This window comes from Platalea leucorodia, assembly GCF_965183815.1.
Source record: "Platalea leucorodia genome assembly, chromosome: 12".
Lineage (NCBI taxonomy): Eukaryota > Metazoa > Chordata > Aves > Pelecaniformes > Threskiornithidae > Platalea > Platalea leucorodia.
The window spans coordinates 15,500,120-15,557,928 of record NC_138834.1 but is presented as its reverse complement, the minus strand read 5'-3'; the positions used below and the strand labels follow the sequence as shown (position 1 = coordinate 15,557,928).

General features: G+C 49.0%; 1 protein-coding gene across 1 annotated transcript; it reads right to left on the bottom strand.

Annotated features, from left to right (window-relative positions):
- Positions 1-2,534: 2,534 nt before the first annotated feature.
- BICDL1 (BICD family like cargo adaptor 1) lies at positions 2,535-51,670 on the bottom strand (the record flags this gene model as incomplete). The annotated part of the gene is made up of 10 exons (XM_082324906.1): positions 2,535-3,436; positions 8,167-8,287; positions 10,966-11,096; positions 14,094-14,237; positions 15,412-15,630; positions 15,941-16,120; positions 17,132-17,278; positions 19,344-19,460; positions 46,427-46,642; positions 51,329-51,670. 10 exons carry the CDS (start codon positions 51,668-51,670, stop codon positions 3,236-3,238), a joined length of 1,818 nt encoding a protein of 605 aa, XP_082181032.1. The 3' UTR covers positions 2,535-3,235.
- Between the last annotated feature and the right edge of the window lie 6,139 nt (positions 51,671-57,809).

The window sequence follows — 57,809 nt, the reverse complement described above, 5'->3', positions numbered from 1 at the left end:
TGGGATCCTGAGTACCTGCCGGATTCCCGTGCTCCCTCCATCTCATTCTCCGGAGCCGACGTCTCCTTTACGCCACGCGTGCCCTAGAAGTATCCAAGACAAGTGGAGTGTCTTCTCACCCGGCACTGCGAGGACGATTGCGGCTCCTGGCTGCGACAGGATGGAGATGGGCGTTTTAATGACGGCTCAAGGTGAGATAGTCAGGACCTTGTTAAAACACAACGTGACAAATGAGGATGGGAAGGACTGCGTTGATGAGGTTTTTGAAAACAAAACAACAAAACCTAGCTGCTATGTTAAGGCAGTTTCTGTTCCTGTTGAGTAGCAGCTCAGCACAAGGAGGTCTCCTTTGGTGTGTTCTCCAGTTCATTAAACCCAATTCTCTTGTATTTCTGGGTTTAGTAGTGCAACTAAGTCTTTAGGGTTAAGGGGCTAGTTTTAAGAAACCATACCCAACGGGCACCTTACAACATGCTGACTTTCCTCTTGCAATCTCTTCCATCATTGTTATTAAATAAATAAAATTGCAATGGGATTCAGGTAGGTTCCTCCTTAAATGAAGAGATGCGCCGCGCGTTTCAATGGCCTGCCCCTGCAACTGAATGAGTCACTTTCCTCTCGGCAACCGTGGAGCAGAAGGCACCTTTCTTCATCTCCTTACTGCGTCTTCCTTGGATAACTGAAGGCTCTTGCCTTAGGGTTGCATCCATCCGTCCGTCCGTCTGTCCTCACGGGGGGAGAGGCCCCCACAGCTGCTGGGCGTGTGGCTTGAAGGGAGCTGTTGGGGCCTGGGAAGTAACAACTGACGGCAGAAAAAAGGTCCGTGAGGACCAAGGTGTTCACGTGGCTCTGCCACAATAAGCAGAGCATCATTTTCAAACAGCGCGTAAGACAGCTGTTCACAGGCATCGCTGCCATCCGTGAACCCACGCCGAATTTTGCAGGTATCGAGGTTTCTGTTAATACATAGGGGCATAACTGAGGCCTGACAGCAGGAGGTGCGGAGCGTGCGCCTCACGTCTCTGCCCTAGGTGAGACGGGAGGACGAGGACTTGGCATGGCACCAAGTCCCTTTCCCTCACTCGCACGAGTGGGTACAAGCAGATACTCAACAGCTGAGCGTTGCCGAGAGAGGAGAGGCCGAGGTTCAGTTTCCTTCCCCGCCCGTGAGACGCCAGGCTCCTTTCCCTGTAAGCAGCAAGCTGTATTGGCGCTTTACCTAAGCGTTTCCCGGAGCAGGCTCTGCAACCCAGGTTTCATTGCTTTCAAGTAAATGGGTTTTACCACTCAGCTTTTTACCATCGTTTTCAACCCCAAAGAGTGCTCTGCTCCTTGCAACGTGGAGCTACCTCAGCGCACGAGGATTTCATACCACCAGTGCGGTAGTTTCACGCTAACAAGGAGATATGGGAATGCTCAAATCTTTGTAGGCAGAGAGGATATCTGTACTGAGGTACTACGGGTGTCCTATCCCATAGAGAAGTTGAAGAATAATTAAAAAAACCCAAGCCACCAACCTCTTACCTGCTTCTTAAAAGAAGGTGTTCAATACCTAACTCTAGCAGAAAGCTCGTTACTGTAAATAGCGAGAGCGATGGCAGCTCCCTGTGGGATGGTGGTTTAGCACCTAAGTGGCCGAGCCGGGCAGAGCGGAGCGCGCCCCCGGCTCCGTCTCCTGTGGGGCAGCGCAGGTGGCAGGCTCGCTAAAGCAACGGGGAAACAAATCGGGGCCTGTGGGTATCGTGAGCTGGGAGAATGCGTGAAAATTGCATGACGGCAGCAGGACATCACTGAGCTTCAGCTGGCGTTCCTCGCTGGTTTATGACGGTAGACCGTGGTAAAGAGAAGAGCTGTAAGGTGCCCATCCAGTGCGTAGGGAAGGTCCCTACTTAAGTATTGCAGGATTTCCAGCACCGCTGTGTGCATACAGCAAATAAGCTACGTTCCTTCTCGTTGATCAAGTCATGCTTACAGCAAAGCAGGCTCTGATCATCTTCGGCCAAAAGGCAATTTGGCTACCTGCCTGCCGAAGGGCTGAGTAGTAAATGACCCACAGGCAGGGACAAATACTCAGCATTTTCATCAGGCCGTAGCTAAGGTTACTGCGTGGGGCACACTAAGCTGCAGAATTTCCAGCGCTTTGTAGACGCACTAATTGCCTTTGGCTGTAGCGAAGGTAGATGCCTGCGTGCTTTCTGAAGATCACGTCTGCCAACCCAGCCTCAAAGACCTACGGACATCGTTATGGGTAGGCTGTCAGTGAATTATTGGTTCGGCTCTTTGGGGGCCTATCCGGGTAAAATGACAGGTTTCGTACTCTGTTTGGGAGGGGTACATGGCTTTGGGGAAAGGTGTGTGACTTGCTGAAGCTCCACAACTACCTTTGGCCCTTGGAGGGACAGTAGGTGCCCCAGGACTGAACATCCACAACTCTCATCCAGTTTGTAATCTGTTGTAGATGGTCGGTCTCTTGGGGAGAAATCCTTAACATTCTGTGTCACTACAGACTGCAACTCTTATCTCTGCAACAGGAGGGAGCGAGAGAAGACACTAACAACGTCAGCAGTCTTTCAACCGCCCCGAGCTGCGAGGAGCCTGGGCTCCCAGCGAGGGGTGAAGAGCTACGCAGAGCCGCAGGGGAGACGGCGCCCCGGCGGGATCCGCACTGAGCGCTCGGCTTCCACCACGGAGAAAGCGACGCTTGTCAAACCAGGGCAATGCTGGGGCCAGAGCGACTCCAGGCCCCGTGAGACGGATGAAGGATATCGGTAGGGCGGTATCGGTGACTCCCCTCTCTTCTCTTGCGTTCAGCCCTCTTCTTCCCCCTGTGCTCGCTGTGCCGGCAGTTCTCAATCCCCTGGGCTGCTTTCTCTTGGGGCTGCTTATTTCCTTCTCCAGCACGAGAATGCTTTTAAGACAATCAGCTTATTCTTCACAGCAGAAACTGGACTGTGTCAAAGCGCCTACAATATACCCTGAAGTTTATCACTTCACTTAAAGAATAAGAAAAGTTTCTTTCTATTAGTATCACATTGTCAATTTGCAAATCTCCAGTTCATGTAAACATTTGGTTCAGACCAGGTGCGGTGTAAATAGTGCAGAGTCTCAAGGGTTAACTCCTTTGCCCCCTTCTTTTTTTCTTAGTGGATCAGAGCTGGGTCCATCAGCAAGCTGGGCAGCTGCCCCGCTCCCCATCTTGAAGCAGGAATCGGTGGGGAGGTTTCTCTTTTTCAAATTAATTTTTCTTGAAAAAGGAAAAGAGACGGTTCCCTTCTGCCCCAACGGGCTCGTTCCCCTGCTGCTCCGGCCTGAACACGGGGCAGGGTCTGGCACTCCGCTTTGCGCCGTAGCCACTGGAGAAGGAATAAGCAAGCTGGCTCCATTCCTTCGGGTGTTTGTCCATCAGCTGCTGGTCAATGACCCTGTGCATGTCATCCTGCAGCAGAGGGAGAGGAGAGGGTTGTCAGCGGCAGCTGGTGCTCGAAGGGAGCTCGCGCGGGGACGCGGCTGAAATGGGTGTGAAACGTGCTGGGATGAGATGGAGGAGCGATGACAAGAGTGGGGACAGGTCTAGCTCCCCGCCTGGCAGCAGGCTCAGCCTTGTGTGATGCCGTGAGGCTTTTTAGTGAGCGAGGAAGGTAAATCGCCCAATTCTGAGGGATAAATTGCTCAGGTGGTCTCGCAGAGGAGCATCACGCCGGCTTGGGACTCTGTGACACCCCTAAACTATGTTTCTGTGCTGCCTGCAGCTTGCAGGTGTCCCCTTTGGGGGGAGAAATAAATAAAAAAGAACAAATGCAGCTGAAAGCAATTGGCATAAAAAGTAAGGATGTCTGTCCTGAGCAGGTCTCTGCTTGCCACGTGGAGCAGGCAGGCAGGCAGCCATGCCGGAGCTGCCTGCACCGCCACTGCTGGGGCTTCTTCGGGGAAGGTGTCGCCGGGAGCCGAGGGGCTGGGGCCAGGCGTGGGCCCGCCAGACCCCACGTGGGGTTTGCGCCAGGCTTACCAACGGGAACGGCGCGCGTCCCTTAGACCTGCTCCTTCCCCTGGGCCAGCAGAGCGCAGGGAGCTCTCTGCCTGACAGCTTGGCATGAACAACTGCTCTGGGCTTTTTTAGATGTACCAGAAATGCTCTGGTTTAATCCATGTTTGCAGCACAGTGAAATTGCTCTACGCAAAATAATTAGTCAGTTCTGTTGCCGCTAATGACATGCTAATGTGTTCCTTGAAAACCTGGCTATCAATTCTACAAATTTTAAACCTTCAGATCCATTATTTCTGCTATAATTGCATATTTAAACTGTAGCTTAGTGTAAACGTGTGTATACAAACTAGCCCTACAGGAGAAATCCGCAGTTCTCCAGCGGTTTGGTCCCTGATGAGGACGGAGGGCAGTATTTGGTGAGAACAAGGATACTCTGGACGGGCCGCAGCGGTGGAAGCGCTGTTCGCTCGGCACCTCGTGCAGGGCAGCCCCCCAGGGCCGCGCTCAGACGGAAGGGAAGGTGCTGCCGTCGCCCAGCGGGTGCCCCAGCTGCTCTGTAGCTCCATGTGGAATAAAACCAGCCAGCTTGGACTGGAACCTCGAATGATGGCTAATCTCTTGTTGCAGCATTTTCTGCAGGGAAAAGGATTGATAGCCACGGCCTGGACCTGAATTTAGCATGGGGACTTTCCCTGGGGGAGCAGGAGGGTGCAGAGCTACGTGGACCGGGAAAGCTTTGGATCTTTTTAGAGCAGGGCTGGAAAGGGGAAAGACAGAGGGAGAGTTGAAGAGGTTAAGGTAGACATCAGCATTAAGGTGAAACAGGTTTCCAGAGGTGAAGCTGCCATGTGAAAGTGTATAGCACTTGGATTTTGAAGGCACCTCTTCTAGCAAATGAGGTAGGCACCCAGGCTCCAGCATGGCAGATCTGTGTCCTTGGTTAACCACATCACAAGGGATGAGTATGACTTTTATATCTATTTTTATATATATATATATATATACACACACACAAAATATTATATATATATAAAAATACACTATTGAGAGTGCGCTGTGTTTGGGTCCCTGCCTGTCCGACGCGTGCATCAGAGGGCACAGCACTCGGCTGTGGAGGTTCGGGGTAGGTAGGCGCAGCGAGGCTGGGGCAGAGCTGCGGTCCCTGCCTTGGCACTGGGCAGGGGCACAGCGGGAGGACAAACACCAGCGGTACGAGACCCGCCTGCTAAAGAGGTCCCATAAAGCTGGATAACATGGTACCGGTGTGCTCTGGGCATTCCAGGCAGGAGTTTCTGCTCTTTGCAGAAGGAGTGAGGCTGAAGGAGGTGCAAATAGCACTTACCCTCTTTGTGAGCTGGAGCTGGGCTCCCTTGCATGAGATAAGGGTTGGAGCTGCCCAAGGCGGCCTCAGAGGCTGGTGGCCGTGGCCGTGCAGGCTGCAGCTCTCTGCTGGCACTGCAGCGTTTGCTAACCCGACGGTGCCGCTGTCGCTATCGCACCGAGCTCTCATTTCAGAGAAGCAGCCCTCTCCACTTCCACATCTGCTCCCTATTCCTTCCCTGCTCCCAGTAACGCCCCTCCTGCCCCCAGCCAGGGAATGAGGAATACCAGCGGGGGTCAGGTTAGGCACGGGGGCGAGGCACACATCCACTCCTCTGCTACTCCTGTGCTAGGCTCAGGTGTGCGGGATTTTGCTTGTGGCATATTTTATAGCCTGCATGATTATGTGCTTACAGAAAAGTTTAATCTTGTTGATAGTCCTTGGGAAAGCGCACACTAGCACTGGGCAAGAGCAAAATTTTATCAGGTTAAAGCCGCACTTTATGCCCAGCTAAAGCAGAGAATCTCATCCCATTTTATCAGAAACAGTCACCTTTGCAAAATAGTCCCCAAAATACGTAAATCACCTGACTTGCTTTGTGCCTCTGTGGTTGAGCTTCTGTTCTGGGGACGTTCGGTGCTTGGAAACTATTTTGCTACTGCGTACTAACACCTTAGGTCAGCCTGCTGGAGACAACTTTCTGCAGTGGTAGTGGGCCTGAGCCTCAGCTCAGTGAGCCGAGGGGAGCAGGACTGGGGTTGCTGTACTGCTGCAATCAGACGACATCGCGTGAAGTGAGAAAGCAAATGCCTGTTGTTAAAACCCTAAGCTGGGGATATTCCAGCACTAAATACTGAGCGTACCAGTAAGTAGGTCTCAGTTTATAGCACCCATCCAAACTGAAGCAGAACTTGGATACAGACAGCTCCTATGTAGAGCACTGAATGTCACTCACTAGATAACGAGGCTGAGAAGTAAAATCCCTGTCTGTATTTCAAGAAGTTTTCCAGATACTAGATACGCTGAATGCAGAGGACGAATGGTACGTGCGCCTCAGCCTGGCTCTCCCTGGGGTGGCCTGGGGGGCCTGGGATAGAGTTGAGTTTTCCTCCTGGTAGCTGGCATAGTGCTGTGTTTTGGATTTAGCGTGAGAATACTGTGATAACACGCTGATGGTTTAGCTGTTGCTAAGCGGTGCTTGTACTAAGTCAAGGTCTTTTCAGCGTCCCATGCTCAGCCAGCGAGGAGGTCCGCAAGAAGCTGGGTGGGAGCACAGCCAGGACAGCTGACCCAGACTGGCCAAAGGGCTATTCCATGCCATAGGACGTCCTGCCCAGTATAGAAACTGGGAGAGTTGGCTGGGGAACAGCGATCGCCGTGTGGGGACGGGTTTGGGCATCGGTCGGTGGGTGGTGAGTGGCTGCATCATTTGTTTTTCCTGGGTTTTGCTCCTCTCTCTCTTTTTTGTTGTTTTACTTTTCATTACAATTTATTATTATTATTTTATTTTAATTATTAAACTGTTCTTATCTCAACCCATGAGTTTTCTGACTTTTGCCCTTCCAATTCTCTCCCCCAGCCCACTCGCGGGGCGGAGGGTGAGCGAGTGGCTGGGTGGTGCTTGGTTGCCGACTGGGGTTAAACCACGATGGGGTAAAGCCTCACCACGGGGTGCAGGATGCTGCCCCTCGTGCCCTGGCCTGGTGCTGGGGTGGGGGGTGCGTGTGCAGAATATCGGTGGGTGATGGAGACCCCCCCTCTGGCCAGATGACGGTGAGGACAGAGACGGACGCGAGTGATGGTGGCAGCGAATGGAGCAGGCGAGGGGATGGCGGCGCTTGGCGAGGGTGCGGGGAGCTCACCTCAAAGGCAGGAGGGGTGTACGACTAAAGCTGTTGGTACAGGAACTGAGAAAGGCCACTAGATCAGAAACCAAAGGAGCCAGATAGTAAAAAGCCCTGAGGAAGCAAACTGTAAGCAGGAGAAAGAAAAGAAAAAAAAAAAAAGAGAAACGAAAACACAGTGGAGTTGAAACAGGAGCGAGGTTGTACGGGAGAGGTTTCTACTGGTCAGGCTGGTTGTTAGTAGAGTCGGGGTCTCGCATGGTCTGCAACAAATTACTATAACTGGCCCGGACCTTTTCTCTTGTATCTGCTTGTTTTCCATTAAAGTAGCCCTCCCTCGGTGCTAGTTGTCGGGAGGAGACAGCTTTGTCTGCGCCCAAGGGCTCTCTGCCTTTGCATGGTTTTCCCCGCGGACCCCAAGTAGAGCATCTCCAGGGCAGCCACCGAACGGCCCTGGGGTTGGTTTTTTTTACCTTAGCAGAGAGCTGGGATTTTAGCTTCTCCATCTTGCCGGATCTTCAGAGTTGATGAAAACAGTGCATCTACACCGCAAAAAAATCGCCACAACCCCTCTGCCTCCCGCCTTTCTGCTCCGTTATGGAAATACAAGGACGTGCTGTGCCCACACGTCCCCAGGGCTGTGCCTGGCCAGGGACATCTCCTGCATGGACACTTTCCCTCCCTGGGCCACGGCAGGTTATTCTGCAAAGTGTATGTTACCCACGCCGCACGCAGCCATGAGATACAGCTTGTTTCTCCATTTTAAATGGGTATTCCTGTTTAATTAATTAACAGCTCACAGCTGAAAGGCTTTGAGCAGGGGAGGGCCGTGTTTCACTCCCCTGAGCACCCTGCATCACTGGCTCCTGCAGAGCCAAAAGCAAACGCTGCTATCTATGGATGCTTGGGCTGAGAATGCAGCAATCCCACAGGGAGGGGGGGAAAAGTCACCCCAAGGGGCCTCCTGGGCCGCGTGCCACCCAGACCCTGCCCTGGGGCGACCGGGGGCTGCTCACCTGCCAGGCCTCCAGCTGCTGCGAGAGGTTCACCTTCTGCTGGATGGCGTCCAGCAGCTGGCTGTTGAGGGACATCATGTCGATCTTGCACTTGGCCAGCTCCACCTCCACTGCGTTCTTCCTGCAGGGAAAGCGAGAAATTGGGGCATGTGACTTTTCCTTTTTGGTTTTAAAGGAAGTGTTAAACATATCCTTGAGGAGAAGTCAACAATTTCTTTCATTTGCAAGTCCCCAAATCCTAAGCTGTTCATCTCCATTGTATTCTGGACCATCTAGTCATCTGAAGAGTGGGACAGAACCGTAGACAACGTTACCATAAAAACAGCAGATTTCTGGCAAGCATGCTATGAAGAATACAAAAAGATACTCTGATACACTGCCGTGGAAATAATGTGGTATGCCTGGATAATGTGCAGGATCTGCCATTAAAAATGGAGATCTAAAATGAGGCAGAATCTACATATAAATATTTTTTTTCTTCTGTTTACTAAGGCATAGGAAAGGAAATGGTATGGGCTAAAACCCAAACGATCTGTGTCCCATCACTTGATCGGTAAGTTGCAATATAAAACAAACCAACCAACCCCCTCAAAGAGCACAGCCCTGCTTTCAGGTGGGACGTGGGCTGAAGGAAGGACGGAAGGAAGGACGGAAGGACAGAAAAAAGTTTATCACAGCGTATGCTTTTTAAGAATGACAAATTGTTAAAGCCGTTCGAATTAAATGATATGCTTCAAGGAAAGCTCCCAGTTTCAATGGGTTGTGCTGGCCATTGTAAGCACTGCTGCTGTGTTTCTTTCCAGGCATTTGGTGGCCACCGGGCATGTGATGCCATGGCCAAGGTTGCCCAAAGGGCTTCAGTGCTCAGTGGCTGAGGTGTTCCAGCTGCTACTGGCTAGCGGAAAGGAATTGTCCTCTAGGAAGGAGCAACTTCCTAAGCTGCCCAAGCTGGGAAACGCTGCTCGCCATGCTGGGAGCACACAGGTGAGCACAAACCTTATGTTTTCAATTAACTGCTGTGTGATGGGAAACTGCGACGGGGCTTGCTGGGAACCATCCTTCCTTGCAAACATTTTCTGGAGAAATAATTGCATCTTATTAACTGTAGCTAATTCATCGCCTCCTAATAGCTCCCTTGTGCTCCCCTGCAGAAGAGCAATTTGGGAATTTGTGTTTATATTCCAGGTTGCTTAACACCTCCTATTATAGGGTCCTATTTTCCTATTGCTTCCTGCGTTGCCAAACTTCAGCTTCCAGCTAAAAATTTTCCATGCCAGATGTCTGCCTCAGGCAGTGATTTTATTTCTTTTCAGAGTTAGGGCTTTTTTTTGGGGAGGGCTTCAACGAAAGCGACTTAACCCTTGAGGTGCGAGGTGGGAAGCAAATCACGAGCCTCCCAGGCGGCTCGCTGCCTGGCAGCAGCCTGCTCAGTCGGCGGAGGGATGCTTGCATTTCTAGCAACAAAATGCTCGTCTGCTTTCACTTGCAGCCGCTTTCTGCTCGTTAATCACCCGCCACTCACCCATGCACACTTGTCACATCTCCCTTTTTCTGGGCTCCTGCTGCTGCAGGACAGTCAGCCGTAAATATTAGTGCTTTGTCCCAGCAGCGTCATTAACCACCGTGGAGAAGCTGTACCCTTCCGCTCCCGGCTGTGGGTTTGAGCACCTTAAATAGCCTTTTGTTGTGAAGCTCCCCATTGCTGCTCGGATATTACCGGGGGATTTATCACAGCGGCAACGCGTTGCCATAGCCACAGCAGAACCAGCAGCCCACACGCACTGGAAATGTCAGAACCACCTCTCTGCACCCGGCGGTGCAGCTGGGATGCTCCTGATTTTTGCCAACAGATGGAGGTGTTACAGAGGACAGCGATGGGAATTTGGTAGCCGGCTACCGGAGTGAGAGCAGCACGGACGACTGGGTCACTTAAAAAAAGATGAAGGGATTGCGCATGATTTAGCTCCCCACATCCTCAGAGGTGCAATGTTCTCGTGCTCCTCCTCTTGCCGAGGGCTTGAGTATTAGGCGTTTCCATAAGGAGATGGACTGGTTGTGTCCTGGCCCATCTGCTTGTTGAAGAGATTATCAAATGTATCCCTTCTGTCTAGAGCAGAGGGGGGTGAATGTTTCTGCCCCTCTCCTCGGAGCAAAGACTGCTCAGGGCGGTGCGGCAAGCCCAAGCACAGAGCCAGGGAAGGGGGGCACGGGGTACAGGGTGGCAAAACTGCACAGGTCTGCAAGGAGGATGGGGAAAACAGAGAGTCAAAACAGTGGGAGAATCCTGAAAGGAGAGATAGAGAATTACAGGACTGGTGATGCAAAAAAGACCCTGGAACAGGAAAGGAGAGTGGGTGACCAGAGAAAGGGTTTAGGGAAGAAGCCCAAGCCGGGCTGTAATGGGGATGGGCAGGAAAGCAGGGTTGTGCGTCTGGAAGAGCAAAAGAAGAAAAATATGACACAGAGGGCAGACCTAGTGTTTCCATTTGGTTCCCTGAAGTCCTCTCCTCCTTGCTGTGACTCAGACCAGCACTAGGGATGGCAAAAACATGGCTCACAGCACCCTCCTAAATGCCCTCAATCCTGCCATGGGGCAGCTCTGGAAATTGGCATCTCCTGCCCTGCTCCCAAGCTCCTGGCAGCATTTCCCAATGCCAGCAAAGCCGAGACTCACTCCATCACTTTGTAACAGCTACTGAAATTCGTGGAGGGTGGGAGAAACCCACCCTGGAGGCATCTTCTGCTAAGGCACTCCATAACTGCTAACTCAGCCTGGCTTTGGCTGTTCATACCACTTACTTGGCAATGGCCTCATCTCGGTCCCTGACGGCCTGCAGGAGCCGTTCACTTGTCTCCTTGTCTTCAGCAGCACCTCGCAGCCGGTCCCGCTCCTCCTTCAGCGTCGTCATTTCCACACTCAGCAGCGTGACCTGTGGGCAGAGGGAGGGCGTGAAACCCGGGGTTGCTCAAATTCAGCACGAGTGGAGGGGGAGACAAAGCCACATGGGCCACCTTGGAGGCTGAGCTCCCCTGCTTGTAGGAGAAGCTGTGTCTGCTGGGAAGGGGCTGTTAGTGCTGGTGCAACCCCCCATGAGATGCGCCAGCTCCCCCGGCATGCCGGCAGTGCCGGTCTGAGCAAGACGGGTCCCCGGGACGGCCTCAGTAACATGCAGCGACAGCACTGAGAGCTGTGCAGCTGCGCGGGGCAGGACTCGCCTGCAACTTTGCTGTCACTATGGCACCAGCGCTGAAATACTGCCCCTCTCCAAGAGGTTTGTCTTGTGGACGCATCCTCTGAGTCTGCCTGTTGTATTCTGCTCTTCCCAGGGTTAAATTATTGCAGACATCATTTAGCAGCAAATAAGATTTTTTTGGAGAGGGCCGTTATGTCTCTTGAAGTAGTATGAAGCTGAAGACAAAGGATGTGAAAATTCCCTTTCACGCCATGGAAGGTGTTACTGGCACATCTTACAATTTTAATTAGACTTTAAAATATGTGCGGAGTCTTAAATAGTCTGAGAAATGATCTGTCATTTTGGTCCTGTGCAGAGTGAGTTAATAGGGTGTGAAATCATGCAAGGATTGCATTAGCACAGCTTTGCAATATTTCATACACGTTTAATTTCTTTGTCTAGGGCACACACATGCTCTGTTATGCTACTCTACCACCTGGAAACCCTTCCAGCATTTGATCCACCTCCTTTCTCTAAACGCAGCTCAGTAGTGCTTGAATCCTCAAAGAAATCTTTAAATAGAGGGCAGACAGTCAAAAAGGGCTCATCGCATCGACGGCGTGGGAGGATCTGCCGTTAGCGCGGCATGGCTGGGTCGGGGGGGAGGAGGGTGCCAACGCGCCCTGTCTGTGTGCAAGGCTCCCCGCTGCGTGCTGGGGCTGCCAGGGAATCGGGGAGCTCTGCCCGAGCTGTGCCCTCCCGCAGCCCACCGTGGGATGCACCTCAGAGCAATGATGGGACGGAGAGCTGCGGTGGGAGCTAGGTGAAAGGTGCTGAGCACTTCTGCTGAAATCCCAGGGACAGTGGATCAAGAGGCCCAAAAAGCTGCGTTTGGGGATAGGGTTGGGGTTTTAACTGGTTTTGTCTGTGTTTCAGGTAAGAACGGGATGCCACAGAGGGAGGAAACGGACCAGGCAGAAGGTGTGAAACCACTTTCCAGTGTAGACAGCGGCAGGGGCCATTCCTGCCTCCACCAGCTCACCTTGCTCTCAGGCAGGAGCAATGAATGTGTGTGCTGCTACAAGGTCCCAAAAGCCGTTTAGGAGGAGTTCCCCCTTTTATTGTACCAATACCAGTGAGAGCACAGAGGGGTGCGGAGGCAGCAAAGCACTGCTGCCCGGGGTGGACCAGATTTCCATGTGCATTGATTTTCTTTAGTACTGAACTGAAGACAATGTTGCCCCTTCTATGGGAGGTGAGAATAATTATCAACCTTGAGCAAGTGCGAGGCTGGGTTATGGGCAAAAGCTGCGGGAGACGTGTACTTGCTGCATGAAGCTGGAGTGCTTCTCCAAGAGCAATGTCTGCTGCATTTGTAGTTATGCCCCATCTTTCTTCATATAACACAGAGGTGTGAGAAGAAAGTAGAACCACAGTCTTCCCTTTGCTCCCTAAATATGCAGACCTTTGGGAGTCAGGGACCCCTAAAAGCAGAGACAGGGGTCCAGATTTGCAATCCAGGGCAGGTCCTCTGGTCCTTCCTGGCTGGGGAGTTCAGGGAGACCAGCCACAGTGAAGAACACCCAAGTGCTGCTCCCTCCTGGTGCCCTGTCAAGGCCGCGCGTGCCCGGGAGCAGTGGTAAGGACGTGGTGTACGGATGGTACACTCAAAATCTGTCAATAAGCCTCTACTGGTGTCTGTCAGCACAGGACTATGGCAGCACGACCAGAGGAGTGTCTGGGCTCATGTCTCACTGGGGGCACAAGTCTGCTCCCTCGCTGCAGCCTGCCTCTGTCAGACCCCAGGTTGTGCTGACTTTCTGAACAGAGATGTGTTTTCTTTTCTCTTTGCCAAACGGGTATGGCGAAAGGGTGATACAGCACCGCTGGCAAGACCAGCCAAGGGCATTAATCCCATTCCCTGCTCCAACGCAGTTGGTGCTGCACAAGCAGCTGCGCTAAAGGCTGCTTCTGCTGCAGCCTCCAGATCCCTTCCAGCATTTGGAGACTTGCCCCACAGAGACAGGGATTGCAATGCATCTCCTTGAGTGCCAGTCTCCATTTGCTGGTTTTGGCATCGGACCTCAGACACAGGCGATGCTACATTCAGTGCGGATGCAGTGTGATTCTGTGCTTCGGGCGTGGTGTTGGTTTCGGGGTTGGATCATTCGTTGCTGTTGAGATTGTCTTAGCCGGTCCCTGTTGGCCCCGGGGAGCTGGATGGTGCCAGGCTGGCCATGATTAAGAGTCTCTAGGTGTGCATTTATGAGGGTTTTGTGACACTGCTGTGGAAGGGGGTGAACCTTGCGCCACGCACAGCAGAGCAGCACTGTTTTGTTCATCCAGTAGTTGGATATACCCTTCACGACGGCTTAGTGCAAGCAGGATGGGTCAGACTGGATGCCCATGGGTTTCCAGTACCCCATATCAAGCAGCCTTGTACTTTGGGGTCTTCTGCTGAGAATTTAAGCGAGACAGGTTGGCTGAAAAGCAGATTGGGGGAAAGGTTTAAAGGAAGTTTGGCTGCTTGAGATGGTGTCTAGGATGGGCCCCAGACAACTTGTCAAAAACTCTGATCCTAAAGCATGAAGCCTCTGCACTGGGTTTAACAGAGTCTCCCTCATCCCACCATAACTGGTTTTGGCCCAAATCCTCCTGGGTTATTTATCATGTTGATCTCTTCTATGGAAGGCATGTCTTGGAGGATGAACACTGGTGTCACAAGACCACAGATAAAGTGTGGGAATTGCTAACCTGGCTGTGCAGTCGCTGCAGCTCCTCCAAACTCTGCCTCAGTTTCCCCCGTTCTCCCTCCATTAATTCCCTCAGGGCTCGCGAATCCTCGCTTGTTCGCCTGATCTGTTCCTCTAAGGTGTCATCGTCGCTTCGTCGAGAGCTCTGAGAGCGGGAGAGAAATCTCTTGCTCAGATTTCACTTTAAAAAAGGCAATTGCATTAATTTGATACTGGTTTGGGATGGGGGGGTACTAAACAAGGAAGAAGAAAGTGTGAGTGTGACTTTGGTAGCGTTTCCGTTTTGTTCCCATACACCTCCACAGCAGAAACATGCTCAGCCAAGGGTAATGCTTCTACACATGATAAAAGGAGCATGCAGACATGTTCTCACCTTAGCATAAACCGCCTTTACAGAGACTTACTGACCACTTGGTAACATATGACTACAGCCGCCATGTTTGTAGACCTTTTGCAGGACTCTCTATTTTTTATTTAACAAATACAACTTAATCTCTATGCTCAGCCTTCTTATCAGCTCCTACAGGTACGAAACGAGGAGGGTGAGTACTCCCATGCAGGTCTGCAGCTGCAGGGTCTGCACCATCTTCCTCACCACGGCATCTCACGTAAGTCATGCTGGCAATGCAACCAGCTTGTGGGTGGCGGAAAAAGGCCTGATTTGAGCCATTGTAAAAAGTGAGGTGTTCTCTTGTAATTCTGCACTCCCGTGGGTGCTGAGTGGTCCTCCATGCCACCCCCCCTCCCCCAGCAGCCCTGGGACCATACCCCACAGACACCATCTTGTGCCAGCAAAACCCTTCACCTGTCAACGGATTTGAGTCTGGCAGCTCTTGCCAAGACATTTGTACCAGTGTCAATTTGCGGGGGCAGAACCCACCCACATTGGGGTTACGATGTTTTTGTGATACTGTTGCTAATAAAGCAAGGTTAGGCAAATCCTAAGAGAAATAACTGAACTGTGATGTCTAAGACAATCTGCAGTATTTCCACACTGAAACTCCAACTTACTGCAAATCTCAAAGAAGCCTACTTTCATTAATTTTCCAGACTGACTCTCAGACCAATGACGGTTGCATGAGCTTGAAACTTAGGGCGGTCTGACCACTGCAGGCTGAAACCCCATGTGCTGGCTTGGCTCTTGGCTGGCCATTTGAGACACATGGAGCAGGCTGTGCACTGTGACAGCCCATCTCTGGGGGCCACAGAGGTTTTCTTGGAGATCAGGGACTTCAGGATCCAGCAGAAACCTGCAGCAAGCTCTGTGACTGGGCAAGGGGACGTGCACAAGCCAAGGTCTCTCTGGGCCACCAACTTACCGTGGAGTCTGCCCCATCCAGCACATTTTGTATCAGTCTTTTCAGCTCGCTGAGAGCTGCCCGTAGGCTGCCGGCTGGGACATCTTTGGCTGATGAGGTTTCTGAAGACTCATCCATGGAGGAGTCTGTAGAGACTGCTGAGTCTGCGCTGTCGTTTCCTCTGAGATGGGAGCAGAGATATCGCACTTGGCAATATGCTTCCCAGAGCTGCAGCCTCAGCTGGAACAAGAGAGCCTGACATTAGCCTGGGACATCAAGGCCATGGAGAGCCTCCTTCCACAGTGAAGTGAGGCATGTGATTGCCAAACCTCACAAATATTTGTCTAGCTTGATATGTTGGTTTTGAAATGGATGCAGAGATTTACTTTCGTACGGTCAAAAGGGTGTTGAGACCAGAGCTGAGACCGCAACCCCAATTTTCCGGCTCTCAGTCCAGCTCCAAATCCAGATCAAATGCATTAAACTCCCTCTCCCTCTGGGGCTGGTCACAGAGGTCCATGGGCTTTCCCAGGGGCTGGAGGGCAAATACCTGTTCTCGTTCTTGTTCCAGCTCCTCTGCCTCCATGCTCTGCTCTATCTCAGATAGCAGGGACGTGCTGGTTGTGTTGAAATTTTGGAGACTTCTCTCCTCACTGAGCTCTTCTACCTTCCCCTGCAGCTGCCGGTAGGACAGCCGCACCTCCTGGAGCTCCAGCTGGCTTTGGTGCAGCTTGCAAAGAAAATCAAGGAATTTGTCAAGGAAGCAGGAAAAAAAATATTAGTGGAGGTGATATGGACTGAATGAATCTCTTGGTTTGTGAAGGAGCTGAGAGGGAGGAATGGGTGTCACGAAAGAGGGTTTCCAGCCAGGAGGTAAGTACTCTTGGCTGGTATTGCTATTTATTGGAGCTTAATAATCTCCAAATGTCATTAGACACTGTTTAGACTCCAGAATATCCTGAAAGATAAAAATAGCAGATTAATCAGCACTAAAATGCGGAACATTGTGAAGAAGTTGCGACTCAGGTAAAAAAATTTGCTGAAAACAACACAGCAGGAAGTGAATCCAAAAAGAAAAGTAATACAGACATGTTTTTAAGAAATCTGTACACATATATAGATACAAATATACATTAAAAAAAGGGAAAAAACGATTCAAGGCTGTTTTGGAGAGCTGGGGATCCAGTGGTTGTCAACCCACAGAACAGAAATGAAAAAATCTTGCTCTCTACTAAGATGCCTGAAGCCACAGAGGTGCCAGCTTGTTCTCCGGGAAGTGACGTTTGGTGACACAGGGCTGCGAACACCATGGGGCTTGTTGGGAAACCATCTGAGCAGTGAGAGCTACGAGGGCAGTTACTGCCCTCTGGGACAGCGGGGTCTAAAGAAGCCCCTTCTGAAGCCAATTCTGTTATTAAAAAATTAAGTAAAACGAACTGCCACCAGAGTTCTCTGGTTCCTTTTACATTTCCCTCATTTCCCCAGCACCCCGTCCCACTCCCTTGCTCAGATCTCCCTCCTAAGCTGCTCTTTGCTGTCAAGATGCCTCATTGCGGCTCCTGTTATCTGTCCCTATGAGGAACACCCAGGACCTTGCTTGCTGCCATCCTTATATGAGCCATTTTATTCTTCCAGTTGTTTTGTCTCCCAGTTCCTGATTATCTTCCTGGTCAATTTTACCCTCAACCATGTCTTTTACTCCATTTCCCCCCTCTTCCCTCTCCCATCGCTGCCTCCTCACCTGCAGGTCCTTGTCATGGCTTTGTCTCTCCAGGATGAGGACTCGGTCCTGCAGCTCCTCCACGGTTCCTTGGAGCAGGTCGTTCTCCTCCATCATGGCACTAAGGCGATGCTCCAGCTCCCGCTTTCTGTCCGTCAGCATTTTGATCTGCGGAGGAAAGAGAGGCGATGTCGGACCCTGCACTTTCCAGGGAGCAGAGAGGAGGGAAATCACATTCCCAAGAGAGAAATGAAACAGCAAAAAGCAAAAGTATGCACGTACGTATTCTGTACCTGTACGAGAGGATCTGTATCTCTGTGTGTGGTTTAAAGCTTAGGAAGGCTCTGAAAGGAAATTCCTCCTTCCCCAGGCTGCAGGGGCAGCTCCAAAGGGGCTGGGTGTGCGTTGGCAGGAGGCCAGGGAGCCGGCAGGAATGTCCCAATGGATTCAGCAGAGACCAGCCCATCCCTTGTACCTTAAAATTTGCAAGACTGGGCAAAACTAGTTACTCCTCCTGGCTGGCCCCGACTGAGTATGGTGACATTTTCTCCTGTATGGGTGCTGGAGACCACAGGGTGAGCCCACGGGACCCTGCTCCCCGCAGGGCTGGGCCACAGCACTGCCCATACGCTTTTCTTAATTGCTGCATGTTCGCCAGGTCCTCACCAGGGATTTTTCTTTCTTTTTACTTGTGAAGACTCCTTTCTGTGCCATGCTTATTTTTAGTCTCCCAGTGATCGGTTGCCTTTAAAATTGGTTCATTTCTTTTAATTGTCAAGGGCAGCGATTTCAGGTGAAGAGGGACAATGTGCCAAGCAAAACCTCTGTGATTCAGTTAGCTGGGAACAGTGCACAGGATGAATCAGCACTAGCCAAGGTCACTTCTTGTTTAACCAAGAAAAAGGAGCCTTTTCCCAGATTAGTACACTCAGGACCTCTGGGGACTGGGTATGCCATTTACCAGTCCAGTATAACCCTAAATATTCCCTATGGCCTCCTTTCAACTCATGGACCATAGACAAATTCAGCAACTTCCCACTGCTTTCTTGGCCTCTTTGGGACCTTGTCTCTTTGCTGCTTTCCAGGTTGCTGGAAAAATTTGGCTGCATGAAGGAATATTAGCAAAGTGTGTGGACTTGTGTTTCTGCAGGGTAAAGGCTGCTGTGGGTATTAGAAAGCTGCTCTTAGGTGACTAATGGTTTCTGAGGTGTCTCTTCCCACCACCATCATGATTTGTGTGGGTTGGAGAAAAGGGGTGCGAGAAAAATAAGAGATATAATACAGAGATTGTAGCAAGAGTTCGTATTTGGTATCCAAACCGAATGAACACCCTGTGAATGACTGTGTAACTGAAAAAACATCGCTCTGCTGTGGGCCGTGGGCCATATGAAGGGCACAGGGGGAAGGGATTTGGAAAGCAAGAGACGGGAAGGAGGCGAGGAGGCAAGGTGAGGCATGCACAGTGACAGGCATGCATGATGACAGCAACGCACGCGCCGGCAAACCCTTTCCGAGCCTCTATACTTACTTCAAGGACCTGCTGCTCCACACCAAGGGGAGGGGAAGAAAAGGCGAGGGACCAGCAGGGAGCAGGTGGGAGGGGGAGAAAAGAAGAAATTGAGAGATTTTAGGAAAAGCTCTTCCAGACAGCTTATAAATAAAAAAAGCGGTAGGGTAGTAGAGTTGGACATCTTCTACCCCTCTGGTTGCCGCCTACATGGTCTTCAGTGACCCTCATCAGGGAAGGGGAGAAGGAGGAAGGTAATATCATTCCTGCTAATGTACCAGAGCTAAAACAGGCAGGGACTGCTTGCTTTCCCATGTGTGTAGCTCAGAGACGGGAAAGGATTGCTGCTTTCTTTGCAAGCGTGAGAAATAGAAAAAAAACCCTTGCAGACCTTCCCACGATGCCTCAGAGCTTAATCTGTACTGGGCAGCAGCCCTGCAAGAGCACAGCCATGGTTTAGCTCCTGGAAGATCCTTCTCATCCGTTCATTTTGCAGGAGTGCTTGTGGCCGAAGCAGCGGTGGAAGCTGGCCCGTGCCACCCCGGCCAGCCCTGAGTTGCAGCAAAAATCCTCACTGGGGGAGTCCCTTGCCCCACAGGTACCATCCTTCTCTTTGTTTGCTCCAAGCAGCAGGTTTTGTTTACCCAGTTCAGAGGGGTTCATTATACCAGTTAAAACAGCCCTGGCCCCCTTTGGAAAGAGTGAGGCCGAGCGTGGGTGACTCACCTCGGCCTGGAGGCTCTCGAGCCGCACGATGTGTTGGCTGCTGGAGGAGTTCTTCTCCCGAAAGTCCTCCCGGAGGGTGTGGACCTGCAGGGAGAGCTGCCGCTCCACCTCCGACGCCTGCAAGGAGACACCAGCTGGCATTATCCCGGGGGTCGTCCCGTAGATGGAAGGCAGTTATCTCCTCCTGCCCATGGGAAGATCTGCCCCAATATGATTTCTGCACAAGCCCTAGTTTTGGCAGAAACTCTGAAGCCTGCAGAGTCTGGAAGAGGGAAAAGCTCATCCTGGACGGACATTGAGGAGAGCAGCCATTTAGGCCATGTTGATTTTCCCCTGGGGCAGCCAAAGGGACACAGCCCATAACTTTCTTCCATTGCAAAATAGCATGATGACTCCCATGCCCTACAGGCAATTTAGTTTTCCTCAAAAACAGTAGCCTGATCGGGGTTGAGGAGGAGACCAGGCCACTCGCCAAGGCAGAGGGGAGGCAATCTCCATAGACCCCCAGGAAACACTGCTATTAAATTTACACTTTCCAAACCTCTGAACATCTTTGGCACAGCTCTAAAATAAGAAGTGCTCTTTGCCTCTGACTTCTGGCTCCCATCAGGACCAGACGGAGAAGCATCCTCTCCCCGTGACTGTCGGTGCAGGAGCGCTGGCCTTGGCCCTCTTTCCCATTTCGAAGGAGGGATGCCCCATTTATGCGGGGTGGTTTGAGGACAGTGGAAAGGCCGTTCCTACCTGCAGGATCCAGGCTGCAGACAGCTTGTATAAATGACAGCTTAGACATGTTAACTACTCTCCAGACAGCTTTACGGCTGATTTTTACATGGTGAACACACTTGTTTAGGCTTGTAAGAGACCATAAGGTTTTTTATGACAAATCCCTAATGAGACAGCACAAATGGATGGTTTTCTATTTAATTAGCCTCCATCAGGTTCCATTACACTTAGGCACAGACCTCCCCCTCCGGCAGATTAGCTGGAAGTGAAGTGATCCCCCTTAAGAGGTGGCATTGCCTGCTCGGGGCACAGACAGAGCTGTATGCCCAGTGGCAAACGCCATCAGCGGCCACAATGCCTTAGACAGGGAGGTGAGATGGGATGGAGGGATGGGGCAAGAGGAGAAAACCTGCACTGGGGTCAGCAGCTGTGGGCGGGTTTGGGAGTGCATCCTTACGTCTGGCAAACGTGGGTCAGGATTTGACCCAGGGTGCTCTGGCTGACAGGGAGCCCGAGGCAGCAGCTCCACCAAAGGGTGCAATGACTTTGCTCTAGCAGCTTGTGACCTGAGGAATGAACACACAGACCCAGCCTGAGCTGCCCGCAAAGGCAACACTACCCCCTTTTAAAAATGGTCCCTTATTTTGCACAGTCTGCAGCAAAATAATCCAGATCAGAAGCAAGAGGTAAAAGGCTGTTCCAGCTCCATCAAGTGGAGGAAACTGTGGTTGCCCCCAACACTGCTTGCTTGCAGGGGCAGCAGAGGACAGAAGCGTGGCCACTAAAATCAGCCAGGCTCTGACCACTGGCTTCTGGAAAGAGAAATGGTTTCCAGCAATAAGAAATAATCTTGTGTACCAATTGGTTTTTCGTTCTCTTCTTATCCTGGCTTAGCATAACTCGTCTTTTCCCCTTCTTTAAAGCCTCACATCAGAGGCCTCTGCATATCACCCTCACCTCATTTATTTAATAAGGCTTCCCTGCACAGGCAGAGTACACAAAATATGATATCACAGCACTATAGGAAGGGGTTGGTTATTTTTCTTCCCTTAAGCAGCTATAGATTTCAAAGCATCCTGAGCAGCTATTAATTGGTGACACTAAAGAAGATGGATGGATTGTGCTTTTTTTGAATGATTCACTTGCTTTTGTAAAGACGGCTGAAACGTCTTCATGCTGAAACACTCTGCGGGATCTATCAAGGATGAAAAAGCACCGGATGAAAAGCACCGAAGGATTTTGCCTGCAAGATGCTGACCACACTCCCAAGGAGCACCAGTGGTACCAGATGAGATGACACACCACCATTTGATGGTTAGCTGTATAACATAATTTACATGCTAGAACAATTCTATGTACAGACAGTGTAAATGTACACTATAGCAGTAAGAAACAAGGGAGTGTTAATGGCATTGTAAAAATCCCTGGTAAGACAATATATAGCTGCTGTTGCTGGTTCTGGTCCCCATGCTCATATTGGAGCAAGTGGAGGGATAGGCTGCAAGGGTGATCCAGATCGTGGAAAGTCTGTTAGATGAAAGGAGACTAAATAAAGGATGGCTTGTTTTATCTCAGGCAATGAATGCTGAGAGAGGCCTCCCTATAAATACATCACGGATAAGTACACAGAAGGGAGAAGTGCTATTTAAGCAGAAGCATAATTTTGGCAGAAAAAATGATGTGAATAAACTGGATAAGAGTATATTAAGGCTGGGAATAGGAAGATTTCTACATTTCCAAGGAGCTGCAGTAGGCTTCCTCCTCCTGCACCGTTACAGTAGGAGAAACGGTGGCAAAAATTAATTTTGTGATGGAGCTGGATCACTTTATCATGCAGTTTCTTTCAGAGGGCTGCCTATGACAGAAGGGAAATGAATTGACCTCAAAGGTCCTTTCCGGTACTAGACTGCCTGCAGGACTGCAAGGTTGGTATTCACCAGCTTTAAATCATCATCTGGAATTTATCTGCTTGCTGCTCAACCTACAGGCTTACACATCTTATTCCTGCAGTTATAGCCCACGGGGAGGGAAGAAAGGATTCACTTATTGTTAGCATTTAGGGCCCTAGAGCAGACAGACTGTTACAGCGTCACCTCAGCGTACACCATTCACATCCTATCATCTCATGCAGCAGAGTAAAAATAATACTTTCTTTAGCCTCATACAGTGCAGAATACTCTCTGCGACCAGACGTTTAACAGAAGTAAACAGCAATGACTGTATCGTGTTTCCCTCCACAGGAGAAGGAGGAAAAGTCTTCATCCAGTTCCTCTAGACAGGGAAATGGCTGATACGTTTAGTCTCACCTTTGCAAAGATTTGATTTTTCATAGACATGAAACAAAGTCTTCTGAGCTGAGCGCTGGTCGTGGAAATCCTCTTGTCATGCTATATTTGTTTCAGAGGTGGTTAATACTGCTGCCAAACTACCTTTTCTAATTGATTATAAAGTCTAAACTTTAACATAAATTGGCATTATTTTACGCAAAGCCACCTTGACAGTGTCCAGTATTTGCCAGGCTTTATGGCGTATTTTCATACGGCATCTACCAGGGTTCTCCACACTGCTGTACACGTGCCCATGTGTGTTTTAAACCATGAGCTCACTACTGATTACTTCTAATGCGCTCTTTTACTTAGTGTCATCGGAAGATGTCACCTGCTATCTACATTTTCCCTTTATTGCTCAAATAAGCTGTGGCTTTTGTTGAATTGAAGTGAGTTTCTTCTGCCTCAGCCAGCCTGGCTCTACTCTCATTATGCAAACTGTAGGGCTTTTCTTCCCCATCAGTGTCTTCCCAAACATTAAAAGCTAAAACCTTTTGTGGTTACGTCAATCATTTAGTGATGCATTGATTTTGCTAGAGAGAAGTAATATTCTTTCCAAAAAGGCAGACATATATCGCCCATCATCATAGCTTTGCTCTGTAGTTAAGAAAGAATTAATTTCCTGGGTATAGGCAAATTAGCCAACACAGCCAGCAGGCAGAGTTTGAAACATATCTGCAAAAGCATAGACATCAATTCACAATTAGATGTATTCAATCAACTGTGAGATTTGTTTTCTGGACTTCAGGCAAGGTTTAGATGAGTTTTGGGCAGTGCAAGAAGAAAGGAAGAGCAGGAGGACGTTCTGGCCTCTGCTCTATGTCAGGGCTTTTTTTCATTGCAAACCTGATTAAGTTTCTCTCGTGATTAATTCAGAAGTGCTAAAATACACAAACCTGTGTAGATATTTGGCAGAAAAATATGGCTTACCAGTTACAATAACTCTGTGAGGTTTAACATCTGGAATGTATAAGCAATAAATAAATTAAATGAATGTAAATAAATTGGAGCACTGACACTCCTGTGAAGAGGGGATCTTTGAAATGTTTGGAATGGACTGTGAGAAATGAATGGCCTGTAGCTTAGTCTCATTCAAAGAAAACCCTCTTTTGGGGGAAGATTTGCTAAATAAAACTAACTGCATCCAAAATATCCAGCTATAAGTCATGTCAGAAAGAAAAGGAGAATGGAAAAAGTTTAATAGACTGTAGCTGGGTGAAGAAACGAGTGTTTCCGTATGATTTACTTCTACAAACAAGATGATTCAAATTTAACAAAGGATATTGAAGATTTTCTTGCCTAAAATAGCTAAGAAAGAGAAGTCCTAATTAGTGCTAAATTTGTAACACTCAGGAGAGCATTACCCCTTTTATTAATTTGCTAATAGCTGAGTTCAAGGGACTCCCCGTTCCCACTGTGGTACCATTAACGCTTCAAACCACTAATCGCTGCCTCCCCTGGCTTCAGGTTCCAGGATTCCCAGCTCTTCTCTGGGAGGAAAATATATTTGGCTACTAGAATGCAAGCAAAGGAGGAAACAACAAACATCTTGCTTTAGAATAATAACGAAAAAAATACATGAATCTGGCTGCCGAGGGAAGCCCCAGAGGATTGGGATTGCTGCCTCGCCACCGCAGCCAGCACCCCGGCCCCCCGCTGCCCACCGGCCGTGGCGGGAAGCCTGGTTTTCTGGGCGAGCCAAGCCACGCCAAGAAAACGGCGAGGCCATGGCTATTTTCCAGCCCTTGGCACGCTGGCACCATAAGCAACCATCTCTATTTTTTTATACCTGGAGGTTGCCCAGTTTGGGAATCTTTGAGAGATTTTTACCAAAGCTTTTAATTCAGGTCAACTTTAAATTGTTATTCGAAGAATTAGTCTATCCAGGAAAGTGCTTACATAATAACGGCGCTTGCCGTTCGTCGCCTTTTGAGGGCTTCAGTTTGCATTTGCTGATTTATGTGCAGAGAGGAGGGATTCCCTGATGGACGGCCCTTGCGTCGCGGCACCCTCAGCCCCGTTACGGCAACGCTGCCGCACGTGTGGAGAAGAGCAATGGCACCGTGGTGGGTTGGCCAGATGCCCACCCAGCCGCTCTCTCACCCCCCCTCCTCAACAAGACGGGGGAGAAAATAAGATGAAAAAGCTCATGGTTTGAGATAAAGACAGGGAGATCACTTACACAAATCCAGAGGAATTTGAAGTAAAAACAGTGACTGGGAGATGTAACAGGCAAAGCTCGGACTGGTCGTCGCCAGGGACTGGATTAATAGTGGGGATTTTTTTGTTGTAAATTGTGAAGGGACGAGGGGTGGAGCCGTGCTGAGTGTGCATATTGCCTCCCCTTGCGGTGTTGTGACGACGCCACTTCGATTTTGGTGCGAGAAGATTTTTGGTTTTTGGTGGTTGATGTCATCAGTGAAGTTTGCGAAGGGCGTGCGACGAGCTTATATTTTAATGACAATTCTTAAATAGGTGTTTCACCGAGGTGAGGGGTGGAATCTTTCGGTCTCGGTGCCCAGGCGCTGGCAGCGGGGCTGCCGGGACCTCTGTGAGGAGAGGCGGGCGCTGCCCCACGCCAGCCACAGCCGGTTCCAGCCGGTTGCCCAACAGCCCCACTGCCGGGCAGAGCTGAGCCTGTCAGCGGCGCCAGCGGTGCCTCCGGAAAAATGCACTTAAGAAAGGACAAAACACTGCGTGACAGTGACGAGTGAGGTAAAAAGTGTGAGAAACAGGCCCGTGAGCACCCAGGGTGAAGGAGGAGGAGGAGGAGGACCTGGGTAAGCCTTCTCCGGAGGACCTCTTCCCACAGCTCCCCAGTGCGGCGCAGGACATTGGAGCTGGGGAGCGTTGTGTGTCATGGCCGGGGCCAGCATCGTCCCCATCTCTGCCAAATGATGTGGCAGGGCTGAATCCTCCTCTCCTTGCCTCATCCCTCGCTCTGCTACCGCCCAGGTATGAGGAAATTTAATTACACAAAGTACGTAGCAGCTTGGTCCTGGTGTGAGAGCTGTCACTGCCTGGAGAAGTTGTGTGGAAAAATGAGCATTCAGGAAGCCCGCAACACTTCCCAAATATTTTGGTTGTAAACATCCAACAGAGACCATTAACATTGATCCCATGGGATAATTTTAGAAAAAATGGATTTTTTAGACTGTAACAGTGCTAGGATAGTGCTATGTAATAGATACCTATTATATATCCCGTAGCTATAAGCAGACTGGCAGGTGGATTAAATACCAGTAGCCAGAGTGAGTGTATCTGCTCAGCTCTTGCAGGTAAGATTTACTTCCTAACACAGGTTTCTTTCTGCTCAGGAACCACCTCTGCCACCTGCCATAGCACCCGTCAGCCCCCTCCCTAATGTTCTTCTTGCTTTTGCCCCCCAGCTGCCTGCTGCTTCGTTTCGGTGAGGTCTGCGAGGCGGCCATGGTGGGGACATGCAGCATCCAGCCTGAGCTGTCCTCCCCGGGGCCTGGCACTGAAGTCAGACATCTATGTGAAATTGTGAGCGGGATGTGGCACACTGTCTCTCTGTCACCTTTTGCAGTGCAATTCGGGCAAATTACTTCGTATCTGGCATTTGGTGCCTTTCTACCACACACCTTCACACTCAGCTACCTGCAACGGTCTTTAAACCCCTGCAGGTCTCCTCCTGGTTATCCCTTCTCTCTTCTCGTTCAGGGGATCCAATAAATCCATATCTGCTTAGACAGCACGGGTTGATTTTGTGGCACACTGCCTGACCTCCTTTGTTACAGCCGTGCAGGCTGGTGAGCCTTCCCTTCAGTGGGAAGCAGGCTGACGTCGAGCACAGGCCAGCTAGATTGGTTGGGGAGTCCTATATTGACAACAGAGCAGGTGGACAAAAGAGGAAACAAATGAGCATTTATTTAGCACAAAATGGATCTGTCAAGAAAAAAGGGAATCAGAGATCTGAAAGATGAGGATCCTTAATTGCCAAAGCAAGGAGTCTGAGTAATAGAGAAGAGGCACTGAAATTACTCTTTTATAAGCATCAGGCTCGGGACACGTTACTGATGGGAAAAGCCTCATGGCTGTAGCATGAAACCTAGTCTGAGAGGATTCTGTGAGACAAAAGGACAGCAGTGGCATCTTCTGCTAAGATCTGCACTACTTCCACAGTCGTGATATTTTGGAAATACGATACTTTATGGCTTGCGTAAAAGTGAGAATTCTTTGCTGCAGATCTGTTCCCCTTTCCCTTCTGCAGGACAGGTAGGCAATGCTTAGCATGTCCTTTGACCTCACTCCTATTTACCTGAGTTTTAAAATAAAACAAACCAAGAACGTGAGTAGTTTCCTCTCCACACACCCCAGTCCTGCAGTGGGCTCTTGTGGATGGCAATGAGTTAATGCCACATCAGCTCAGATGCCTCACACCTGAGAGGCAGAGGCCAGGGGGGAGCTGGCTATAAGAGAGAACAGGGAGCAGCTGGGGTTTTTTCTGGGTGGGGCTGGGCTTGCACCTGCCCACTGAGGTGGAGAAGTGTTGTTAGAGTGGAGATGTTTAGCTCCTTGGTGGAAACCTCCACAAAGCCTGAACCTGCTCGGCCTGAAGCTGGATTGCCTGTTTTGGGGGGTGAAGTGCTTGCGTTGGCTGACTGGTCCCATGTCTCTTGTGGCTGGAGGGCTGGAAGTGCTGCTGAAGATAACTGCTGTTACTACTCAGATGCATTAAGGTACTGCTACTTTTGTCTTTCCAAGTGTCCTTGAAAAATCCTTTTCATAGTGAACTTTTGCTGCATCGCTAAGCAAAGCATGAAAGAGGAGATAGTCAGGGTTTTCCTGGCAATGTAATTGTTCTTCTTTTTCCTTCCTATAAGGCTAGCTGATATGTGAGAACCAGTTTGCAAGGCAAACACCTGAATGCTTTGGCAAAGAGCTTAGGGGAATGAATGCAAAATGGTGGTCTTCATCTTGTTTTTCAGTAAGTGCTCAGGTAACTGTTTGGCTGAGGCCAAAAGCCATTAGCTTAGGCTAAATCATCTTATAGGATTAGGAACTGCTGTTTAGAGCAGAAGCAAAGGCAGTGGTGTGCCATATGGGCGCAACTCTAGCTGGGTGCGATGTCTCTAAGTTCATTGTTTGAATGAAAGAAGTAGCTTCACAAGTGGATGTGGGTTGTGCACGTGTTTTAGGAGGTGCTTAAACACGAGCCTCCCTTTTTTGTGGTTTATTCTTGACCTAAGCATTTGGCTCTTGTGGAGAGGAAAATACAGTGTGTGGAAAAATGAGTCAGCCTGCTTCCTGTGGGAGGGACAGCCGGAGGCCCGTTGCTTTCAATGCTGCAATAAATTAGCACTGGAGATAACTCAGAGGACAAAGTGTGCCTGGAGGACACGCACTGCTAAGTAGTGGCTCTTGCTCTCCGTATGCAAATTCTGCTGGCAGAAGAAATGTGGGAGATGAGACAGCCTTGCGCAGTGGCTCCCAGGGCTGGCGTCTGTTGTTGGGCTCTGAATGGAGGCTGCGTGGCTTGCGGGCAGCAGCTTGGCTCTTGGTGAGAAGGAATGGGGTAAAGAAGTGTAACACTAGCAGGCTCTTCTAGTTCTGTGTAGATACTGTACATGACCTTGAATGAAGCATTTGTTCCTCTGCACTTTAGTTACCTATCTGTAAACGGAAGCAGAAAGGCTTATGGCTTAACTAATCCAGTCTGGTGATGCTAAAGTGGAGCTGAGAGGAACCACCGCATCGATTTCAGTGGAGCACAGCTTGGGCCCGGTGTGTTGCCGGGGGTCTGGGACCTGCAGGTTAAAAAGTCTGGCGTTGTCCCCCCCGCCTGTGTGTCAGACTGCAGTTTCTGAAGTTTTGCCTTGGCCTAGCAGAGGGAACCGGTACAGTTTGAAAGCTGGATGGTCTGTGTTTTGCATCTGTAAGTTCAGTCATCTGCTCTCCTAGATAACTTCTAATGCATTTCTAATGATTAATTTCCATGAGAAAGTTATTTTTCTCTGACAAAAGGCATATTTTATCTTGATAGAGCATTTTGGCCAAGTTACCTTTGATGTGGGTTTTTAATCCAGATTTTTTGAGTTTGGTCCGACTTCTTTACTTGAGCTAAAGGATGAAAAGTATTTCTTGCAGTACATTTCTAGTGAGCCCTAAGTGTGGGTCAGATGATAGCCTAATGAAATACAAAACGGCTGACTAGTTTGGAAATAGCTGAACTGGAAACATGAAGACTTAACATAGTTACTAAAACCTTCTGAAAAAAGCAGCAGAAGCTTATGATGGTGGAGGCAAAGAGAAATGTAACATACCCTCCTGCTCTGAGCGGCTTTGCTGTCTTCCCCTGGCAGTCAGAAGTCAGGACAGCCAATCTCCATTCTTGAATTTATTTTTTTATGAAATTGTTTTAGTCTAAGACTTTAAACCTGGAGGTGTTCAAACTCAAATGTCTGTGTCTGGAAGCAAGACACAATAATTAAGCTTCTTGCAGTCTCTTACTCTGGCTTTAAGCACTCTATCTCCTTTATTTCAGAGAAAATGAACTGAGTTCTTTTGGGGATATCGAATATGTGATGGTAGTCTAGCAGCTCTGCCTGCTCTTGAAATCTTCATCTATACACCCTGTTAAGCTCAGAATATACTCTTTTAGGATTTAGTAGTAATATACAAACCAAAAGCTTTCCAGTGTATGTAGACCTGATGCTCAAACTTGCATTTACAAACACGTCTGAGTGCACGAAAATACCGGTGTCCCTTCCCATACATGTGAAATAAGTGGATGCCAAAAAAGATGGGGCAAAATTCAAGGAGTTGGCTTAAAATATATTAAACTCTCTCAGGAAGCCTTCAGACAGGAAGAGAGAAAACATTTTCTAAAATGTAGATGTATATTTAAGCTTTATGGTAGATTGACCTGGGAGGTGTTTATTAGCTTTTAAATCCCTGCCAAGTCTGACTTGCAATAACTTCCATCAGGCTGCTTCTTAAAAACAGTACTGAGGTGTTTGCTTATTTCTTTCACAACTTGATAAATTTATTTCAAAACCCAGAGGAGGAAGAGCTAAGAAGTTGGGGGTTTTTTTTGAGTTTGGCTTGATTAAAGCAAGACAGAAGATGTTCTGTGCAGAAGGCTTATTTCTCACAGCCGATGCAGTAGAACTTGTGGCTGCTTTCTGTAGAAAAGTAAGGAAACCCAAACACTGTAGTGAATATTGGCCAGGATGGGAGCTACAGCTTCAAACTATTCCATTAAAGCTTTCTCTTCACTAAATGTTTTTAGCACTGATAGGTGCAGTAAGGTCATAAATGAAAGGTGAGTGCCATAAAAAGGAGCAAGTACGTCACAAAGTTTGGGGGGGGAACAAACACATGGCAGCACGTTGCAATTGCTATGCTTAAATAAAAAGGTCCAAATCTACTTTCTTGAAGGCTTGTTCTGGAGCTGTTTGGTAACATTTTACTTAAAAATATTTCTTGGTCAGCTAGTATGTGATCTGTCATTCTAAACACAACAGAACTGTGCTGGATAGCTGCAGACAAAAAGCTGCTAGAGGTACCATTTAACTTAGCAATATTTCTTCCCGTACTTCCACAGCCTCCAGCTATTCCTGAATTGTTCTCCCTTGTTGGCAGCATGAAAAGATCTGTTTAGAGCATAAGGTCTTTGGAGCAGACTTTGAGCACAAGGCAGACCTTGCTCTTGGTGATTGCTGACAAAAGATAATTACAATGTGTTAGTAATAACATCTGAGCACTCTGATCTGCTGAAGTCGAATACAGATCTATACTTTGTACATTACCGTATGTAGTAAGTACACGAACGCTTGTCTCCTCTCAGCCCAGCTTTGCTCTGTTCCCACTAAGGTTCAGCTTATGACTCAGTGCAGCAGATGCTTGAACACAGAAGTAGTTGTTTACCTTTTTGTGCAGTGCCACAGATGTAAGCACGAAGCGGATTAGGTCTTTAAGTTGTAGATCCTCAGGGCAGGGGCCTGGCCTGCAGAGCAGTCTGCACCTCGATAGCAATATGTAGTGGCAAATATGAAATAATAATTTCTAGCATGAACCAGAGCTGCTAAATTAAGCCACAGCAGGTGTATTCAAAGTTGAGGGTAAATTTTCTCAACAACACCTGTATCCCAGCTTTTGGGAAGCTGCTGAGCACTTCTGGCCAGGGACAGATCTCCTTATGCATTGGTGTTGCTGTGGCCAGAGTCTCTGGATGATGGGAGGGTCCAGAAACAAGAATGTGGATCTCTCCTTGGAGCCTTGTCCTCCTACAATCTAGCTTTTAAAAAGTTCTTGCATGAATTTATTTAAATAACAGCTTTTGGCAAACTCACTGGCATTTTGGTACTTTAAGTTCTACAAAACGCTGTGCTTGAAAATAAAAAATAAAGCAAGTAGATGTGGACAGCAAACTTAGCTGAAAAACAAGGTGGGTGCAGCACATACTGTAGGATGGTGTATAAAATATACTATGCTCTGCCAAATCATGCACATGCAGGGGAACGCGTTATCAGGGACTGGAAAGAGCCCCTCTCTGTATGAGTTTCAGGCTTTGGTGCATCTGTGAATGTCACTTAAGGTAACGCATGGATGGTACTGTATGGGGCAAACCACCTCAGTCACAAAACCTTCATTTATTCAGTTATTTTTCTGATAGAGGAGAGGTGGAGTGTTGTCAGAAGAAAAAACCAAAAACCTGTCGTAGCAATGTCCCAACAGCTGTGTTAGAGTAATGGCATGTGAACCAGAGTCCACTGAAAGCATTGCAAAGGCTCTGTGCTTGGCTGTGGGCAGCAAATTTGGCGCACACGTGCTATAGTTGGGCTTGCACCTATAGCCAAGGTTTTGCAAACGTAGGCTCAGGCATCATTGGATCGAAAGCCCTTTCCCCTGCAGTCTGAGATGCTGCTTAGTGATAAGAATCATTCAAGCTGTGTCTTCTTGGCACTGAGGCTGCAGCTGACAGCTGACCCATGCAGACGCAGCAAGCTTGCGGGGAGCCTGGGCTGGGGCATGCAGCGGAGCGGGTGCCAGGCAGACATGGGGACTGGGGGTGATCTGCAGCCCAGGTTTCTGGGCAACCAAGCCATGAGGCTGCCTGCAAGCCAACCCTGGAGTGTGGCGACCTGTAAGCACTGCATGAGATCTTAGATTGGGAAACATTGTACTGACAGATGCTGTGCCAATCAGCAGCCTGTCCTGTGTGTCTGATGCTGAGAAAAGATGCTTTTTCCCTGGTGGCTGAAGGTTTGATGGCTGAGGCTTTGTCTGGAAAGAAGTAGTATCCTTGATACAGCTGTCACGGCCAGAGAAAGAAGAGCGTGCTTCCTTCCTTCACTGAAATTCCCCATTTCACCCTCAGTAATTTGTCTTGGAGAGGTGGAGTGTGTAAAGGCCTATGGGTGCCCTTTAGGGGAAAGGGTGGGGAAAATGCTGTTGGTTTTGGCTCTGGAGCTTTTAAGCAAATGTCAGCACTGATGAGTGTCATGTACCCTGCGTATGTGCTTTCCTAGGTAACAGGAGACCAGCTAAAGTACACCAAGTAAAACACCACGAAAGTGGTGTGGCAGCGGCTGTTCTTCAGCTTCAAAGTCTCCCTGACAAGTTACTGGGTTGTTGGAGTGCGCTTCATGTTGAAAGCCCTGTTCGAGTGTGCTCATACTTTAACTGCGGCAGCTTTCATTGTTTTCTAGTTATGCTCTTTTATCACTTTATCTTCAGCAGAGAGGGCTGCCTCGCACGAGTGTGTGTGGATTATCCTGCACTTGAGCACGGGCTGATCTGCTGCTCCAGTTCTTAGGCTACTACAGTAGGATTTTAAACTGGGATCTTCCCTAGCATCGCTGCATATGAGTGATTAACTTTCCCTTCCTCTTGCTGCCCGAAAGCAAGAATAATGTGATCAGTGACAGAGGAGATCATAGTATTCAGCTCCCAGCAGTTTTTATTCCTCCTGCTGCTGTAGCTGAATTTCTCTATGTGCACAAGCCTGTGGTAGCAATACTAAATCTATGGAGTGCTTGCTGTGTGCAGGACTGTCTAAAATGGTGTCGTTTAAAACTTCTGCCAGTACATAGGCATGTGAGTTCGTTAGGAAGACTTTTATCCTATCTGTGCTAAAAGTCACCTGCCTTAAGCCGCTGACCTGTCTGGCATGTCATGAGGTGTGTGCTGGAGTTGGCAGATGGCTGGGGAGCAAAGAGGTCCACAGAAGCATGCAAAGAAATCATGTTGCAACATTGCTAACCAGCTTGTGCCAAGACTTGCATTTTCTTCTGCCTACACTGGCTTCCCCATCACCCCTCGGCTTGGCTGTTTTGTGACCTACCTCCTGGAACAATTTGGCAACCTTTTCCCCCTCCTCTCTCAGCTCTCTCTAGTTATTAGTCTAATAGATACCAGCCATGGCACATTGTTGAATTTGTATATAGACACAATGCTGTGCCAGAGATTTATTTGCTTAATTACAGAAATACTTTTATTTCTGCTGTAGTGTGTCTGGTTTTGGTGTTCCTGCTTCTTTTAGCCTCCTTTTCCTTTGTTCTGTTGAATTAGAGCAGATCTCCCCAAGCTGGGACATTATAAAGACTTAAATGGACTGAAGAAGGAACAAATAGTTTAACTGTGTCACTTGTGCACCACAGGCTGTTTGTTATCACTTAGATACTCCAACCCTTAACGCTTATGTGCAGTGTAGTGCTGCGCGGCTCGCTGCGCTGGCACGCTCTGCTTTTCCTACATGGGGACAGGTCTCATCTGTGTGACGTTAGTACCACGCGTGGCAAAAGCCTGCTCTGCATCCCCAGGCAGGCCAAATGGGCTACCAATGGGCTACAAAAAACTTCTTCACCAGGCCCAAACATGGTGTGGAGCAGAGAAATGCTCCACTTGCAGAAAGCTTGTGGTGTTGGGGCTGTACCTCCTTGACTTGATGCTTTGGTCATGTCTGCTTGAGCAGCGGGGAGGAGTGGGGCGTGAGGGTGCAGCCCATAGCTGCTTGCTCAGAGCCAGAAAGTCTCGGTACAACGGGTGTCAGACAGAGTATGCGCATGGATTTCAAGCGTTGACCTGAATCCAGGCTAGTTTTCAGAAATTAATAGGTTAAAGTGTAGCATGAGTTTGTTAAGCTCTTGCGGGGATTTGGAATTTCCCAGCGTGATCCCCACTAGCACCAAGGGACAAAGGAGATAAAGATATTAGAGCCCAAGTTTTCAGCACAAGCCTTCTCTTAAATACTGATTCAAAATACAGCTTTACTTGTCAAGTTGTGAAATGCCACCTATATCCACATGTCTCAAACTTATTTGTTTGGAGGACAAGACAAATGGTACCACTTAAAAAGCTCCATATTAGTGTTCATCCTTACTCAGGTTTACTGAAAGGTTCCTGGATTTAATATTGTTTATGGAAACATTTAACATTACCAGGAAAGAAGAGTGTTTGACCAGGTCTCTTCATAGAGTAGGAATTTACACGAGGGTTGTAAGGCTCATTGGGGCTAATCCCTGCTAGCATTATACATCATCTGACGGTTGCCAAGGAGACAAGGATAATCTCAGTGAGACAAGATATGAGAAGGGTATTTATGGACATTTGCCTAACGATGCTGGTGGAATGCACCAAAAGTGATTATTTGAGTGCCTTTGAAGTACTGCCTCTTCTGTGGTGAATATGGGAGACTGTTGGTACACAAGCAAAAAACTTCCCTGTGATATTAAAGCAGCAGCAACTTGGCCTTGATGTTTCCAACTTAACCCACGGTGGCCTCATCCACTGTTGCGCAAAGGGGCAGACAAAGCTTTTGTGGTGTTGCGAGATGGCTGCCCATCTGTCTGCACTCTGCAGCATCAGCAGACTGCGTACGTACAAACAAGCCATTTCAGCCTGTGGTGCTGACACAGGCTTAATGAAAACTGTCCACTTCACGTGCTTGAAATACTAGCAGGTGCCCCACGCAAATGTCTTGTATGCCAAGTGATGTGAGGGAAGAGTGGAGGGGGGTATATGTGTGTATATATATATAGGCATAGATGTGTGCTTTGGCAATGGCTTTCCAGCATAACCAGCTGTTTCCTCCTTCCCTGTCCCCAGCGTGAGCCCCGTTGCACCACAGCCAGCTGGCTCTGGCTGCTTATGCCACATTCCCTGAGCGGTGGGAAGGGTTAACATCATGGGCTACTCGGTATGTGAGTCTGAACAGGCATTTTGGTCAGATTAGTCCGTTTTCCCTGACCTGGGGTGGCTTACAGCTCTGCTTAGGGAGATTAAAAGAAGCAGGAGAGCTAATATCTTCATTTGAACAAGTTCATGCTTGGAAAGGCTTCTACATCATCTGTTGCACATAGCAAAATATTTTCTTGGCAGTGTGCTCCCTGGCCATGAGAAGGGGCAGAGACTGATGGAGGAGGCCCATATCTGGGACCAGGGGCACTAAAGCTGTGTGGTCTGGAACTGTCCCACACTGGGCAAAGCTTCCCTTCCTGTGTTGAGGTGAGGCAGTGACCTGTAAGGAAGGGAGAAAGGCTGCGGTCTCCTTCCCTCTCCCCCAACTTGAGCTGCTTAGTCTGTGGTACTCTCTCTTGATGGAGGATTATGAAGGATGGGGAGACAGAAGGAATTTCCCAAGTTTTCAAAGCCTGATGCAAATGACTTCTTTGAAAGGAAGGAGCTGCTGGGAGCCAGGCTGCAGCTGATGGGCTGTCTCTCGTGGTGCCAGAGTTAATCTTGGTAAGCAGCTCTGTGCTGCTGCGTTGGATAATGCCTGGAATGGAGGAGGCCTCTTAAATGAAGTAAATCAACCTGTTAATCCTCTGTAGGTGGGTTTTGAGGAGTTGTTTTAGATTGTACAAATTGGTGGCTACAATCTCAGTAGAGGTTTCTGCAGTGACACCTGCCTCCCCTTCGAGGCGTTCAAAGTAAAATGGTGCTTGGCCTGTCTATTCCAGCCAGCCAAGAAAATTGCCCGTGAGCAATGTTTCTGCCTGCCTCCAGTCCTGCTCTTAAACGGTGCCATTCTCTATTTGCTTGTTATGGGGTCTGTGTCCAGCGTGGGTTCCGTGTGAAGGCAGGGTGCTGCCTGGGAGATCTTGAGGTGCCTGTGTTTACTTAGCTTTAAAAGCACCAGGGATATGCAATTGCATCTGGCAGGAAAAAAAACCCAACGCTGTTCCCAAGTGTGTATTATCTTTTTCCACCTCTCCCTCTGGGCTCAGCTCATTCCTCCATACCATGAAAACAAGCCAGATGAGCCTGAGCAGGTTGAATAGTGGCTTTTTGGGCTGTCTTGCCTTGGCTGGGATGAATATGGGGTAGCTCAGCAGATCTGGGGGTAGTGGTTTCCTGCAGCAGAGGTTGATAAAGCAGCCCAAGACTGCCTGCAGCTCTGCAGGGTAAGGGCCTGTGCCCGTGGCCCAGCGCTTCAGGCACAGAAAGGCCTCAGGAAGAGGCAGTAGCATTAATGAAATCATCAATTTCATAAGCATTTGCCTTGAGCTCTTAAGGCTTTGAATATTTATTAGTTAGTCTTCACTAAGATGTCTGGTCCCTTGTGCTAAGGTATAGAGGGAAATAGAGTATAAGAAGCACAACATTTAGGAAGAATTTGTGCACAAAGTGAAATACAACACCCAGTAAAGCCTAGGGAAATAAATCTCTCTGGATTAGAGGCAAAAACTACAGAAATAATTTGAGTTAGCAAATCCCTGTGCAACTTAATAGCCAATCAATAGATGTTATTTGGACAAATATCATACTGCTAAACTCCACAAACAATCTGTTTTGAACAAACACGGTCATTTCAGGCTTTCTCATTTGGCTTCATCTAAACATAAATCTGCTGGAAAGCCTGACTCCCCCAGTATCTGAGGCTGTTCAAGAGCTCATGTCCAAGCAAAGGTTGGAACCTACTTCTGAATAGTCCCCTGTTTACATTTGTTTCCACCCCTCACCAGTTACTTTATGCCCATGTAGAGTCAAAATGCAAGTCTGTTCCAAAGCCTTAGAGATCCCTTATTCCTTGTGAGTATCCCTTCAGGCTTCTCTGCCTCTTTCCTTCAATATTCATAAATAGCAGGAAGACTTGACCTGATGTTACTGAAAGTCTTGCCTGCATAAAAGAGAGAGAAACCTCAGAAGGCCTCTTTCAGACTTAACTTTGCTTAGGTCTTCTCATGCCAAGGCAAAAATTGGCCAGCCCTGCCTGACTGGTGACTACTTGGCCACTTCCCGAAAGCTTCCTTTGATGGAGACCTTGTAGAATCTCTGGGCCATCTGTTCTCCTACTCAGCTAACCTTACAGCTAGGATGTTTTTCTTCATGTCCAGTCTAATTCTTATCCTGCAACTTGTACGCATTGTCCTTTACGTAACAGATATGGAGAATAAAGCTTAAACTCTGTAAAGGAGTCGTGTGGACTACTAGCTTTTTCCTGGGGTGGTACACTCTCGGTATGGGACATAGCTTACTACATTCCTAATCCACACTTTAAACAAAAACCCCCTCAGTTCATCCCCATTCTGTAAGACCAAGAGAAAATCTCACTCTTGTGCAGTCTCCCTAAGTGGAAAGGAGATTTTTTCCTTTACTAGGGTCTTGTTTGTCGGCTTACACTGACAATTATTGCCTAGTCTCTCAGTGCCTCAGTTTTCTGGTGTTGTAATGAAATCTAAGCAAAACACTTGCTAACCAAATAAAGAAACAAAGGAGAACTCTTTAAAGCTTGCAGGTGTTCACTTGGTCCTGAAACACTTCACCTGCAAAAGCTAGTGGGACTATGGATCTTTTCTGTAAGTACAGACCCTTTCCTCTAGCAAGTCTTAAGGTTTGTACCTGCCTCGTGGCCCTGACGTGAGCAACAGAGCTGCTGGTCTATACTTGAGTTGCAGAAGATCCGTTTTCCTTGATCTGAGCTTGTAGGCAACCAAATACAGTGGTGCTTTGTTCAACAAACAAACATGAACAACTTATGCTAAATAGTTGCCAAATGGAATAGCTTTCTAAGAGCACCTCTGTCACTACAAAACTGTGCCAAGTCTGGAAGTGGTTTCAGGCACAGACTTCCAAGGATGTAGAGAACAAGGGAATCGCAAGGCTGAATTTTCCCCTCTTGGTGTACTGAAAGTGGAGGCCAAGCTAACCCCAAGGGAACTGAGGGATACCGTGGTCTCACATCAGCTTAAGGAACAAAACTGCAGAGACAACTACCAGCCTGAGGCTGGTGGTAACTTAAGCTTCAACTGATTTTTGAGATGTATCTGGGAGGCGAGAAAGACCGAGGGATAAAAGGGAAGGGGGAAGCAGTGAAGACAAAACACAATAGATTTTTCTTTTTTAGGTCAGATGAACTACACAGTGGAACTAGTAAATGGTATTTAAATGGCAAATTCCAGTGAGCTGGATGCTTTAGGTACGCATATATCCCCAGATCTCGTAACTGTTCTGTTAGAGCTCTGCATTTATTACACATCTGCATTACTGTGCTAATCTTGGTAGAATCATAACCCAGCTGAAGCTATCCAAGTAATTCTTCCTTTTAAAACTGTTCTTTACATGCTTCAACATTAGAACCTTCCAGGGAAGAATAGTCAGGAGATGGTGGGACCAGTTAATGGAAATGTTCCCAACACTTCTGATCTGGGTGGTCCACCCCTGCCCAGGCACTGCGGGGGATCCTGTCCGTGAAGGAAATCTGGTGCGAATCTCTGCAGCTACAGAGCTGAGCCTCTGTAGGAGGATACCTGATGAAATTGTGAGGCCAGCCTGCATCTCCTCCAAATGAAATGCTCTCTTGGTCTCCTTATGGGCAACCTTTTACCCCCGTCACGCTGTCATGCAGGTCGCTCGATTTAGGTCCCAATCTGTCAGCTGGTTCCTGTTGTACTCACCCCTAGGCAGCTGCCTGCTCCCGTCCACGCTGGCGTTTCCCACCCCCATGGGTGGTGCTGCCAAGCATAAGCCAGCTCTGTATTGCGTTGCAGCAGCCAGTAGAAGTCAGCAAGAGAGTCTTGCTGATCCTGTATCTGTGCTCAAAATAAACTGGGTTTTGCTAAATGCCATTCTAAACAAAATGTTGATTAAGATCTAGGCTGTTTTGCAAGGGGCCTCTAGATTTCATGGGTAATCAGAGCACCTAATACAGCTGGCAAAAAAAACCCTCAGTGTAGAAGAGACGTCCCTCTTGAGCTATTGTCTACAAAATTGCATTTAGAAAAAGCAATTCTACTTAAAAAAAGAAGAATTTAAAGACTTCCATTATAAGGTGTGCAAACTTTATAACCTGCAATGGCTCTTTAAAGATCAAATGCTTTTAATTGGGTTTTTCTTATGTAGATATTTGCAAAGCCTTCAATCATGTTTAGCTCTGGTTCTAGCTAGTAATGCAGTGGCTGGATGCAAACACCTTCTGTGTCCTACTTTCTAGAATCTCCTGGAGGAAGTGTTTACAGCAAGTGTGAATAAGCAGAAATATTTTGAAAAAATCTCTTCTGCCTACGTGTTCCTACCTCTGAGCTACTGCATAATAAAACAATTCCTATAAACATAAAGACTTGGACCCAAACAGAATAGCCATGTAAAATTTTTAGTGCAGTGCAAGAGGGGAGGGACTCATTCAGATTACTTCTCACCCCAGAACAAGTTCATCTTCAGTTTCATATTGGATTCCTGCTTTCAGATGTTCATGGCTTAGTGGTGCTGTTAATGCCTCAGGGCAGAAGCCTCGCAGAAACTCCCAAAATCTGTTCCAGAACCACTTGCTCGAGGTGAAAGCTGGGCTGTAAGCTGGGCTCGGCTGAAGTGCGGAGAAGAGCAGTGTATGGCTGCCTACCAGGTGCTGAACGCTTCGGTATTACGTCCTAGATAGCGCTCCAGACGCTCGTTCTGTGCTGATGTGCTGCCCAGGGTGTGGGCAGCAGGAGGTGTGGGCTCTGGGGATGTCTCACGGGGCCAGTCTCGGCTGCTCCGTCCAGGCACCACGAGCCTTGGGGGATGGAAGATGAGCCGTACGCAGCGCGGAGGTTAAGTGGCTCTGGCAGATAATCGTTTCTGCTGCGCCGTGCTCCCCAAGCCGGACTGGGAGGGGGAGATGCCCTGTGCAAGCCCTGGCAGAGTCACCTTTGTGTGGGCTGACTGACCCGCTCACAGGGAGTTCTTTTTACCAAGAAAATAAAACGTTTACCTTTCCCCCAGCAGGCTCAAAAGCTCATGGTGGGTGGTGCGGATAACAGGCTGCCTTGGGCTGGGACATCTCCAGGGTGGGTTTTGGGGAAAAATGGCTGTGAACGGGGGAGGAAACAGGGGGCGGGATGAATTGGTGGATGCTGGGGACGCATCCTGGCAGTGAGCTGAGCTCACGGGGGTGGCAGACGGGCCTCTGCCACCCACCCGCCTGCCTCGACGTCACAAGTGCGTCTCCCTGCGTGTCTGCTGACTGTCACGGCATTACAAGCAGAGAACTCACACCCGGTTGCCACAGCAACATCACCGGCTGGGAGCATGGTGTGCTGTCACCTAGCAACCAGCAAGGGGTCCCCGGGGACGGTGGGGTACCTGCTCCACTGCCCTGGGGGAGGATGGCGGTCCCACCCAGCCCTGGGACCCATCCATGCTATCCTTTTCCCATGAGCAGGGATCTGTGTAGTTCCACTGCGTTAATAGTAACATTTTTTTTTTACCTTCATAGTAATTTTTTAACCCTTTCCCTAGGGAGGGCTTTGCACCGTGGTTCAGTAGCAGTGTGTGCCCCTGTTTTGTTCTGTGTACTGCTTTCTGCCTGTTCCCTCAGTGCTCGCCAGTACTTAATATATACAAGGGTAAAAATCTGGCATGAAATGGGTAGGTGCAAAATCTTTGGGCAAACGCTCTAGGGGTGCCTCCCCACCATCTTTGCTGAAATTACGTCTTTGGTGTTTGCTGCATTTATGCCTTGGTGTCCAGATGGCCCTGTTCCAGTTGGCTCCTGAAGCTCCGGGTGCCCTAAAATGGGGTTAATGGGTGCTGCAAGCTTGGCCAGACTCTCAGCAGAGGGCTGAGCCTTTCTTCCTGCCTGTCTCCTTTCCCCCAGATGGATGGTGGGTGAGTGCTACTCAGCAGTGACCTCAAGATGTTTCTTCATTACCTTCTAGGGCACTGAATCATTTCATTGAAGGACTTTGCAGGCGAGAACACGCAGCTGCAGTCACGTCCTATATTTACAGCTTTAGCATAGGAAGCCTCAGCACTCCAGTCTTGATGTGGCATGAAGCTGAATTATTAACAAGTGCTCTCTGCTAGAGGAGAAGTAGCTGGTGAGAAGGAGCCTTTCCTGCGTGTGCACTAATCAGTATTCACTGGGTGATGGGGGATCTGGTTACGTAGTACTGGGATCTGCTGATGCTCCAGAGGGGCAGGGAGCTGGAGGGTGCTTGATGTGGTTAATGGGAGGTTTGCTGGCTTCAGTGTCTGGCTGCCTTGTGCTGGTATCTGCTTTCCTCTCACCCCACCATGTGTAACATAAGCGTGCCTTATGCCAGGCACAGAGCACAAAGGGCGGGCTGCCCGCCTGCCCCAAGGAGCGAGCAGCCCTGCCTAAGCTGCCATGAAATGCAGGTACTTCAGCCTCTTCCACAGGAAGGGATGCTGCCTCTTCTCATGCGATCTCCCCCTCTGTTGAATTTAGACTGCTCAGAGGCGATGCAGATCAAGATTTGCTATGCAGGACTCGTGCTATTGAGTAGCTCAGTATGGAGTTCCTTACAGTCAGCTGTTCTTACTGAATGGGATCAGTAAACACCTCCAGCAAAAACTAGAGACTTTTAACAAAAAAGAAGTCAGTGTAGTGACTGATGTGCACCTTGAAATGTGGGGCTAGTCAAAAAAACTCTTCTTGAGCCTAGGTCCACTCAGGATCCTCTTCTGTTTAAAAATAACCCCCTTAAATTCAGGCTGACTTAATTGCCTCTGTGCTAAGCATGGAGTTTCCCAATATACCCTGCTGGGCTGCTGGAGACAACTTAATAAACAAGCAACATAAGGAGGCTTGTATTTAGCATCTGTACAGATAAAATAAGGAATTAAAGACAAGCTAGCTCATAGTGTAATGGCTACAGATTTCTGGCGTGGCAAAAGCAGTGAATCTTGCCCAGCACACTTGTTCCAGTAACATTTTTTTTGATGATTAGTCCGGTTTTCTTAAAACTGACATTGTTCCTATGCTGATAGACCCAACAACCAACCATTCAGAAAAAGCTCTTCAAATCAATAACTGACAACAGAGCTGCCTCTCTTGTAAGTATGTTGTTGACCACAAAAGGATGTATTTAAAGTAAAAGTGATTTGGAAAGGTGACTATAATATGGTCAGCTCATTCTTGAATAAAAACATGTTTCTCTCAAATCAAAGCCAGGCAGTGCCTACCAGTTCTCTGAAGCTATGCCGCGTGTTACAGCGCAAAGTTAGAAACAGAACTCCTTCAACTGAAATATTACTGAAAGGAAGGTTTTGTGGCTAGCAAATAAAACCTCCTTTGGAGACTTGTGGGCTGGCTGATCATTTTCTTGCTGTACCAGAGGGATTGACTGAAACACCTCGTTCTTTGTAGCAGTATGTTGGCACTAGATGCTGAGCGAATATAAGAACTTGATGATTGAGGGCCCCTCCAAGGGGTGCTGTGGCAGCTGAGCGCTCCTCTCTAAACACAAAGAGCTATTTCAGCGGTGCAAGATGACATGCTTCTTCCTGCCACTGAAAACAGATTTTCATTGCAAAAGCTACCTGAGCTTGACATTGTGAAATTACCTCCTTATGCTCTATGTACCATAAAAGCAGCCCAACTGAACTGGGAAGGATACATCCTCGCCCAAGCTACATGCAGCAAACAGCGACAGGAGCCCAGAGCTTGGTAGCAGGAAATGTGTGGGAAAGCCATCTGGTGAAGCCACTTAGAAACAGTGTGAAAGGCTTTTTTCATTCACTTCCTGACAAAGTAGTAATATGTTGTCTCGTTATAGGAAGAGGGCTGCTTGCTATTATTATTTGCATTAGTAGCTCGTAGAAGCCCAAAGGTGGGGACAGGACTCTTGCTGTGTTCGGTGCTGTGGGCACGTGTAAGAGGAGACCTTTCCCTATACCCATTCCCCCCAAATTTTATAATTTAAAAACACAAAGCATAGGATTTTTTTTTCCAAATAGGGAACTGAAACAGATGGGAGAGACTGAAGGAGCTGGAAACAGAACACGTAATAATTCCCAAGCCTCAACTTTCTCAGCGAAACTGTACTTTGACTCCTATGCTTTATCTTTGAGCATTTATGGTGAGCGGTATGTACCTTGGCATACGGCTCGTAATGCGCTCTGCAGTTCTCCTAGGTAAAATGGGCATTTAGCTTGGTGTGGACACACTGCTGAGAGTTACTACGTGCTTTGCTGTGCTGAGGCACGGGGAGGGAAATCAAATCAATATGCAGAAGGGATTTTAATCATCACTTAGCAAATTAAAAAATAAGGTTACTGTGGAGACTTTAAACTTGATCTTAGGCATCTGAATCATGTCTTTCACTATGAGCTCCCAGTCCAGCCCACCTAATTTCCCCATGGTTTAATACTGCTATAACCCCAGGCAGTATCTCCGTTCTGCTAAAAGCAGAGAACCACACAAAAGGCTGTATTTCAAGAGGAGGCAAAGGTCCTTATAGCCTACTTACTATTATTAGATATGTAAAGTTCTCCTGTATCGTCTCATCTGAAGACCTCAAATCATTTTATGGACCTTATTTTAGCCTCTTGGCGACTCTGAGGCAAGACAGTTATCCCCATTTTTAGAGACTGGAACGGACTTAAAATCCCCATCCTTGAGTTTTCCTTATCAGTCTTTGGCAGAATTGAGGATGGATTTTTTCAGTCCCATGCTTTAATTGCAAGACAGAGCTTTCCAGGTCCCTTTGCTATCCTTGTGTGGGTGTGCAGGACTGCGTGCTTGGGTGGTTAGCATTTGTGCCAGGTTTAGCCTGGAACAAAGTATGTGCTTGGGCTGGCCTTTCATCTCTGGGGAAGGGCAGGGTTAAAAAAATGTCCTAAAGCTTAATTAGTTGGTGAGAATATCACAGCAGCAGGAAGGAGGAGGGGGAGGAGGAGGAGGAAGGAGAAGGAGATGGTGGATGCTGCCCTGCTTTGAGGTAAAAGGGGCTGAAGCCCAGGGACCCTGGGAGGAGCAAGCAGGACCATGTGGGCTGGCAGCTCGTGAGGCTGAAACTGTCATTTGACATGTACAGCCTGGTGCCAAGGGACTACCTTCCCCAGGAGACAGGTGCTCAAGTATTGTGAAATTGGGCCACGAGGTGTTAATTGCTAAAAACTGTAGAAATTCAGATTTAAAGAGCTAGTACCTACTAGTGTAGAATGACTTGTACCAGAGAGCAACCTTTCTTTCTGTGCTGGGAGTGAAGCCTCTAGTAGGGCAGACAGCATCGGATGGGGCAGAGTTGAGGCTCTGAACAAGGCTTTTATTGCCTTATCACAGGCTTCTCATAACCCTCTCCTCCCAAACAACCTACTGTGATGCAAAATGCAGGTGCAAAACGCAGAACCAGGAACGCAAGGAGGATACCAGCAACGCCTCAAAGTTCACAGAAGCTGTAACACTGCTTCTTTGTGCTCTCCTCTCCCAGTGCTCAGTTCATGATCCCTACCAAGACTCCAGCCCGTGGCAATACAGCTGTAGGCAAGCACATCCATGCAGCTGTATTTGTCCTTTTCCTTTACTGAAAGCCTAAGTAGTAGCAGGAGCCAGAACCATGTGGGTGCAGGGTTTAAGCACTACCACTGCCTCAAGGATTACATGCATAACCTCTTCAGAATAAGAGACCAGACAAATAAGACTGCAATTGCACTTTGGAGCAGCAAATGTGGAATACTAAGCACCCAGTAATCAAGTGCTAATTTAATGCTGAGATTTTAAAAAGCCTCAACCAAAGCCCTGGGTGAATGACAACAGACCGTTTCCAACTCTGTTTCTATTTGCCCAGATTCTCATGACCCTAGGAAGACTGTTTCCCCCCTTGCTATATCCATTGCTTATATCTGAGTTACTAGCAAGTTTTGGCCAGGTGACAAACTCCTTGAGCACCGAACTGTGCCTCAGCAAGTGTAAGCGGAATCCATCCATCTGCCTCGCCTGTGTTGGAGAGCAACAGTCCTCTTCACCACTGGAGCAGGGCTGGCCTGCAGCAGCGAGGGCAGCACCAAGACTCAACGTTTTCCCAGGATGTGGCAGTTCTGAAGTGGGTGCATAAAGACTTTTTCTGGCAGTAATAGGGAGTTCAGGGAACAAGACCCATGCTTGGGCATTGCATGCTGGTAGACCTAACATGGTGGTTCCTTTGCGCAAGGCTTAGCTGAGCAGCTCTCTGAGCATCTGGGCTGCGAGAGGCTCCTGTAGCACAAGTGTCATACGAGGCTAATCCCATGCGGTTTAAAGCCCAAAGCAAGCTGTCCGGTTTTCCTCTCCTATCTTCTAGACTGGTCTTTTCAGTTTGTGCTTATGCCGAGACCATAACAGATCTTAGATTTCCCAGCCAGTGATGGAAATCATGCGTACACAGAAAATCTGAGGGTCACCAGCCAAGTTCTTAGCCCTGGATAAGAAACCTGACAGAACACAGGAGCTCTGCAAGGGCTTGGGTGGAATCTCTCATCCATGTTAGATGTGAAATGTGCTCTGTCCAGAGAAGAGGTGAAAGATCTTCACTAGCTCATCTGCTACGCTTGGGAGATATTGCTTTAAAAACATGGATAAACTTAGCAGTGTTCCTGAGTTAAGGAAGTTGGGGGGTTTTTGGTTGTGTTTTTGTTTGCTTGGTGTTTTTTTTTTTTTAAAGCCCATTAAAAAACAAATCCACAGACTAAGTGGCTTTTTTAGTACTTGAAAAGAAAATCTATAGCAGAATGAGGAATGATTTCCTCCAGTGCCAGTACAGAGTGTTTTACCCAAGACCTGCTCTTCTTGCCTCCAGAGGCACAGGAAAACTGCATACCCAGATCGAGTGAAGGCAAGTGAAGAGACCTGTACGCTTGGCCCATTTCAGAGTCTTCTGGTCCTAGTGCTGTGATCGAGGTTTTGACCCTCCCTTAGGCGATCCCTGTGTCAGCCCCTGAGACTCACCTCTGCCAGAATCCACTCTGAAATGTGCTCTTACAACGTTAGGTGGGCCTCTTCAGCATGAGTCTGTGATACGTGTTTTTGTTCTATGCTATTTTGGTGATAAGCAGCTGGTGAGAAGAGAATGCTTTCATCTGCTGGAGTAGCTGTGTTCTCAAGCATTAAAATTATGGTTCGTACTAACTGTCCAGTGGGGAGAAAAAAAACCCAAGGTTCTTAATTCTAGAAGACAAGTTAACTTCTGGGCAAGGAGGCAGAAACGGTTAAGTCTTGCTGTCAGAAAGAAACCCATGCTGGAAGTATTCCGTCAATTAGGCTGATTTGTAGCAGCCTCGCTATAAATCCTCTTTCCTTCAGAGGCCAGTTAAGCTCTTTGCTGAAACATGCCATTCCAAGGAATTTCAGTAGGTTCTCGCACATCTAACCATGGCAAAGTTATCTGCAGGGACACGCCATCTTAGAATGACACGGTATGTTCAATTCTACAACATTATAGCCAATGTACGTCAAAAAAGGGAGGCCAGCAAAAAGCCTTTCACCTCATTGTCACAGATGAGCCTTTCTTGTGTCCTACATTTGTTCAGCCTATTTGTAAATTAGAAATAGATTTTCTAAATCAGTTTTAGATACAAAAACAGTTGACAGATGTCTATGCAGTAAATGACCACTCAACCCAGAAGCGTAACTGTTTTGCCAGTGAAATGCAGCACTCCTTAAAGGTGTAAAACTCAGTTTAAAGGCAGAATGTTTTATGGGACACCTGTGTAATCTGACCAGATGCATACTCATTTGTTTTTCCCTGTAAAGAGGAAGCTTTCCCACTCATTTGCCTGAAAGGTGGTTTACAGCAGAGCTGCGAGCCTTTCCCGTGACCAAGGCAGCTGGGTGCCTGCCCTCCCCGTGCCGCAGCCACTCACCCTGCTGAGCTGGTCCAGGAGTCTTTGGTTCTGTTCGGAGAGTTCCTGGACGGCTCGCGTCTTCTCACGGTCGGCTTCACGCAGGTGAACCTGCTGCCTCTCCAGCTCGTCCTGCAGCTGCTTCACATCGCTTTCCAGTTCAGACACCCTTCCTTCCCATTCTCCTTCTCTGTTCTCAAATCGCCTCCTTAGTTCGTGTTTCTCTTGTTCTAGGTGCTGGATAACAGGGGGAGAAGAGGTTAGGAAGGGAGGAAAAAAGTGAACACTGCCTTCTTTTCCTCCTCTATGCTTAGGGCTGAAACCTTTTGTGCAGAGAAGAGAACGGTACAAGAGCGTGACAATGCCATGGAGGTGGCAATCCCATGTCAGGGCAGGTCACTGGCACTAAACTTGCTTTCCATTTCCAGCAATTGGCCTATCCTTGGCCTCTGGGGATCAGCACATTGAATTTTTACTGAAACAACTGCCAAAAGAGTAAAGCAGGCTACATGTCAATAGGCGGAATATATAGGTCAGGCGGGCCAATTGATTTGGCAGAGCCTAGCTTAACTCCAAAGCAATATTTCAGTGGGCAGTGGCATAAGTCTTTTAAAAATTGTCTTTATAACCAAAACTATACCTACTGTATCCTTGCTGCTGATGAGGAATCTAGATGAGGCATCTTTCTTGTCATATGGGTCTTATGACCAACAGTTCAGTCATCTCTCCATTTGCTCCTTCTATTCCTGACCTAATTAGTTGTCTGGTAGTTTGACAGTGCACAGCAACTCCATTGTTTGATGCAGTCCGCTCTGGAATGGCAATGGATGCAATGAAGTAGTTTCTACAGACATTACATGCATGCCTGTTCTGGGTTGCAGGTTCTTTAGAAACCACTCTCAGTTCTGGAGACTCTGCTCTGCTTAGGACTGGCTGGAAAACAAGGGAGAGCACAAAGCTGGTGGAACTTTTGCATGTTTTACCGGCTCAGTTAAATGAGGGCTTGACTGAACCAGAGCTACAAATCAGGTCAAAACAGATTTATGTTGTGCCCGTTTAAAAGAATCTCAGCTCTGAAACTGAGCTTGAATTTCCCCTGGTGACTGAAGCTATGAGCACACTTGCAGAACAGTCACAGACTGGGGACATAGGCATGTCCCCAGATTAGCAGGGAAACCTGAGGAGCAAGAGCCCTCTCCTTGTTGGCTGTCTTCTGTCCCCTGGAATAACCTGCTCCTACTCGCTGTCGGATTCACCAGCCTTTTAGGAACGTGTCTTAGCAAAGAACAGAAACCCACTGGGCCCAGCGCTGGCAGCACTCGCCCATTTTTCCCAGGGTATCATCCCCCAGTGAGCAATCCCCATGGCACTTAAGATAGGAGGGGAAAATAAACCTGCCAGGAGGAAAAGAAAATTGCACTGCATTTATGTGAAGTGGCTTTTTATTGCTTGTTAGAAACACAGGCGGTGAGGTGGCTGTTTCCCCTGGGTGCCTACTGCTGATGACACACAGCCTCCCTTGCAGGGTCTCTGCCACCTTCCCAAGCAGGTCTGAATGTCAAAGCTCTCCACTCCTCCAGCAGCCCTCTGGCCTGCGTTATCACTCATCTTCCACCTCTTGCTCTGCAGAAGATGCCATGTTTTCTCTTTCTCGACCTTATCTCCAAATCCTTCCCTATGCTCCTTCCAGTGCAGTGTAGCAGCACCCTGCTTGTGCCCTTCCAAATCTTTCTGCAAATTCAGGACTTTCTGGAAAACCCTGAAATGCGAGGGAATGCTGATTAAAAACACCGGCCCAAAGCAAAAGTATTTCCCTGTGTTTCAGACACTAAAAGCGTGGGCGCCCCTTGCAAGTGAGAGAGCTAAGTATTATTATAATTATTTTTAATGCAATAGGTAGGTATGAGATGCCAGCACCAGGCCCATGACAACCATTGCGAAGAAAGCTTGTTTGTAGCCTAAGTGTGGCTGGAGCAGCCACAATTTCACTTTTAGCGGCACACTGAAAATGCTGTCTTTTATAGCTCTGTCTCCTTCACTGCTAGGCAACGTTTAGAAAGATCCAGGGTCTTCTCTAAATGGAAGATGAAACTTCAGCCTGCTGAGGAGCAGCACTGCAGCCGAAGTTCCCCAGACACACTCAAATGTGATTTAGAAGCCACTGATAAGCTGTGTCAATCATTTAAAAACCACTTTAGTCCTTCACTGCAAAAGAGAATCCATACTACATACAGCTCCAATAAACAGCCATCACACAGGCCGGAGTTAGAGGGAGGCGAAGAATATCAAGTTTATTCTGTTGTGATGGAGAAACCAGAACAGTGCAGTGGGGCCCAGAGAGGCTGTTGCAAAGAGGGAGGATGAACCAGACTGGAGATCCCGCCTGATTCCTCCTGCCCCTTCCTCTCCCGCAGCCGTCTCCCCTCGCCCCAGCACCTGCCCGGCTGCAGATCTGGGTAGGGGTTTTTGTCATGTAGTGATGACAGGGCAAACTGCTGTCCTTAGTAGGGGAGTTCCTTCTTTTCTGCGTGTCTCTCCATCCACCAGCTGCTCACTGATTTTTACACAAAACTGCTTTCTAGATGACGTTTTCTTCTGCAAGCAGCTTCTCTTCAACTTAACTGAGCTGGGCTGGTCCTCATGTAAAGGGATGGGAGCAAGGGGGAGGTTCCCAGCTGATAAAGAGGGTTCATACTGCAAAATGCTTGGACGTGGCAAGCTCCTCTGTGTCAGAGGAACAGGGGCATTAGCTGTTTTAATCCCTTACAGAGGATAACACTGACTAGGATCACATCAGAATTTATTACAGGGCTTCAATTCCACGATTAGAAATGAATTTGAATTCAGGCTGTGAAGTGAAAGAGTTGCCAGAGTAGGTGTATGGCAGGAATGCTGCACTCCAGTAAGGAACCCACAAAACCAGACCACATTTAGTCTTGAGGCAGAGCACCAGAGGAGCAGGCCAGCGTATTGGCTGTTGGGAAATGGAGAGGCGTCACTGAGCTCTTGTAACCAACTTTGAACTGCTAACTGGGAGAAAATCTCTCCTCCTAAATGCTACTTAAACATCGCTACATCAGGTGCAAATGTCACCGAGGATCTCATCTGAGGCTTTGCTTCTGGTCAGCATTGGAAAGTTCTCAGCGTAGGGAGGGAGGTAACAGATGTGGGTCCTTCCTCCCTGCTCCTCCGGAACGGAAAAGCTTATTGTGAAATTTTGTTCACTTGAGTGGCACCAGGAGGAGGCCGACGTTTAACCTGCAGAGGCTAGGATTACCAGGCTTGTGTTGTAGAAGATTAATGTTCAAGTTTGATTTTTTTTTTTTTTTTGTGTGTGTGTGTGTGTGTGAAGTAGCGTCATCTTAGATCTGCCAAACCCAGCGGAAAAAATCTGACCCTTAAGCAGATAACGCTAACTCCTATCGACTGGGTAGCCTGAAACGCAGGAATCTGTTATTCAACTGGAAGGCTAGCGTGATAGTAATGGGATGAAAGGATGTAAACAACTGGCTGTGTTTACCATCCCTTCATTCACCTTCTGAATGGACCCGTAGGAGCAGAGGTAAACATTTGGGGGATGTTATTTAAAATACTATAAAGCCATAGTTTTTCCCCTCTCCTTTTCATCTTTACATTTTGCAAACAGCGAGTGGCACCTGAGACTCCCGAACTCCCCAACAGGCAGCTCAGCGAGTGCCTAAACTTGGGCATTTTTCCTTTAACGGTAGGAAAGGTTCTACTCCAGCTCGTCAGGAAAACCACGTCAGCACAACGCTGCATACGTCTGTTCTTGCTTAAAGATCAACCGGAAAACATTCGCTCTGGGAAATTTTAATCTGATAAATAGTGCCACTAAACACAATTTGAGCAAATGTCGCCTTCACTATTGTTTCTATCAGAATAGTAAATGCAGAGAGGAAGGGATCAGCTAGGGTAAAGTGCTAAGTTTAATAATAGAGAGGAATTTTGTCAGGAGAACAAAGGCCATACAGTAATTTCACAAATCCTCTTGAACTTGAGAGATGTAAGTCCGTGAGGAGGGAACACGGGAATATGCAGGCCTGTGCAGAAAGGGCTGTGACTTGAAATGTGGATGTTAATCCAGCACTGTTCAAACTCTCTCCAGAAAGGCGAGAGAGGCTTTTTCTCAGCCTTCTAAGCAGTATTACTTGCTGGGAGAATTAAAATTTCAAGAGTATCTCTGAGAAAAAGAGTGGGGGTAAGAGTGGCTCTCTTACGTAGTTGTGCGAGAGAGTTGTTCCAAAAGAAGCTGCCTGCCCAAGTCGTCGTCTTTGTAATAGCTTTATATCATCCTTAAAAATCAATAAATAGCTCAATCCACTGAGCTCCTGGCAAACAGCTCTCTCCAGATACCTGTAGGTATTTTTCAGAGCAGCCGGCTAACAGAGACGTATCATTAGGGCTTATCTCCTGCCGTGCCTAATGCCTGAGCTGCAACAGCTTAAGCATAAGGGTTACATATGCTCTGTAGCTCAGTACCTGCTGTATAAATTTAACTTCCGAGGCGTTTCCGTGACGAGCCAAGCACGGCGCACGTCTCCTCGCCCAGGTGGTACCTGAGGCAAAGCGGCACCCGCAGCAACCCCTGGAAGCAGGGTGCTGCAGCCCGTCCCCAGGCCGACGCGCCAGCTCGCAGCCGGGGAGGGCGAAGGACAGCGGCTTCGCCTCCCCCAGGCCTAAGAGGGTTTTCTTAGACCCCTTCTTCCCCACCGCGGCCTCGGGGAGTTCCGTGGGCTGCCCGGCAGGGCCCTGCCTGCCTGCCGCCCCCGGGATTGGTCGGGGAAGGGGCCGCTTTCCGCCGGGAAGGACCGCGGGGCTCCCGGGGGCCGCGGCCCTGAAGCGGGGGCTCTGGCGGAGCGCTGCGGGCCGGGGGAGGGAGGGAGGAGGGCGGCGGGGCCTCACCTCCAGCTTGTCGGTGAGCTCCTTGTGCATCCTCTCGTACTGGCGGCTCATGTCCTGGTTGCGCTCCAGCAGCGCCTTGCCGAGCCGCGCCGCCAGCACCAGGTCCTTCTCCTTCTGCCGGATCAGCGAGAGCAGCTCGGGGTCGCGGGCGGCGGCGGCGGGCGGCGGCTCCGGCGGCTCCCCGGCGGCGGCCAGCAGCGCCAGCTCCTCCTCCAGGGCCAGCTCCAGGGCGGCGGCCGCGGCGGCCCCGGCGGCGGCGGCGGGCGGCTCCATGCCGCCGGCGCTGTCCGCCTCCGCCGGTGCTGACCCGGCGGCGGGCAGGCGCAGGCACGGTGCCGACATGGCCCTGCGCGCCGCCGCCGCCGCTCCGCTGCGCCCCCCGCGCCCGGCCCGCGGCTGCGGCTGCTGGGCGGGGAGCGCCGCCGCCCCCGGCCCCCGCCCCCCGGCGCCGGGCCCCGCCGGCGGCAGCGCCCGCGCACCGCGCTCCTGGCCGCAGGGCCCGGGGCGGGCGGCGGGGGGAGGCCCGGTGTCTGCGGGGGGAGGCTGGTGCCTTTCGGCGGGGCGCGGATCCTGCTGGAACCGCCCGCTGCCATCGGGTCGCACCGTTTCTGCTGCAGGCCCAAAATCCCCCCAAAACATGGGGGGGGGGGGGGGGGGGATGAAAAGCCCAAGGAGGGAGCTTGGCACTCCCGAAGGGGCGCAGCGCTTGCTTCCCGCTCGCTACCTGCTCCTCCAGATCCCCAGCGGGGCTCTTTTGGTTACAAGAGCAGCTCTCGGGATCTTTCTACTCAGTGGTTCACCCCTGGAGAGCTGACTACAGCTTCCAACAGCCACTGGGGCTTGCTTTCAATTTCAGATTGTTTAGGATGTTCCTGGATAAAATTTGTCTCAAAAGCAGCCTCAGTGAACGTTGGGAGTTGTAGTCAATTCTGCTCATAGCACTCTCCTCTCTGGGAGGAGACTCTGTGGGGGCAGAACCTGTTGGTTTGTCGGTTTTGGCTTTGTTGACTTTCTCCCCCCTTAGATCCAGGCATCACTTTCCTTCTTGCCACGGGAGGGAGGCTGACACAGAGTAAGGCAGGGTAGAACTGTACTTTGTCACGTTTGCTAAGACTGTGTTTCCTCGATTTCCGATTATGCTTTAATTTCAAGCGAGGCTTTAATAGTGATTGAACAAAAGCAGTTTTAAGGAAACCTGTGCTTTTGACTCCCAGATTCTGCAGAAAGAACTGATGAATTTTACAGCTTTTCTCTTCCGGCTCTGCTTCCGTGGGGCTTGCTTTCCTTCCTCCTACAGAAGATTCGCTTAGACCATGTTCATCTGCGTGCACCTGCCCCAGCACATTGGTCCAGGGATGCTTTTGGCTGGGACAGTTGATGGCTGACGCAGTTTTCTAGCAGGGCTGGCTCCTGCCTCGTGTCTGACCCAGGGCCCTGGAGAACTGCTGATTATTCGGAATGGTTAGAGCATGAATTGTGGGAATGCAAGCTTCCCTCTGGCCATCTGCCGCTGGGACTTAGCCTTTCGGGGGGGATACGCCCCAGCAGCCCGGCTAGCGGGACCTGTCGATACTTGGCCCTTTTCCTGGCGGCGTCAGTTAACGCCAGTGGTGCTTTTTGTAATGTGAGCCCCTGCTCTCCAAAGGCCAGCAGAGACCTGGTACCTCGTGCCATGCGGCCTGCCAGCACCCGTCCCAGGATGCTAACTGTTGGCTGCTGCGCCTGGGATTTCTTTTGTGCTGGTGACCTAGAGGTGATGCCTTCTTTATCTCGTAGCAATTCCCCCAGGCACCGATTTTGCTAGACCTTTTGTCCTTGCAGTCAACTGTCGCTTACGTTGCTGGAAAGCAGGACTCGCCATAAGGCGAGAGGATTTGAACAGTATTGGCCCTTTTAAAAGAATCCCCCTGCCCTGACGCGGGAACCATGCTTTCGCAGATTTGATCATCGTTATTTAAACAGAGGAAGGCGTTTAATATTTAAATTGATTATGAGCACCTTCTGCTGGAAGTGCCTACTACAGCAAACCAAGCCTTCTGGTGTGATTAATGAAATCCATTGTGGCATTAATGTTCATCTCTAATGCTTCTTTCAGTGTATAAAACAAAAAGAGATTATACTGAGATGGCTTCAATCCCCCAAGCAAAGCCCGAAACAAAACCCATAGCTGCAGCTGTTAGGATAGGGAGGGGGAAAAAAGCTGTTGCCTGGATGGAGGGAAAAAGCACGTATAAATCAGCGCTACGTATTGTAGGCATGCCACCATCTCAGTCAGGCACCTACGCAAGCTTAATGCTCATTTGGGGCCTACTGACTGCACAAAACATAGTGGTATCTGGAGTAACCTTGGATTAAAGCTTTGTTCGCAGCATGACTCGTTATTAACTTCCACTTCAAAAAAAATCCATTGTCCTGTGACTTTAATTATTGATTGGACTTTTTAGAAATAGACTAGGTTACTGTTTTTTAAAACTCCTTTGTATGTTCCTTTACTAGTATTTTATCTTGTATGTGTTATCCCAATCAAATACCCATGACAAACTGTTAAGCATACTACAGCACAGTTTCTTTACAGTTATACGGTGGCATTATCCGTTAGGATCCTAAAGTGTATTTCAGCTGCGAGCTGGGACAGCTGCTGTCCACAGGTGGACACCCAGCTCCCATTTCTGCTCTCCTTCCCCTGGTTAGGCTTGGTTATGTCCTTTGGAGAACCTCAGCCTCGAAAAAAGATTAATAAGTTAAGTGAAACAAGTCAAACACGAGGGGTTTTTTTAATTGCACTGCTCAAGCCTGATGCGAGACTTCACTGCTTGGATACAAAGATCTGCAAATAGTGGGCAATTCTTGTGGAGATTTAGATCAAGATTTCAGGAGCTGATGCTCTCGCAGTGCGGAAGGTTCTGCGTGTACAGTGCAAATTATCTTTCAGCATGGAAATCACCACAGGGATGACCCTTTCTGAAAATGCAAAAAGGCCAGGCTGATTCAGGCACACAGCTGAGAGCAAGTGGCTGATGCAAGGGATGTCATCACATAACACAAAAATGTCACCTTGTCCAGGACGTATGAAGGCCTTCTCTGTGGCATTAGGAAACGAGGGTGAAAATGAAGCATCGCTATAACGGAGTGCTGTAAGATTGCCTGCAAGAGGAGTAATCATTCTTTTCTTGCTCGGGTGAAAAACTGACAGGGCTGTAAAAGAAAAGCAAGCAGCAAAACGTTCCATCCTGTACGGGAAAAAGGACAGCACTGACTTTGTTGCTAAGTAATTTCCCCTTCTTGCTTTTCCCCATCCCACAATTACCCAACTCAGTAAACGAGCCATGGGGATGGTGGAAGAACTTCACTCAAGGAGCCGTTCAGGGCAATCTGCCAGTGCAACTCACTCTGCGAAACAGGTTCCTAAAGGAGCAAGATACTGAAAGAGGCAATCCAGCTTAACCTATGGATATGGCAACCAGTATTGTCCTCCCCAGAGGGTCAAGGAAAGGTGAACTCCAGGCTGTGCAGGCTCTTCAAGCCCAGTGTCGAGTATATCATTAAAACTGATGCTTTGAAATCAGTATTCTGCCTTCCAGGGATTTCACTGGTTGGTCTCTTCCCAAAGGCAGCGTGGCAGAGGGTCTGGACCTTTGGTGGTTACACCGACAAATTCTGGAGTAGGTAGGACTGTACGAGTTAAGCAGGACAAAACATTTTTCACACATCAGAAAAGCCGCAAATCCAATAAATATCCGAGTGCTTCAATCAATACTTCACCTCAGCTGTGAGGGCAGCACTCAGAAAACAAGCACTGCAAGGGATCATCCTTTTTTATTTAGAGTAAGGGGAGACAAAGATGTGCTGCGGGAAAGCCACAGCCAGACCTGTAAAAGTAGATTATTGTCCTGTGCTTGTAAAGCTGACTGTGGTGAGAGAGGAATTCCCATCAGCATCCTTAATCTTCCCGTCAGCAGGCTGACAGCCTTCCAGGGGAGGCAGCGCAAGCGATCAGGTTTCTTTTGCCATGCACGCGCTCTCTTTCTCATCTTTTTGAATGATTAATTGCTTTATTTTTCTCTTTGCTTTACTGCGCTTTATTTCTGACGAACGTTTTAGTTATTCTGGTTGTTTGTGTACCTCCGTGCTGAGGTGTTTCAGCGTAGCACAGCCTCCTGCTGCTGCAAGGTGGGCAGCAAGAGGTGCAGGCAGCCTAAGAGAGTTTGCTCGGAGTTTGCAGTTGCCTAAATGAATAATTAAAGGACACATGTGTCTTGCTTTCGAAGCAGGCCAGAACTGCAAAGCCAGAGATAAGACTCGTGTGGCCTTTGTTTCTCTTTGCTTCTGTGATGTCCAAAGCTCTCTGTGTGTGCCCAGGCTTTCCCTGGTGCTGGGTAGAGGAAATGCAAGACGGGAAAGTGTATTTGCAGAGGTTGGTACGGGAGAAGAGAACTGAAAATTCTGGTTAAACAGAAGGGAGTGTTAGCCAAGCAACATGTAGTAAAATAAAAACCCATCCTGATGCTTCCCAAGGCTCAAGAGCCCCACAGAGCTTCCAGCGAGTTTGTTGCTTCCCAGGGTTATCAATATTACGTCAGTTAGAGCAGAAAAAGCACTCATCCACCAAGGTGACTCATAACACCGAAGTCAGGGGAAAAATCCCTTGACTGCTAAGGGTATAACGCGTGGCCTGGGTGAGTCAGGACTGCCTGAGGACAGAGCCGACACCACGCTGTGCTCACCCTACTGCCTGCCTGTAAGGAACGAGGGATGCAAAGGGAAAACAATACGGTAATAGTTTTAACTTGGCACATATGAGTATTGTGCTGAGGCATCTATGAGTTAGAGATGTAAATACTTTGTACTACAGCTTTTAGTCACTTTGTACAATCATAGAATCGTTTAGGTTGGCAAAGACCTTTAAGATCATCAAGTCCAACTGTTGACCTAGCACTGCGAAGCCCACCACTAAACCATGTCCCTAAGCACCACATCCACCCGTCTTTTAAATACCTCCAGGGATGGGGACGCAACCCCTTCCCTGGGCAGCCTGTTCCAGTGCTTGATAACCCTTCTGGTGAAGAAATTATTCCTGGTATCCAATCTAAACCTGCCCTGGTGCAACTTGAGGCTGTTTCCTCTCATCCTGTCACTTGTTACTGGGGAGAAGAGACTGACCCCCCCGGCTCCAGCCTCCTTTCAGGCCGTTGCAGAGAGCGATGAGGGCTCCCCTCAGCCTCCTCTTCTCCAGGCTGAGCCCCCCCAGCTCCCCCAGCCGCTCCTCCCCAGCCTTGTGCTCCAGCCCCTGCCCCAGCCTCGCTGCCCTGCTCTGGCCACGCTCCAGCCCCTCCATGGCCTTCGCGGGGTGAGGGGCCCAACGCTGAAGCACAGCATTTGAGGGGCGGCCTCACCAGTGCCCAGCGCAGGGGGACGATCTCTTCCCCAGTCCTGCTGGCCACACTATTGCTGATACAAGCCAGGATGCTGTTGGCCCTCTTGGCCACCTGGGCACACTGCTGGCTCATGTTCAGTTGGCTGTTGACCAACCCCCTCAGGTCCTTTCCCGCCGGGCAGCTCCCAGCCGCTCCTCCCCACGCCTGCAGCGGTGCCTGGGGTTGGTGTGCCCCAAGTGCAGGACCCGGCCCTGAGCCTTGCTGACCCTCACCCAGTGGCCTGGGCCCATCGACCCGGCCTGGCCAGGGCCCTCTGCAGGGCCTCCTGCCCTCCAGCAGATCAACGCTCCTGCCCAACTTGGTGTTGTCTGCAAACTTAGTGAGGGTGCGCTCGATCCCCGCATCCAGATCATTGATAAAGATATTAAACAGAACTGGCCCCAATACTGAGCCCTGGGGAACACCACTTGTGACTGGCCACCAACTTTAATGTGTGAAGTTTGGAAGCATGCCGTAATGGTCACTCCAGAACAAAGCTGACAGTGCTGGGAACAAGCAGAACTACTCTGGAGCTAGTGGAGTTGCATGGCCAATATTTCAGGCCAGCTTGATTTGTTAGGGGTACCACACTGGCAGTCTGACTTTGTTTCACACCTGGCCCTGGCCATATGACATGCATGCTACTTTGCGCCTAGGGCTCCTTCTTGACTTACCGTGCCCCAGGTAGACTCCAGACACAGACAGGGTCCATGCTGGCCCCCTCTTACCGGGCCAATCTTCCAACACTTATCCCAGGAGGGCTCCCATCCTCACGTACTCTTGCACCAGCTGCAAGGATTGCCGCTGTGTGCCTTCAGCGTCGTGTTACAGACATATGCTGCTCAGAGCGGCTGCAGCACTGCTTCAAGCTTTCTCAGCTGGAGAAGCTGGAAAGAAACAACAAACGTCCCAGGGACATGGCGAGCACAATAGGGTGTGGAGCAGAGCTGGGACAGGGCCGTGCAGGGTGGGCACCGCAGGCCCGCTGGAGAGGCCTGGGCACTTCCACACAAACCTGGCCCTGGGCTTGCTGCTTCTGCAGTCCACAGGAGGAGTAAAGACGCATC